Below are 72,089 nucleotides of genomic sequence, written 5' to 3'. Positions count from 1 at the left end.
ATGAGATTGAGCCCACCTTGGGCTTCCATGCTGGGTAAGATTCCAAGCCTGCTTAAGATTCTCTCTCTCCTTCTTCTTTTGCCCTTCTTTCCCCCCCACACCAACTTGCTCTTTTGCATGTGCTCTCAAACAAACAACTAAACTGGAATGAATGGGAAGAAATTATAAATATTTGTGACTCCTAATTGTTAGGTAAAATTGTCTTTTTGTTTTTTAAATATTAGATTCTGTTACTCCAAGGCTGAGTTCTTCTGATGGGCTCTTCTCCATGGTCTCCATTCATAGTGATGTTGTCCTAAGCTAAATCTCTAAAGTACTTGTCTTCACCATTTATGTGGAATTAATGCATTGTGTATGAGCATATTTTGTTTGACTATTCTTTTCATTTGACAAGTGTTCAGTAAATATTTGAATAGGTGGTCGTCAAAGCTTTTTAGAGGACAAAGTTAAATACCGTTTGCATGATATTTTGAATGTGCCCAGCCGCTGATACTAAGAGTGCCAATTAGGGTTCATGTAACTGGTCATTTCAAATGCCAACTTTTTCAGAAGTTCCTGAACCACTTAAAAGTCACTCTCCCTATCATACTCCATAGTGTATTATATTTTTTTTATAAATTAATTTTTATTGGTGTTCAATTTACCAACATACAGAATAACACCCAGTGCTCATCCCGTCAAGTGTCCCCCTCCGTGCCCGTCACCAATTCACCCCCACCCCCCGCCCTCCTCCCCTTCCACCACCCCTAGTTCATTTCCCAGAGTTAGAAGTCTTTATGTTCTGTGTCCCTTTCTGATATCTCCCACACATTTCTTCTCCCTTCCCTTATATTCCCCTTCACTATTATTCATATTCCCCAAATGAATGAGAACATACACTGTTTGTCCTTATTATGCTGAGTGAAGTAAGTCAGTCGGAGAAGGACAAACATAGTGTATTATAAATATACAGTATTTACCTTGTTATAATACATTCATTAACTATTATAGGTCAGAGGTTTGTCTTCTTCATTTTTGAGTCTTCAATGTCCTGCCATAAATTCTGGAGTTATTTAGAAGAAAACTATGGATATTTACTAGTATCTCTAATGCAGAGAAAATTATTATGACTTCCTTCTCTTATTTTTGATCAATTCTAGAAAAAAACAGCATCATTAATCCTACATTTTTCCATCTTTCATAGAGAAATAAAATATGCTTATACAAAGATTATTATACATTTGGAAACAAGACTATGCTATATTATTTTAACAAATTACAGGTGTGAACATCTCTTTTTTAATTAGGTATCAGAAATTATTTTCATGTCAATATTTTAATATTGAAAAACACTACTGATTTTGTAGTATGTTATTTAACCTCCATGTACTTGTGGTCTTTCTAGATTTTTTTCTTGTAGTTGACTTCTAGTTTCATAGCTTTGTGGTTAGAAAAGATCCATAATATGACTTCAATCTTCTCGAATCTATTGAGTTTTGTATTGTGGCCTAATGGTAGTGTATTTTGGAAAAAGAACACTACTGATTTTGAATCTTGAGTATGTTAAGTGACTCATAAGGAAGTTAAAGAAGAACTTTAAAAACATAATTCTATCCCAAGCTATGATCAGAGGATTTATTTTCCCCTCTAGAAGCATGCCTTCCCAATATATCCTATGAACAGTGGCTTTCCTAAGGATTTAGTATAGCTCTCATCATTGTGAAGGTGATCATTTAAAAAAGAAAAAAATATATTTATTACAAGGATCTTCTAATACATAAAGGTAGTTTAGGAGAGAAAGATAGGAGTGATTAGATTAAGAATATTTCCTTTGGGGATCCCTGGGTGGCGCAGCGGTTTGGCGCCTGCCTTTGGCCCAGGGCGCGATCCTGGAGACTCGGGATCGAAACCCATGTCGGGCTCCCGGTGCATGGAGCCTGCTTCTCCCTCTGCCTGTGTCTCTGCCTCTCTCTCTCTCTCTGTGACTATCATAAAAAAATTTTTAAAAAAATTAAAGAATATTTCGTTTGTATTTACTCCTAATTCTGTATGAAATAGAAGATATCTGTGTAAAAGTCCTTCTTTGACTTACTTAATGTGTACTAATATTACTCTGAATATTTTCATTGAAAATAAAAAACAGAGTTTCCTCTGATTGCCAAAGTGAAAACGTTTGGTTTATTGTTAATCTGTATTTTATACAGCTCCAATGAGCACAAAATATATATATATATATTTCCCGTAGAGGTACAGTTTTTTTTTCACCTGCCCAATTCATTACATTATAAATGAAGTTCCAACTATTGCATACCATTTAGCTGTATCTTATTGTTTCAGATTTATAAAGAAATTTACATCTGTCAATCAGTAGGCTGGAGATCTATGGAAAGTAAGGTAATTGACCATAGTTGCCACCCAAATTCAAACAACCCCAGGGTAATAAGGATATTGTTCAGAAGGTAAATTATTTCCTTTAACTGAGAAATTATAAAAGCGTTTATCATAATGTCCAGATATTTTTCTTGCTGATATTGTAACTCATCCATTTAACTGTCATGGAAGCCCCTGCATCTGTGCTCCTAATTTAAGTGAAGAGGAAATAGCGAGTGAATGCAATATCTGAGTTAAAACAAAAGAGAAAGTGAAAATAAGCATGATGTATTTGCTGCAGACAACAAATCTTAAATAATTTTAGAACTATTCTGTTTAACTAGCATAATATATGCTTTTCTAAATGTAATTTTTCAGATGATTTTTTTTGTTTCTACATTGTTCTACACAGTGGAAAGTTTTGTCCAATCCAATTGAACAGTATAAAAAAGGACCATTGCTACCACTTGAACAAAATTGCTGGGATTTTTTTTAGAAAATTACGGAACAGATGGGTAGCTTACTATATATAAATTTTCTTTTTATCTCCTCTCTAGTCTTTTCTAATTATTTCTTTCTAAGATTCAGTACTCAGATTGACAATTACATTGTTTCTCACACTTCTAATGGAGAATATACCGTATATAAGAAACAAAATATAAATTTATTTCTATTTTATAATAGAAAAAGGAAATAATTTATGTATTTTTAAAATTATCCCTTGAAAGAATGGTTCATATATTAAGAGAGAATTTTGCCAGTTGCCAAGTGACAGAGATTTAAATTCTCCAATACTGGAAATTATAAATAAGAAGAAATATCACTTATAGAGGGATTATTATAAGTAATATTTCTACAAATAAAAAGTGAATAAGTTCATGTGAGGATATGTGATCCAAACTCTACCATTTGAAATGTGTGATCTTGAGCAAGTCATTTTCATTTATAAAATGGTGGCAATACATTGTTCAGGACTTATTGTGGGTGGTATTATACATATATGTACTACATATATAATATATATATATAATACATATACATATCACATTTAATTATTTAAGAGTTTGTTGTCTAAAACTTTGGAATGAGTACAGTTCAGTGGATAAGAGCATAAACTCACTCTTGGGATCATATCTTGGAGATATTATACCCTACTGGTTTTTTGAGTGTCCAATATGCAACATATATGTAAAGAGTCCAATCCATCTCTATCAAAAGGTGAAGATAAAGGCAATCAAACATTTATTTATTTTTAATTTTTAATTAAAAGATGTAAGGTTTTTTTAAAAGTTGCTTTTTTTAAAAAACTGCATTTTATCATATCCTCATTTCTTGCTTAGATTTTAAATCCCAAAATGTAAAATCTAGGCTGAGTTAACTTCACTAGAAGATAAAATTATAAAAACTCAGTCTTATTGCAATAATTACCCTAGGAATTGTCAGGATATTTTCTGGAACATAGTAGGTATCCAAACTATTATTTACAATGAATGAATACATCTCTCTAATTCTGTAACGTTGGGGCAGCCCAGGTGGCTTAGCGGTTTAGTGCCGCCTTCAGCCCAGAGCCTGATCCTGGAGACCTGGAATCGAGTCTCACATCGGGCTCCCTGCGTGGAGCCTGCTTCTCCCTCTGCCTGTGTCTATGCCTGCCTCTCTCTCTCTCTCTCTCTCTCTCTCTCTCTCTCTCTCTCAATCTGTGTGTCTCTCACGGATAAATAAAATCTAAAAAATCTGTAACATTATCTAAAATTTATTTCTTTTATTTAGTCATTAATAAATAAGTATCAATCGGAGCATCTATTACATGCTTTGATTAGAAGATGGCAATGTAGAGATGGATGGTCTTAAAAAATAGTATCTAATGATGAGACTGAACCAGACACACACACACACACACACACACACACACAATACAAACTTGTATTAACGGGTACTATAGAAGATGTTGGAAGAGTATGTAGATGAAGAAGATGGAGGATTGGTGGAAACTTCTGTGGCACTGTATTTTATTTGATACTGAAAATTAAAAAAAAAATAGTAGTTATCTAAGTAGAGAAGCATTTCAGGAAGGAGAGACTTCCAGGCACTAGAAGTAGCATGTTCATATGCAGTGTATTTGAGAGAGGGTGACTAAGTAGTTCAATGTGGCTAGCTTATTTGTAGTGGTACAAGTTTTAAAATGCTTTATAAGCCATCTAATAGCCACTATTTAGTCTTCATAATTCAGGTGAATGGGGAATGCCTCAGATTGTTCAGATTGTTGTAACAAATAGCATAGTCTTAATGGTTTATACACAATAAACATTTCTTACAATTCTGGAGTCCAGGAAGTCTAAGGTGTTGGTACCATAGATTCAGTGTCTGGTGAGGGCCCACTTGCCCATAGATGGTACATACCTTCTCACTGGGTCCTCACACTGTGAAAGGGGCAGGGACCTCTTCAGAGCCCCTTTTATGAGGGGACTAATCTCATTCATGTGGGCTCTGCCTATATCCATGATCTAATCACATCCCAAAGACCCTGACTCTTAATACCATCATTTTGGGGTCTGAGATTTCAACATAAAAATTTGGTGAGAACACAAATGTTCAGTCCATAGCAGGGAGCTAGTGTAAGCTTTTACGTAGAGGAGTGATTTTATTTCTATATTGGCAACAATTGTACCATGCACATGAGGGGAAAACCTTAATAAATATTCTTATTAGTAATAATGAAAGCCTTGTAGAAATTAATCAAAGAAGAAAATATATAACACAAAGCAAATAACTAGATATGACATTCTTATTATTATTATTAAAATAGAGCCTTTCAGCCACCATTCTTTTCAGTGGTCTGTTATCAAAATAAAACAGCCAATGAAAAACAAAGACATTATTTAAAATCTATTGGCTGACATGAAGTTTACCTTATTATGTTTGGTGTGATCAAAATTCTCCTCCCTTTTATGAATGATTTATTGTGTGTCAATATCCTATATTACTATAGTACATTAAGTTGTATTGTGGAGAAGAAAATCACAAAAGGATGAGTCCCATAACTTGCAAAGAAGCAGAGTAGATGTTATGAGATCTTATTTTATTTAGCTGCTGTTTTTATTAAATAACAGAATTTCAATTAGATCAAGTTCTTCATTATCCGTAGCAGCACATAAATATTTCTAAGAACGGTGGCTTGGATGAGTACAAATGATAAGATTAGGCTACGCCTTACCCTGAAAACTGCAATTCGGAGTTTTGCTATTTGATTAAGAATTATAATGACCTACCTTATTTTTGCCTATACATTTCTAAATATTTGTGACACTATCTTGATCCTGGCAAAACTAATGAAACATAGTACAAATAACACTTTTTGCTGGATCATTTGAAAGTGATGAAATGTTAATTGATAGCCAGAGCACATCAGTAGACTTAAAGTAGTGGATTGAGGATAACTGGAGATATTCTACGACTGTCAATTTAGTGTCTTTTGAGATCTGCCAATCAGTATGTATAATTTAGTATCCAAACCAGAACACTTGTGAAGTGAAGGGAGGCAGGGGGACAATTAATAATTATGTCAAGGCCAAGTCTCAGTTTAAACTGAGACTGCTCTAGGAAATGGGGATGTAGTGTCACCCTACCAATAGCATTTGTTTCTATTCTTTTTCATATCTAAAGATTGGCATAGGTAAGACAGGATTTTGCTGAAGAGAAGTATGTCTGTGGCATTTTAAACATTGATTGACTCATATAAACTATCTGGCCACCAACATAGATAAACAATTCTGAATGCTTTTTGACAAATTTCCATCTTCTCAGTTTTCTGCATCTCAATCTTAATCAAAGTTGACCTCTACCTTAGAAATGATTGTTTCCTTGGAAGCCCTGTGTTTAATATCAAAGTCTGCAGTTCTTCTTTGAAAAGATCCCCATCCCTTGTGCCAGGAGAGCTAAAGCTTTTGGTGCTGCATCTCTTGCTAAAATAAATGAGAAGCAAAAGTGAATAATCTTCTCCACTTGGAACCTGTTATTTTTCAACATGATTCCCAAGTCCATTCTGGTTCTACCAGAGTTCTTGCTTAACTACCTATCAAAGCAACTTAAAAAAAGTGGGGTGGGTGCAGGGGACAACTTAGAAAGAAACCCAAGCCCTGCCTTGTAAAGAGAACTCACCTCCAATTGGAGCACCCAAGCCCTGAAAGCTGCCATATTCGCCAGCCATCCTAAGGTCCGATCCTACCTCCTAACCCATGAACTGTTTTCATTATATCTAATCCTACTATGCTTTGGATATAGTGTGGATAAGTGTATTTATGTAATTTAGTTTTGTTCTACAAAGGAAGGGCGGTCTGTTCTATAGGTACACACTTGATTTCCTGTGGTCATAGGTGAGGATACTGAGCCTCAGTTTTTCTATCATCCTCTGTTAGAACATGGAAATCTCATGAAGAAAGTCACAATGGAAAGTTAGATTCCATAGTTCCACTAATAGTACAGTGCAATGGCCTGGGAATGAGTTCAATGGGCTTTTAAGAGCTTAGCAGTAAAGTCATAACTTTTAAAGGAGTTTCCAGACCAAAAAAAATTATTTTGAGTTTCAAACCTCAAGGAAATCACCCATTTAATTCAGTACTAGTTTCTAAAGCTTTTACAACATCCTGTAGGAGTCTGTCTGCTTGCTCCAGATTCACTCAGGTGATTTATTTTTTTTTATCATAGTAAATATTAATGCCTAAAACATGCCCAAATTCTGTACTTTTTCAGTGACCATTTGAGTCATCCATTGAAGCTTTAATTATATCCAAGTAGTAGCTGGGGGTATATATGCTCTCTCTTTGTAAAATAATGGGGATATATATATATATAAAGAACATTTACAACTTTAGTTTTTCCTCATGGCTATGCTTTTGTAGATGTATTTTACATAGTTATCAATTGGAATCTACGTCAGCATTCAGCATTTTAGTTTCCAAATCCTTGGCTTATCTTTAACCACAATATGTTGGACTACCTAGTCATGAATCGAGCCCCCAATCTTTAAGCCCTGTCAAGCTTCTAACTCCAAGAAGCCCCCTAACTAACAGCCTCTGCCATACACCTAGCAATCAGCCTATGACAATATCTGCGTCCAGACTTCTCTTGATTTTGGTTCTCCACTAAATCTGTATCCTGTTAATGCCTATGTTTTGATATTGAGTACTATGCAAAGATTTGTTGAGAAAGGCAAAAATCTCGATTTATCTTTTTGGAATAAAACTGAATGTTAAACTTTATAAAATTGAATAATTTTGCATTATCTCTTTGAACTACACACTTGTGATGTCTTTTCTTATTGAAAACTTCAAACTTACCTATGCAGTCTTTATGATGTTTACACTGTCTTTTTTTTAGATTAATAGAAGTATCTTCTATGCTGCCTTCTCTCAGTGGATGCAAGTTCACATTATACTCTAAATATACACAACTTACCATTCTGTGGTCATTCAGATTTTTCTACATGCAGATGTGCATACTTTAGAAGTGAGGAATATTGGATGCTTTATTAAATGATTGATTTCTCTTATTTCATTTCTTAAGTCCTGTATTAATCAAAAAAGCTCAGCCTTTACACCTGTATTAAAATACACTGCATTATTTTCTCATACTTCTCTTTATTTGCGCCATACATTATGATATGAGTATGGATTTTGAATTTGTCTCTGCAGTTCTGCCTTTAGAATAAAATAATACATTTTATTTGTTAGAAGAACGTGCCTAAGATTTTTGACTGACTAATGTAATTACTCTTGAGAGAAAAGCAAAGCAGAAACCTAGTTTATTTTGATGTTTGCCAGCATACCTAAAATGCCAACATGGAAGGAGCTCAGAAGAAAAATGCTAGAATCTTTCAGATGTTAAAGGGAAGTAGGATAACAAAAAGCACAAAAAAGACAGCAAAATCAATAGATGTGCTGATCTATTCACTTTTATTACTGAACTTCGGGTTTTGAGCTGAATTTCAGCTATTTCACATGTCCCTTGATATAATGAAGGGATGATATAGACTTCAGTAAGTTATGGGGTTTATCTCATACATGTGAGCGCCTCATAACTTATTAGTGCCTGAAGCTATAATGAGTTATGTTACAGTTCTCATACAGAGCCTCCAAAACTTGTAACTCACCAAAACCTTGGGCAATTTCATTTATTTAATGCCTTTTTAGTATTGGAGTTCTAATCCAGAATTTGTTAATTTTTTTTTCATGGTTACTGGGTAGTGTCCCCCGTGGTATGTTAAATTCAAAAGGTCATAAGTCCCTATATATTTTGCTGAAGTGAAAACTCTCTGCCACAACATCTAAAGAATAACATTTGGGGGTGGCACTCTAATACATCATGTCAAGCTGACATTTATATCATGAAGTTTACTGTTTTCTGGTGATATTGTTCATAATATAAGCCTTTGACTTGTTTGCAATCACAAGTTGGTAGGATATAGTGTTCTGTTAAGCATCTCTGGTGGTGGTTTGCAATGAATATGTGACTGCTCTACAAATTTTCAGAGATGTTTTGCCCTTTCATTTTGGTAGGAGTATAGAGAAGATGATAAAAGGCTCTATTCATCAAATGTTGTTTCTGTGGGAGTATCTTCAAATTTTCCTGGATTCTCTTTTCAGGTGGCCAGATGTGTATATATGTGGTTCATCATTCTGAACAATAGCCCTGTAGAAAATTGCATTTGTTGTAACTGATTCCGAAAACAAAGTTGTATTAAAAATGTTTTTTTTTTGAACATAATAAAACAAGATTGCTTTTGGTTGAATTTGCCTCTCCACTATATTATGGCTTTTAGTAAGCTTTGTCATCAAATACAACAGACAAAAAATAATGGAGATTTTTTTTTAAATGGAGAAACTCATTAAGTACTAACATGCATTTCTCTTGGAAAAAAAGTATAGAAATTATTTTACAAGAAACTAAGATCATTTAATGAATAAAAATGTTTTTGAAAGAGTTCAACCTTTCATTACTTACAGCTGTATAATGAAAGTAACATTTTAAGACCTAAAGACAATAAATCCTTGATTAAATATGTCTACTGTTTTTATTCCTATCATCAATGGCTACCTGTCTGAAAGAGCCTACACATGAGATTCTAACTATAATATACATTGAAATGGCTACCTGCCTCCTCCCCAAACTGGTATATCTAACAAATACAAACCAATGATATATGAAACTAGAAAAAATATGATTAAAAAGTCTTTCTGCCTGGGAACAATATAACAGTCTATTTCAAAGTCAAAAGTAATTATTATTGGATTCTCTCCTTTACTGGAATATCTATACAACTTCTCTGTATTCTTGGGAGTAATTGAGAGATGATGGCATTTATATCTTACTTTTTTTAAAGCACTTACATTTGCTAATTCCAAAAGCAAAAGTCCATTAAAAAAAGGACCTAATTAAAATAAAGTAGTTGAAATCCCTGGAGAAAACTAGTTTTTCCCCTAAGAGCTCAGCTGCAATCAAGAAAAGCAGATAAACATTCATGTCATAGAACTTGACAGACCTAAAATTGATTCCTTTAAAAGTTAAAGAATTTTTATAATGGGTGATATATAAGTAAGTAAACTGAAAAAAATTGAATATATCATTTTCCTTATAATAGGTGTTTTCCGTCTTATCACTATTTTGCTACTTCAATTTTATGTGTGTTTCTAAATTTTGGTCAATGTATATTAAGGAGTAATTCTTTGCATTATAAATGCAATATAAAACTAATTTAATGAGATGCTGACAAGCCCAAAAGAGAGATATAGGGAAACATTATAAAGGCAAATGAACAAGGACACTCTCCAGTAAATGCTAAGAACCTAACTGCAAAGGAAATGAGTTGTTTTCACAATAAAGTGGCAAGCTGTTTGATTTGTATTTTCTTGCCTCCATTGTCCTCTTACTGTTTAAAACAAACAAAAACCTATAGAGGCCCACTGAATACTGACTGGAACTAACATTTTTTTTCTTGATTTTAAAAGAAAAATAAAATCAAGAAAATCTTTGTTTTAGAAACAAAGTCAACATAGAGTATACCTTCCCTGAACATGTATGAGTACAAGTTTGGTTACTTAAATCACTTTCAAAGTTCAAGTGGTGAATATATAGAGAGACTATTGATGTGTGGATAAACTAAGAGTGCTAGGCACAAATAATCTATAGAGAGCAAAGCAGAGAAGTTAATATCAATTTTAAGACATCTAGTTCTTAGATTATTTGAGCAATTAAGTCTTACTGTCAAAGAGTACCTCACTCTGATACAGAATATTAGTTAAAGGAATTACACAAGAAAGTGCATAGAACAACGTATAAAGAGGGGGACTGATAAAATAATTTTTAAAAGATTATAAAGCAAAGTTATCATAATTTTGGAACTGAAAATGGTTAAACCTGGGATACTAAAACTCGAGAAGAGGCCCACAGAGGTTAATGTAACTTGGTTACAGTAATAGAATCCATTAATAGCAAGAGTGAGATTAAATCTGTGTTACGTACTATGATTTTTGTGTCTTACATCATTGTTTAAAAAAGGTCTTCTTATAATGTCAGTCAACCAAAACATCTAATCTTTTATATTTGCTGCTTAAACATCATTTATGAAATTTTTATATGTAAGCTCTGTGTAGGGTGTGTGCCTATGTGTGTGTGTGTGTAAAATCATCAGGAAATGTATTAAATATATCTACATTCACCTCACTTCTTCAACCTTTAAGTAAGAATGATCATTGTACCAGTGTAAACCTAATTACGTAGTATTCTTATAGGTATCCAAAGGTAAGATTTTTTTCCTGGCAGAATTTTGTAAAGCTGCTATAGGACTCCAGCTGGGGTACAGAATAATTACTGTATTCTTGATGAGTATATCATGCCATTTCTTACAATTACCTTGAATTTCCAGATACATTATTTCTATAGTGGTCTGACTTGGAAATTTTGACATTCACAACAGGAAAACAAAAAGCATTTGGGAAAATACATCCATCCCTATATAAAAATCTTGGTTGCCATGTCTTCATAACTGAACTGGAAAAGTAGTGCTCTTCCTCAACTACCATGTTTCACCAAGAAGCTGTCCTAGCTATTTTGAATAACTTAGATTTGCAGAGATAATTCAATAGATGGCTCTAGAAGAATGCTGGGACTTCTATGATATTCCTTCTGGCTGCTAGCAGAAATACCATAAATGAGAAATGTTTTTATATCAGTATTGGAGATTAGAAGTTTAAGACCGGACTGCCAGCATGCTTGAATGGAAGCTCTGTTTCATTTTGGAAATTTCTGGTATCCTTTCATAGTGGAAAGGGCAACTTAGCTTTCTGGGGTCTTTTTTATCAGAGCACTGATTCCATTCATGTGGGTGGAGGCTCATGACCTCAGTACCTCTCAAAGTCCCCACCTCTGAATACCTTCACATTGACCTGTATGTGTCAACATTTTGAATTTGGGGACAGGGGTTGGGGGGAACACAAACATTTATTCCATAGGAGCTAAAGAATAGAGATCTTAAAAAAAATCTCTTCATACTCTCTTTATCTCATATACACACATATATATGTATTTATACACATATGTACATTTTAATATTTAAAATATATTTTTCCATATATGTATATATTGTATATATATGTATATATATATATGGAAAAAATAGTAGATATTTTGTCTTGTTTTCAGAAGGCTTCATTTTTTAGAGGACTTGTAGATTCACAGGAAAAATTAGAGGAAGGTAAATATTTCCCCTGTACCTTTAGTCCCCACATATACACAGCCTCCCTTATTATCAATATCCTCCCCCCACCCCTGCCAGAGTGGTACATTTGTTATAAGTAATGAACTTACATTGACATAGCATAATCATTTAAGGTCCATTTTTTATAACAGGCTTCGCTTTCAGTGTTATACATTCTGTAGGTCTGGACAGATGTATAACAGCATTCATTAACCATCACACTGTCATGCAGAGTAGTTTCACTGTCCTAAAAATTCCCTGCTCTGCTTCTTCATGTCCCTCTCCTTTTTTTAAAATATTGTATTTATTTATTCATGAGAGGAAAAGAGAGAGAAGCCAAGACATAGGCAGAGAGAGAAACAGGATCCTTGTGGGGAGACTGATGCAGGACTTGATCCCAGGACCCAGGACTTTATCCAAGGACTTGATCATGACCTGAGTCAAAGGCAAACACTCAACCACTGAGCCACCCAGGTGTGGCTCTCCCTCTCCTTTAACTTCTGGCAACCACTATTTTCTTTACTGATTCCATAGTTTTGCCTTTCCCACAGTGTCCTGTAGTTGAAATCATAAAGTAGCCTTTTCATAATGTTCTTTCATTTAGTAATATTCATTTAAGTTTCCACCATGTCTTTTCTCAGCTTGATACCTCATTTATTTTCATTATGGAGTAATATTTCATTGTCTGGAAGCACCACAAATTGACCATTTACCTACATCTTGGTTACTTCCAAGTTAAGGCATTTATGAATACGAGTGTTAAGCAATGTGCAGTTTTGTGTGTGTGTGAACATAAGTTTTCACCCTGTTTGGGTAAGTACCATAAAACATGATTGCTAGATTGTGTCATTATAATATGTTTACTCTTGAAAAAAAAATGTCAAACTGTCTTCCAAAGTGGCTGTACTATTTTGCATTCCCACCAGCAATGAGTGAATTTCTGTTATCCACATCCTTGCCAATGTTTAGTGTTTTTGGTGTTCTAGATTTTGGTCATTTCCCTAAGTGCATGGTGCTATCTTATTTTAATTTGCATTTCCCCAATTACATATGATGTGCAGCATCCTCTTATGCTTACTCTCTATCTGTATATTTCTTTGATGACGTGTCATTAAGGTCTTCTTTCCATTTTTAAATCAGGTTGTTTTGTTACCGTTGGATTTTAAGAGTTCTTTGTATATTTTGTATAGTGGTCCTTATCAAATATGTCTCTTGCAAACATTTTTTCTAAGATTGTGGCATATTTTTATTCTCTTGACAGTGTTTTTCACAGAGCAGAAATTTTTGATGAAGTCTAAAATTTGATCTTGTACCAAAATTCATTGCCAACCCAAGATCATCTAGATTTTCTCAGATTTAATCTTCTAGGAGTTTTACAGTTTGTGTTTTACATTTAAATTTGTGACTCATTTTGAGTTAATTTTCATGAGGAGCCTGTGTCTAGATTTACTTTGTAAACATCTGCTTCTTAATTTTTTTGGATATACAATTATTTCAGCACCATTTGTTGAAAAAAACTATCTTAACTCTATCATATTGCCTTTATTCCTTTGTCAAAGATCAGTTGACTATTCTTTGGAGGGTCTAATACTGGGCTCTCTATTCTATCTTATTGATCTATTTGCTCTTCTTTCACCAATACCACACCATTGATTAATGTAGTTTATGAGAAGACATCAAGTTGAGTAATAGTAGTCTTTCAACTGTGTTCTCCTTCAATATTGTGTTAACTCTCCTGGGTCTTTTGCCTCTCTATGTAGAGTTTACAATTCATTTGTCAATATGAACAAAATAATTTTCTTGCATTATGATGGAAATCGTTTTGAGTCTGTAGCTCAGATTGGGAAGAACTGACATCTTGACAGCATTTCCCATTCATAAGCATGGACTTTCCATTTATTTAATTATTTAATTCTTCTTTGATTATTTCTTTCATGAGATTATTGTAGTTTTCTTCATACAGATCTTGCACATATTTAATTTCTAGCTAATTATTTCATTTCCAAGGTTGATAATGTAAATTATTTTAATTTGAAATTCTACTTGTTTATTCCTAGTATATAGACATGCAATTGACTTTCATCTAGTGACCTTGTATTTTGCAACCTTGCTGTCATTGCTGATTTGTTTCAGAAGTATTTTTGTTGTTGAGTCTTTCAGATCTTCTACATTAGCAATCATGTCATCTGTGAACAGTTTTATGTCTTCTTTTTCAATCTGTATACTTTTCATTTCCTTTTTTCTTACTGCATGAGATAGAACTTTAAGTATAATATTGAAAAGTTGTGGTGAAAGGGGGGAGATCCTTACTTTACTCTTGATTATAGTATGACATCTCTGAGTTTCTTCACAAGTACAGATGGTCCCCAACTTACAGTGGTTGGGCTTACAATTTTTATTATTACAGTGGTGTGAAGCCTGCACACATTCAGTAGAAACTGTACTTCAGATTTCGATTTTTGATCTTTTCCTTGGCTAGCAATATGTGGTAAGATACTCTTTTGTGCTGCTGTGCAGTAACAACTTCCTTTCAGCTACAGGATCATGAGAGTGAACAGCCAGTACACTCATAGCCATTCTGTTTTTCGCTTTCAGTATCCTATAAATTACATGAAGTATTTAACATTTTATAATAGGTTTTGTGTTAGTTGATTTTGCCCAACTGAAGGCTAATGTAAACATTTTGAGCTTTAAGACAAGTCTAGCATAAGCTATGATATTTAATAGGTGTATTAAATGTTTTTTCAATTTATAATATGTTTAATTTATGATAGGTTTATTAGGATGTAACCCCACTGTAAGTCAAGTTTCCTGGCTGTTTGCAAGTATCCATTCTCAGGACCCATGTACATTTTTAAAGAACCTGTGAGCACTTGGAGAGCCTAAAGAATTTGCAAACAGAAGGTACCAAAATAATGTTGGTTGATCAACTGAATGAAAGATTTTCTCTAAGGACTATTTATTTATTTATTTATTTATTTAATTTATTTATTTATTGAGGGAACTACATGATGTGAATGATAGGGTTTTTTTTTTTAAGATTGTATTTATTTATTCATGAGAGAGGCAGACACAGGCAGAGGGAGAAGCAGAGTCTATGCAGGGAGCCCGATGCGGAACTTGATTCCGGGACTCCAAGATCATGCCTTGAGCAGAAGGCAGACACCTAATAGCAAAGCTACCCAGGCATCCCAACAATAAGTTTTTTGTAGAAATCTTTATCAAGTTAGGGACATTCCTTCCTATTCTGCTAGATTATTGATAGTTTCTTTTCATGAATGTTTATCAAATACTTTTCCTGCATTTATGATAGGATCATGTGATTTTTTATTTAGCCTATTGATGAGATATATAATATTAATTGATTTTTGTGAATGTTGAATCAGCCCTGAATACCTGAGAAAAAGCTACCTTGGTTGTGGTGGTGGTAGGTGTTTATGAAAGCAGATAATAAGCTCAGAAACATTATCCCATTTGTGTGACAAATAGGGAAGAAGCTATTGCTAAATATCTGTCAGCAATCTGCATAGGTGAATGTGTGTGTGTGGGGGGGTACATAAGGAAGGGGAAGGAGAGAGAGGAAAGGAAGAAAGGAGAGACACAAGGATGGGAAATAGGATTCAAAAATCCTACTATGAAATAATCCATATTGATTATGAATGTGTTTTTGAGAAAATTGTATGTATAATGGTCAGGAATGTGGTCTCCAAAGTCAAACTCTCTAGTTTCAAATCTTTGTTTCAAGCACTTATTGTCTGATCTAGGTCAAGCTTCTTGGCCACTTTGTTTCTGTTTTTTCATCTATACTAGGAACAATGATGAAGATTATAGTTTCTTCTCCCTAAATTTGTTGTAATAGAATGGTTAACATAAATGAAAGACCTAAGAAAGCACCTAGCATTAGTCATTTAATCATTCATGTTTAGGGGATCCCTGGGTGGCTCAGTGGTTTGGCGCCTGCCTTTGGTCCAGGGAACAACCCTGGAGTCCCGGGATCGAGTCCTGCATCAGGCTCCTTGCATGGAGCCTGCTTATCCCTCCTCCTGTGTCTCTGCCTCTCTCTCTCTCTCTCCCTCTCTCTCTCTGTCTATCATAAATAAATAAATCTTTAAAAAAACATTCATGTTTAGTATCCATGCTTACAGATATAGCAGTCAATAATAGGGCATTCAATTTTCTCAAGGTATTTGTGAATTACAAAGGGAATATGTATGAGAAATGACAAACTTGTGGTCAACAAACTTGTGGTCAAGGCCCCAATTTTTTCATTCTTTGTGACATTAAAAGTTCTTTAAGTCAAGAACTTCACAAATACCTTTTAGTCTGTTATTTTCACTCACATTCAATTGACTTTTCCAAGGTATATTCTAATCTTATTTGATTTTGGGTTACTCTGAAATTTCTTACCTTTTGGATACGTTCTCTTGAAATGAAGCACACTTATTAGCAAGTAAATTGATTTCCAAATGTGTATGTCACCCAAAGTGTACATGAAGGTACACATGTGTGTTTTAAAAGAGATTAATCACAAATATTTGGAAGAGAACCTTTTATTTCACCTAGTAAATAGAAATAAAGTGTTTCATTAATATATCCAGGCTAGCAATGAAAAGTTTGTTGCAGATGCTTTTCTGTAGAACTCCCACGTTTAAATCAGTATTGAAGTGATGCCCTGGTATAGCAGAATAATGAGTAAACTGAGTCACATACCTCATCCCAGCAGCCTTCAAATGGTGAATAGGAAAGTTGGCAGTGACTTTCTACAGAGATGAGCAGTTGGGTGAATGACTTGTTCGAAACTTTGTATAGAACTCTAAGTAAAGTAATTTATAATCAGATAGTTAAACCATTACTCTTTTGTTTGCGGGAAAACCTGTACTGTTTCTACACTGTGTATCTTTTAATCTACTTATGGTAGTTGTTCTGTAAATTGTGCACGGTGCCACATATAACTGCTTATAAATCAGATAATGCATATGTGTCTCACAAAAGAATATTCTTATATTATTCATGTCAAAGAGTTTTAGATCATTTAAAAAATACCTTTAATGCAAGAGGCTGTTCTTTTCGTGTTTGCTTTTTCCCCTCAATGGGAAGATGGAAAAATTATCTAAAACCCACCAATCAATACATCAGAACTGTTGAGACTGTGGTAACACATTTAGCAATAGCTTTTTTTTTTTTTCTCTAGTTGGCACACAAGTGAGATGAGCTATCTATGGACTGTCACCAGCTTTAAAAAGGACATTTTATACAATGCTATTTCATTATAATCCATAGCTTCATATATCAGCAAGTACTTTGTTCTTTATTGTTTCAAATGTTTAAATTTGGCTATACTTTTGTGGAGTGGGGGTGGACATTTATTTTTCCAGGAAAAATATTTTCTGAGTCATAATTTAATCATAAGGAATGAGTAGAGTAGGAATTTGGATGTCTTGCTTTGCTGAAGTTTTTTCATTCTTGAGACTGGTATAAAGTGGTTCTTTGTTTTTTGAAGGTCAGGTGACAATTACACTAACTATAAACATTCATTCTATTTCACTGCTAAGTGATTTCTACTTTAAATTGCTTCTAAATCTTTTCTTACCCACCTTAACTCCAATATTTATTTTAACCTTGAGCTGCCTAAGACCTTTAATAGGAAGCTTCAAAGCATTTTAAAAATCGTATCCTTTTTAAATCTTTCTCATTTGAATGCAAGTGCCTTGAAAGCTCAAACAGTGTTGGTTGTTCTTATTGAAGTTTATAATGCTTTAGATATTCAAATCAGCTCTATGTCTTCCATTTGTTATGCAAATCTTTAAACTTTCTATACCACATGGTTTATCTACATTAATACAGCTCTCACTAACAGGTCTTACCAGAGCAGACATATACTCTAAAGGTGCACATTTTTAGTGTCTTGAATTACCATAAAATCATAAAAATAGTGTGTATTGCTTTGCTCTAATCAGACTCAGTTTTATGTGGTTGTTGAAAGCCCTTTTACATTCCATTCTGTGTCTGGAGGTCTGTGTATAAAACTGATTCAGAAAAAGCAAAGTGAAGACACCTGCTGGCTTATAGCACAAATACTAAAATATCTTAGAGCCTGCTGAAAGGAGAATTGGAACAATATGTCATTACTGAAGGCTCACTTGCAAGTTCTAATGTATTATAATGAAAACAGTATGACAAACCTAATGAGACAGTGAAGATTTGGGTAATTGTTCCTACAATGTATGGTAACTTTTCCAGCCTTTATTGGCAAACATAAAACCTAATGAGATTTTATTAATTTAAATGCAGTACATCTGCAAAACATTTCCTTCCTTGCATTCTCCTCTGATAGTCTTCCTTTCCTCATGGACTTGATCCTTTTAAGTTAATTGTTCTGTATAGTACACTCTCCAAACAAAACACTTGTCATAAATTTGAATCAAACTTTTTTTCCATTTATTTTTGTATACCTTGTCCTGAAACATAATGGTACATTGCAAGCTGGCGAAGACAATAAGTACAACATTGAATGTATAGCATAAGAATTGAATTTATAATAAAAACTATTTTGCTGGACTCTTTTTTGAGTGTCCTTTGAAGGCTCTAGAAATGTCATTATTTTCTTAATTTGTGAAGGGAAGAAATCAATTTCCTGTTACTTACAGCCATATGTTTTAAATTGTCAAAAGACAAAAAAATGAACGGGCAGTACTGTTCTGCCCATGGACTGCCTCTTCCTCCACCAGTCACTATTTGTTAATTTTTTAAGTATGAAATATGATCGAGAGGCTCAGTCTACTTACATGAGGTCTAAATTTAAATTTTCTACACGTCTTTACATATGCAGCACAAATATGTTTCTGTTTAAAAATGAAAATGTTTCCACACAGTGGATTTTATACATAGCTTTACTTTATGCATGAAAAAACATGAAAAGAATGCTCATTTGCTACTATTAACCTTTAATTGTTGTCTGTTTGGGGCTTAATTCACTTTGCTCTTTTTCAGGCTACAGTGTCATAAAGACATGCTAGGCGAAATCTTGAAATCTTGACTTTGCAATGGTAGGTGAAAGAACATTTCTTGATGAAGGCACTGGTAACACATTGCCAGCTCATGGTAGAGAAAGCAATAGAGCTGTCAGGAAGTTCAAAAATTATATTGTCTCCGCCAGAATAACTGGAAAGAGATCATATTCACTTTCCCCCTGAGTTTTGCAGGTCATTTTGGATTTACAGTACAGCATTTTATTACAGTTTGAAAACTTTATAAAAAAAACTTAGTTGTCTAGTTCATTGTTATTGAATGCTTTTCCATGCAAACAGATACAGTTGGATAAAAATACATTTAAGTATTTCTGTGTATTTTTTCTAAGTTCTGATTATAAGAAATTAATTGAAGCAGAGGGTTATTCCTTTATATTTTGGACTTTATGTGAATTCATATTTCATATTATAAAAGGGATAGGTTTTGTAAAATACCTTGAATATTGAAGTGCTAAATAATTTTATAATGACCTTTCGAAAGTTTGAGTAAAAAAAAAAAACTGTATTTACCTTAAATGTCAAATATTTGGTTAATGAGTTTAGAGCAACATGATTTTAAATTTACCATATGTTCTATGAATATTGCTTGTTTTCTATCTCTTCCAAAATGTCTATGTCACTTGGGGGAAGCATTTTCTGTAAGGAATTACAAAACAACTCCTACCATTGGAGAAAATGTAAGCATATTGTTCTCTCCCTCGTTGATTTTGTGAGAGAATATTAGGCTCTTAATTAGTAAACTGTTTAGATAAGTATATGATTTTATGAATGCAACTTAAGAGTATTTTGATATAACATGATCTGATGGTTTCCTTTATCTTGTTATAATGTTTCAGAGAGGTATATTTTTACTATAAAAGAAAACAAAGAAAAATACAATTGAGTGGCTTAATATCTAAGAAAATCTACTGCTAACCATATTTTCATTATTGAAATTTTCTGGTGGTATTATGATTAAAGAATGAGCTCTCTGGGTCATTACTCTAACCTTGTTTTAATTGCTACCTGTTAATGCTGTTTCATTAAACTACAAATATATTTTAACCATACCTGTACATTTCACTGTTTCACATTTAATCTTGGCTAGTCTCCTTGAAAAGCATAGGTGTAGTGAGAACAGGCATATAAAATGTGTATTCTCAAAAGTGTAAAAGTAATAAAATATGCAGATTCAAAAAATTGCACATTTCTATTGATTAATTGCTTATAACAAAATTAAGTGGTCTTAATTCTGACTTTATATTACCATTTATATAGATTTTTGAATGATTCTGCAACCAAATATTCAGTGGAAGTCTCTCTCTCTCTCTCTCTCTCTCTCTCTGTCTCTGTCTCTGTCTCTCACACACACACATACACACACACATATACACACACTGAATACACTTTAGTTGGATCATTTGGTTCTTTGGTGATAACATTTAGCTAAAATGAGTCTGTGAAATAATCCTGACTTAATAATTTCCAGTAATTTATTTAATCAGAGACAATCATCCTTCCACTACAAACTAAAATATAATGAATATACAGAAAGAATTACCTTTTTTTTTTAGTATTGTCTTTTTTTCCCCCATTAGGGTTTTTTTCAGGAGCTCAGGCTCAACTTTCATATGTATATTTCATAATCTGAATTTTGGGGGCAATGGGAAAATAAGCTGTTAGGCTGATCTTGATAGAAATCCTGTATGCCACTTACTAGCTATGCAAATTTTGGTGAGTTATTAATTTCTTTTCATCTCTAGTTTACCTATCTATTAAATGGAGATAGTTGTGAATGCTTTGAGAATAATTCAGAGAACATTATATGAAATAATGTATAGGACATGCTAACTTCAAACCATGGCATATAATAGAGTCTAAAAATGCTGCCCTCACCTTTCATTTTAGGCATTTTGTTTTTGTTTACTTAATCACAACTTTAGCTGTAGGTTAATACAACTTAATTTCTTTCTCTTTCAATGAACATAGAAATGGATAGTGACCATGTGCCACATCCTTACTAGTTTCAACAACCCATCCTCTCTATAAACTAAATAAAGTGTATTTAATAAAATTTTACTTGGCTTGTTATGAAAAGAACACTCATAAATTCAGTAAAAGCTCTTTTATTTTCATTCTCATTCTCCAAATGTCATGCATTTCTTGCTTTTGCTTTTCTTCCCGGAGACAAAGCTGCAGTGCTAAAATTTACAATTGTGAAGCATTGTCTTTGAGGTGGGGGGGTGGGAAGTGGCTAAGGAGGAGATTGCCAAGAACAAAATAAATTTCCTGCTTAGCTGCATTTTTAATGGGATTGGTATGGTTACCATATTTCTCTAAGGAGAGGGGATTTTACACTTTGGAAACTGATAAAAAAAAATTCCTAGGGTGAAAGTGGGAGAAAGCAGTAAAGGCAGCAAGAGAGTATATTATCAGTAGAAAATTTCAAAACAATAATAATACTGACCCAATGTCATCTACATTTTATCATAACCATACTCTAGTAATTATAAAGAATTCCAGTGTTAAAATTCTTCTTCAATCTGGAGAGGCTTAACCCAACATGCCACTTAATTAAAGATGGTTCCCATTCCATCATCCCAAAATGTGGATGTGGAAAGTATTTTTCTGACCTATATTTAGAACAATAGGAGTAGTCAGTGACCTTTACTGCTACTGGTGCTCAAATTAGGTGACCTTATCCAAAAATTCACTTAGGTCCATGCAGCATATTTTATAATGAAAAATAGCACATAATATCTTTTTAAAGAATCCCGTAGATCATACTCAACACAAAGTAAGTTAGTTTTGTTTTCCCTGGGTACATATTTTAGGTTCAATTTTTGCTAATGTTTATGTCCTTGAGAGCAGAGTGGGCATTACAATTTGATGCTTAACAAAAATAACCTACCTCCCATAATAATAACTGATCACATGGTTCAAGGAAGATTTCACAAAAAGTGTTGAGAGAGAACTGGATTTTTTGTCCATTTACTATGAGACATCATTTCTAATTCATATGCCATTTTATAGTAGTTGAAAAATGTGTAATAAATTCATAGATTAAATACCACTCCAACTAAGAATAATCAATCAAAAATGACAGCTGATTGATTTCTTTTGTAAATGAGAATATACTTATTGTTTAATTGATTTCAATATGCTCAAAAGGTGATTTGAAAGTCATATATTCAAAAGAATATTGCTGCTGTTTTAGTGAAAATTTTAGGAGTTCAAAAAAGTGAGTCATTGACTGACTTAAGATCTTTTTTCCTTGTCAAGACAAGGAAATTTATGACCTAGTCACTCATTTTGAATTCATTGTGAATGTAGATAATAGGAAAAAAATTTAGACTTATAAAGAAGTCTCAGTTTTTAATTTTATCAACAGTTTCTTCCAGTTACTTTGGAGTTTGAATCAAACAATTTATTTTGAAGGAAATGTAGAATGCCTCCTATATCACGAAGAAAAATTATGATCTCCCTTGAGTGCTATGATTATAGAACTTAGGTACCGTAATAGGCAAGAAACAGATGGTAACACAATACAGGAACATTTTAAAATAAACATTAATACATGTTAGAATAAAAGTCTTATAAAAAATGCAGTTTTAATCATGTTAACTGTTGTTGACTTTGCTACTTAAAACTATTTCACAGATCCTAGAAAGGAAAAAAAACAATTAGTACAGAGTATGATGAATGTATGGCATTATGTTATTTACAATAAAGTTGTCTCCTAGAAAAAAATAGTTGTATTTTGGTTTCATAAGACATGGTCTATAAATATTTTTAATTGCTTTCATAATATTTGAGTAGGCTTATTACATGTGTCTACTTATTTTCTCATCCTAAAATATGTTTGTTAGTTTACGTGGTACACTACCACATAAGCATCCATACTAAGGAATTTTTTTCTTTGGCTTGGTAATCTTAAGTGTTTAATAGACCATATAAAAATGCAGATCATTTCTATATTGAACTAAATGAACACATAATGGTTAAAGACACATTTGTAAATAGCTGGCTTCAATATCTTTGAAGGCGTATTTCCCTGGTAACAATATACTACATATATAGACAAAAATTGCATTGAATATATTTCTTAGTCTGCTAGAGACTTAAAGTTGGTGATGATGATTTACATATGTTTTGTTTTTCCAACATCTGATTTTCACAAATGATTGACATTTGTTAGGACTTTTTAGCATAAAATTATAGGACAGATAGACAAACTCCCTCATTTATGATCTTCTTTGATTCAGGAGAAACATAGGAGTGTGGCATGTTAGAATATAGTGAAAGGAAAATGGACTATGGCATTACACATGGTTTGAAAATCTAGTTTCAGGGATGCTTGGATGCCTCAGTCCGTTAAGCACCTACCTTTGGCTCAGGTCATGATCTCAAGATCCTGAGATGGAGCACTGCATTGGGCTCCTGGCTCAGTGAGGAGCCTGCTTCTCCCTTTCCTTCTGCCTGCAGCTCCCCCTACTTGTGCTTTCTCTGTCTCCATCAATTAAATATATCTTTAAATAAAAAGAAAAAGAAAATGTAGTTCCTACATTCTCCTCTTTATGTACTTTGGCATTACCTTTCAGCTCTATGTCTATTTTACTCCAAAAGCAAAAGCAGCTAATTATACATTTTGCACCCAGTTTTGTGAGGAGTAAATCAGTTATAATACATGATATGTTTGATACATGTTCAGCCTTTCAGGTAATATTAGTTTCATCTTCCTTCCATTTTGTATCTTCTAGCCTAAAGTTATAGTATGATGTTTTTAAATTTGGCAAAATAAACATTAAATTTATAATCCTGAGGCTCATTACTTCTTGATTCTATACCCATCTTTCCCCACACATTTACTCCTTTAAATTTTGTCTACTACATGGTATTTTTCTAAGCTCAGAGCTTTGCCTGAATCCCATACTCTGATTTTTTTTTAATTTATTTTTATTTTATTTATTTATGATAGGCACACAGTGAGAGAGAGAGAGAGAGGCAGATACATAGGCAGATGGAGAATTTTTTTAATTTATTTTTATTTTATTTATTTATGATACCATACTCTGATGTTTAATGCAGTTCTTGTCCCACGTATTAAACATAGATTTTTGGATATACAAAGATTTTGAACATGATAAAATGTGAGCTATTTTGTTGTGGGAAGGAAAAATGGACTGAAATTATTTGCCTACAATCATGCAACTAGAAAGGAGCATATCTTAAATTTAAATAAGTGCTATTTTTGTTGTTTTATACCATTGTTTCATAGAAATATATGTGTCTTTAATATGATTTTGTTTTTTGAGTAGTATGCCAAAGAGGAAATCATATTAGGAAAACTAAGAAGCCATTTAAGCTTTTGGATTCTAAGTCACAAAAAATAATTGTCTACCTGAAATCAATCACAACTACTATTTAAATAATAGTCTAAAGGTGACAGATCTGATATAAACAGATGATTTGGGTCTTAAAAAAAATCTAGTGAAATCATAATATTTCAGGATTTCGCTGATGTTCTTTCTCGTGTTTCCTACACACATTCAAGGGGAATATTCATTGCTTTATCAATTTAATATAAACTAATATTTTTATTACAAAACTAACACATGATCACTAAATTAAAAAATAAATACATAAATACATACAGTTGAAAAATGCTTACTACATGTATTTCCCAACTGAAAATTGAACTTAGAATATGAAACTTACTTTCTCAGACCACCAAATATGAGCAAACAAGATGCTTTGTAGTGTCTATAATAGTTCATTTTATGAATGCATGATTATACGGATACACATTATACATATGTAACATATATATCCTATATAATTATATATGTAACAATTTTTATTATACAGTTTGGTTGTTTTTAGAGTTTTTCTATCACAAATTAAAAACCACAATTCTAAACATATGTGATTTTATCCCTACGGTAAATTATTGAAAGACAAATTTCTGTGTCAAAATTATATGACCGCTTTTAATACATTTGATAAATATAGTCAACCTACATTCTAGATGATTATATCAATTTAAGTTTTTTATTCAGTTAATTTACTTCTTTGATGTTATGTGTTTCTCTATTGCTACCTACAGTTTGAAACCAATAGTTATGTCTAAAATGTGTTTAATAGCTTTTTCCTGTTTACTAAGGGAATGTATAGAGCCTTACAGTAGAAATCAGACAACCTAGCATTAAGTACTGTTTCTATTTCTTGTTGGGTATTTTTCCTTTCTGAGTATCGAAGCTAGGGCTAAAGTTCTTATTCTTCAGGCTGTAAGATGGTTGCATTGCCACCATTAAGTACCTGGGTATTTGGAAAAAGATACTGAAATTATGAAAGAGAGTCCGGAAATCTCTGAAAGGATATATGTGGATGAACACGAGGGATTGTTTTATTATTTGCTTCATTAGCTTGTTGTTATTATTTTAGAGTTGTAATTGATGATTTACCTCACCTATTAAATTTTTAGGACTGTATAATGGAAAATTCTAGCCATTCTAATCTACACTCACAATAATGAACAGTTTCCTTTGCCTTAACAAGCAATAATTAAATATTTGATATACAGGGACCCCTGGGTGGCTCAGCAGTTGAACATCTGCCTTTGGCTCAGTGTGTAATCCTAGGGCCTGGGGATTGAGTCCCTCATTGGGCTCCCTGCAGGGAGCCTGCTTCTCCCTCTCTATGTCTCTGCTTCTCTCTCTGTGTCTCTCATGAATAAATGAATAAAATCTTTAAAAATGAATAAAAAATAAATATAGCCATAGCATAAACAAACAAATGAATAAATAAAACCCAATGGTGTATAAAACCATTTTTCCAAATTGATAATATCCATCCTTAAGATCAGAGCCAGGATCCCTGTTTCCATGTTCCAATTGATGACTTGTCAATATTTCTCACTCTGACAGTTTAACAAAATACCAGTAGATTTCCTAACAGAACACATTAAGAAAAGTTAGTGATTGTATCTTTTAAAATCAAAATAGGGGTGCCAGGGTGGCTCAGTCAGTTTAGGGTCTGACTCTTGGTTTTAGCTCAGGTCATAATCTCAGGGTCATGAGATTGAGCTCTGCATTGGGCTCCATGTTCAGTGGTGTGTCTGCTTGAGATTCTCCCTCTCCCTCTACCCCTTCTCCTTGCTTGTGTGCTCTCTCTCTCTAAAGTAAATAAATCTTTTAAAAAATTAAAAAATATAAAGTAAGATATTTAACAGCTTCATATACACTTTTCACTGAATTATGTAGTCCGATTCCACATCTACATTAAACTATCCAAATAAATGTACCTTTGTCATTTGAGCTATTTTTTTTTTTTTTTTTGTCTAAGATCTTTTGTGGGCTTACCTTTCCAAGCTTATTATCATGTAATGAGAAATACATAGAATATGAGTCATAGAAAACTTGATAGATGAACAGCCTTAATGTTTGGTCCACAGTCAGCTCTATAAGACTACCATCTGTGCGAAAATTAGCTACAGTTAGTTGATGCCTGCAAAGAATCCGTTTCATTCTGAGGCAACTCAAAGGATTGTAAAATTCTTTAATATATTGAGCAAACTCAGTCTGCTTTTTAACTCTTTCCTCTTTGCCCAGTTTTCTCACTTTTAGTTAATATGCATGTAATTGACCTCCATCATTCACAGTCCACCTTTTCAAATCTAAGAAGGCAGCTTATTTTATGAACCAAGAGTTGGATCCAGGCCAAGCCTTAGCTTTTGTTTTGAGTATCTTTAATTCTTTTAGTCGTTTTGAAATGATATGGTTTTGAAGACTTCTGTTATTCTATTTGTTTTTTTCTGTACTCAGTAAACCTTCTATCATATGGTTTGTTTTGTGACAGTTATTTCACTGAAATAGAGTTAACTAGAGCTCTCTTTAGGAAGTATTTTAGAAATTATTTACCACTCTGAATTGTAACATGATAGTTGGTACAGACAAAACATAAGATAGATGTATTTAAAAAAATTAAAAACTTCTTTCAAAGATATTACACTATGATTCACTCTACTAAAAACTTTAACTCTTCATTAAAAATAACAGCAAATCTTAACTACAATTCTCTAAATTGGTATGAATAGTGTATAATAACAGTTATGTAAAAAATGATAATGCAAAACATAAAAGAAAAAAATCTGATTTCTCTCATCAATTTCATTAATTCCCAATAGATTAATATTACATTTTCTTTTTACCTCAAAGATCTTGGACCTCTAAAATTCTAACTCCTCCAGCATCAGACTTTAGGTGAAACAGATGAAAGGAGATGTTTTCATCTGCTGCTACATTAACAGCAAAACTTTATTCACAAAACTTATCAGAGAAGGGTTTCAGTATTGCCTTTTAATTTGGCAAGTTCTTTAGTAAATTTTCTTTACCCATCCTTTGCCTGTTGGAACACCTGTCCTTTCTATAAAATATGAAAGGAAAATGAATAACATACCATATAACTCTTACCAATGAATGGAATTTTAGCTGGTCAGAAAGAAAAAAAAAACACTTTTTTTTTAACAATACCTCCTACCTCTGTAACATGACAGTTATCATAGCCAAAGATTGTATGAAAGCTTCTCTGCCAGTAGTTTTAATATTGAATTATTTCTCCCATCCTATCAGAAAAGTTACAGAGAAAAAGTTGTCTGTTTCAATAATGATGAGATTATAAAGTGAAAGAAGACACCGAAAGGACATTTGTGGAGAGTGAGTCACAGATATATAACTTTCTAAATTCAGACACTAAAGCTAATCATCAGTAGAACTGAAATCTAATGAGATTTTATTAGTCCCAAAGTCTATATTCTTTCACTGATACTTCATTGCCAAGATTTGGAGTCTTAAAACTATGATTCTTATCAAAAAAATCAAATCTGAATGTGATCAAACAGATGTCATATATCAAACTAGCTCACTTATCAATATTGAAGAAATAAAAAGGGTAGTGGGAAAATTGAAAATGACCACAGCTACGCAATGAAAAAAAAAATCAATGACCTGACAATGGATAAGCTACTTTTAAAGATAAATTGTGGGATTAGAAAGAGAAAAGGAGGATAAATTTACACATTAAAAGTGATGTAGGGGTATTAACGTATTGTATGGTTGACTAGAAGCAAACAATTAGAAAAGTAGACAATTAGGGAAATCTGGGACACTAACTCAAACTCAGTAGTTGATCATAGGAAAAAAATTGTTAATACTTGAAAAATTTGGCAATATGGTGCTTGTTTTAAGAAAGGATTCTATATTTTCAGAGATTCATATAAAATACCTAACTGATAAATTATATGACTTTTGGCACTTCCTTTAAAATAATCTGTGTGCCTTGCCAGGTGGTTAAGTGGCTAGGATCTAGATAAATTTAGATTAGCACTAGGTGATGGATTCAGGAAAAGTCTTCATACAATTCTTTTAGTTTATTGTGACTGAAAATTTCCTTAATAATAAGTTAATCACTTTTGAAGTACCTTTCTTTATAGAAACATTGAAAAACTATTTACATATTAATTGTTTTCAAATATATCAATGTCATACTGTAACAGGAGAGGCCATCATTGTACTAGGTAACACTTATAATTTATTGAATAAGACCATTATTTCTTAAGTTACATTGTGTTTTTATCTACCACATTCCTCATGTTTTGGTAACATATAATCAAAAGTAAAAAGGCAGTTTCAAAACCATTTTTAAACATTGAGAATATTTTCATTAATAAGAATTTTCTTGATATCAGAGACATGAAGTCACAGTCTTTTTGGTTTGGTGGGGGTGTCAGCTATTCTGTCTACATTTTCTATTATTAGACTGGATGTCAACACAGAGAAAAGGATGTTCATGCTGTCACAGGGCGTATACTTAGACTACTTCTGAACATTATTTTTCAGGAAGAACTGTTCAATGATTTGATCACTTGTCAGAAGCGTCTCACTGAAAGATCTTGCAAAGCTTTCAGTTTTCTTTTCTTTTCCATCTGGAAAACAAAGAACAAAGATTCCATTATTTAGTGCGGTGTATTAAAACCCATGCATTTCATACAAATCCTTCTAAATATCAAGAAATATATTGAATTTTACCACTTTTATCACTCCTATTACCAATTTTATTATTGTTACTATTCACAGGCTTAAACCAGTTTGTTCAGATTTGGGAGAGTGTGGGGTGCTTGGAGGAAGTTGTTATACAATTGTGTGATAAGAAACTTTTTAAAAGAGCTCTGCAATCAAGTCATATAGTAGACAATACTGATGAATATGTTGTGAAGAATATTTTAAGCAGATGGTATCCACAGTGGTATATCTACATTTTCCTCTAAAATTGCCTTCTGTCATTGAATGAGCCATACTGTAGCTGAAAGTAAAGCCTCAAAATATACTATCTCTGAAAAAGATGTCACAGTTTGATAACTTGCTCCCACCTCACAGGAATGTTGGGTAAACAAATGAGATAATCAATGTGAAAATTCCTTGAGCATTTCAAGAGTAAGGTGCAAAAAGAGTCCAATATTTTCATATTGTTATAATATTTTAATTTGGGAGGTGATACATTTTATATGTCTATATATAGTTATGATAAATCATAGGATATGAAGAATGTATTTTCTATATTCTACAAAATTCACTGGCATCCTATATTCTAAGATTATCCATATGAATAATACATGAATACATTTCTTCTGCTGTGTTTCATCTTCATACATGCTATTTTTTTTAAATCTTATGGGGAAGAAGCTAGGTAGATTTGCATAGACTTGGAAGATACCAGTCTTAGGCAAGTAAGGATTCAGATCCCACTCTTCCATTTTTAACTCATCACTACAAAGGTTCAAAAATATATATTTCCTTAATTGGTAAATAATATTTTAATGCAATTAGGTGCATATTATTGGCCCCCAAACTTGAAACTTTACATGTAGAATCAGACTTTCTTTGAATAAAAGAAAGGAAAAGGTTATCTGAATTCATAAATAAATCTATCAAGCATCATTGTTGGCAGTGACTGCATCTATAGTAAATTACTCTACATTTACCAATTCAAAAATATCATAAAGTTTATAGGAAGCCAAATTCTTAACCCCAAACAAACAGTAAACAATGAAACATCTGACTTCACAACTCTGTAGACCATCTTTAAAAATTTTAATTTTTCCTTTTTAAATAGAAACTTCTCATTTCAGTTTAGTTTTCACTTCAGTTTATCCTTATTATTTCCCTACATAAAATTTCTTAAGACATTTGAAATTTTCTTACACTGTCATATAAATTATTGATAAAAACTTTCTTAGGGCATTTGCATATTAAAAGAGATCAAAAAGGTAAACTTGTTGCCCTGAATCAGTAGTTAGTTTTCAACTGTATGATTATAATTTAATCACTACATGGGGTGAAAAAATTGGACTAGGGGCAAAAATTAATACTTATTGAGAGCTATCCTTATGTAGACCCTTGAGATTTAATTCTTAAAAAAATCTGCAAGGATTTGCAGAACGCAAGGGTTCAGTGAGTTACCATCAAAATTACTGGATGACAAAACACAAGGTGTACCATCTTGTAATATCCAAACCCCACGGTTAGTGATGAGCTCATGAGAGCTTTGAGATAGGCAAAAGCTTTAATTTTGTAAATATGTAGAATGGCATTGGATTGCTTGTTAGCATCTAAAAAGTTTGGAACATGTGATGCCTTAAAATTCTGAAGGAAGATTATTTCAAATTTTCAGTTCCACTTCCAGAAATCTAAACACTTAAAGATGGTAGAATTTTCAAACATACAATGAAAAAAAAAAAACCTTTATCAGCTTTATTTTCAAAATAGAATTTGGAGGACTGTTACATAGAGGACTCTTTTAGGATATAATATTTTCACCAAGACTCATGAGTGAAAATCAAGTTAGGAGTAACTTCCTAGCTTCCTTTTGAAAACATTTTGACTTGACTTTTATTCTCCCACCTGTAATGCTAGTCTAAGAAATGTTTACACTTGCATCTGTCTCTGTGTGGGAGGGGGAATAAAGCATCTCACCTTCCTCTGCCCCATTGTTATTTTAAAGAACAGGGAAATAATCCTTAGAACTAAACTGGAAATAAAATGTCCACTATACCCAGAGTCTCTCCCAACTGCATTTCAGATAGATTGCACTGTGTTTAAGTCCAAATACTTAGTACTTTCAATAAATATACCTTAACCTGGCTTACCTGGGTAGCTCAGTGGGTTAAGCATTAACTCTTTATTTCTATTCAGGTTGGCCTCAGGGTGATGAACCTCCCAACCCCCAAACTGGACTCTGTACTGGAGGCAGAGCCTGCTTAAGATTCTATCCTCTCCTCCTCTCCCCCTCCCCCAGTGCACACATATGCACTCCCTCCTCTCTCTGTCTTTAAAAAACAAACAAACAAAAAAAAACACACACTTGAGCAGAAAGAGTGGAGTAGCTTTTGCCAGGAATAAGGGACAGTATGGAAATTCAGCATGAATTTCAATCCTTATAAGATGCTAATCTACCAAGACATGATCTAGATGTCCATGGAAGGCAGTGGGGTAGGTGGCTCTTTAGATCAGAGCTATTGGGATTTTAATGAAATAGTAAAATCAACCCAATCAAGCTAAACAAAACAAATAAAATACTGTCAAAATTTGAAACCAGGCTCTAAGTACAGGGAATAAGACAATTGCCCTATTTACTATGTTAAGGGAATTGGTTCTATTTGACTCAATTTATTTAATGAAAAAGGTGTAGAAATATGGATTTTTTTCCTCTTTTCTGTTTTCAGATTACCTCTTCTACATTTTCTAGCAACAATAATGTTATTTTATTGTTGTGTAATCACTCTGATATCGGTAGCTATTTTATACTAACTTGGTTTGAAGGCCTATCATGTCATTATCTAATGTAATTAGCATTTTTACTTTGGCCATTTACTGATAGAACCATTACCATTGCATCATACCACTTCTGTATAAATACAGACACCTTCATGATTTTTAAAGTATAAAATCAACATTCAAATAGGATTCTCTTTATTTAAATAGACTTATTAGAAATTTAAAGCAGATGAAGATGGTTTCAATGAAATGAATAAATAATTAAGGCAAATCTGTATACTTGTCAGAAATTCCATATTAAGAATCAGGTGAGGGGAGACAGTCTCCTGACAGAGCTGTCATTTTTTTAGTTAAAGGTAATGTTAATTTTTTTTTTAAATCTTGATGTTCTTTTCAAGTTTACTTGATCAAACCAAAAGCCAAAAAAAAAAGCTGCCAGATAACTTACACAGGTAATAATCAGAACCTTTAATCACACATAAAAAGAGCCATTCAATTCTATGTATTGCAAAAATCATCAGCTGGTTGGGAAGGCAGGTTTTTGTACTTCAAGCAGTTTTAATCATTGATCAGGTTGTGAAATAAAATAACAGATTGCATTTTACAAACTGGTCACTAGCAATGCCTCGTCAGCAGACCTAGACAATAATCCCCGAGTGTTGTAGGACCGCGGCCGTTAATAACCTGGCTTGTTAGTTGAAAGCTGGCAAAGTCTCAAGCATTTAAGAGGATTACTGCTATAAACCATATTAATTTTTTTTCTTAACATTCAAGCCCGTGGTGATGAAGAGCTTCTGTAATAGAAATAGTAAAGTCAAACACACAGCAAAACCTCATGCAATTCTTTTTTTGTTTAGCGGCTGATTTTACAAGAGGAAAATAACCGTCAAGCTTCATTGTACTAAGTTGGAATATTAATTTTTGATGAAATAATTTTTAATTGCAAATCCTACAAAATAAAATAAGACATAATGTTAGAGAAGCTTGCCCAAAGGGTTTGTTTCTCATAACACTTGTTCAAACAATTTTTTTTTAATTGGCCTCTCACTATGGAAAGAATTAGGCAAAGAGCCCAATAAAATCAAAGCTTCCAACTTTTGACCTCAAAGAAATTTATCAATCTCATGTCGGAGGCAAAGAGTGTGAGTTAAGAGTATAACTTTGGGCCAGATTGCCTGGGCTTGAATTCTGATTTCATCACTTTCGGCTACCTGCAGGGTCCTGGGTGAATAATAGAGCCTCTCCTTGTCTTGGTTTCCTCACCTGTAAAAAAAAAGAGGTAATAATATCTAACTCTTAGGACTGCAATAAAGATCACATGGTTTGATAAGTGGATAGTTCATTAAACAGTGGCTGGCATATAATAAATTCTATGTACAGTTTATAAAATTAAAACCCAAGAATATAAATTAATGTATGTCAGAGATACAATAAAATCAATAAGTTTTATTTATTGGCCTTTAGTGTAGAATACAGCCTAAAATAGAAAATAGTTGTTCAGTCAAAAATACTCAAGCATCTGGTATTTACAGACACAGCCGATGGTAAGCTTGAATATATACCTCTGAAAATTGTGTACTTAAAATAATTTCCATACAGTCACAGAAAATTTACTTTAATTCCGTCAGCCAGAAAATGTGAGGATGTATGCTCAACTAATTTGAAGATTCTTAAGTGAGAATATTACATGTTGTACTCCATATCCTCCATATCAAGACTTTGTTGAACAGAATATTATTTTTTGAAGAACATGAGCTCATAAAGGGTCAGAATACCAGAGGTTCTTCAACTTAGAAATACTTAAGAAACACCACAGGAACTTGTTAAGAATGCAACCTTGGATATTCTAACTCAGGTGCTATGTCAATGAGTCCACGAATCTGCATTTTAAGAAGGATCACAGAATATTTTGGAAGTTCCCTTGAGAATCCATTTTTAAGGAACAATTTATAGTCAAGTATTGCTGCTGCAGAAAGCATTAGTAATTTTTTCTAAATTATATCAAGCCCACAAAACACCAGGTAACTTAAATAAACCTACAGGATCAAACTGTTTCCTTACCTTTCCTCTCTTTTTCAAAGAAAAGGTCCTCTGGTAATTTATATTTTAACCACATTATTATTAAATGTTTTGATGAAAGGAGAGTTAAGCTATTGTGGGATTAGATGTTTTACTAAATATATGCCAGGAGAAGAATCAGTACCTTCTATTCGACCCAACAAAAGTCTCGATTCATATAAACCATGTTACGTAGCCATTACTCATTAATTCCATTATATTTTTAAAAGATGATTATAAATATGCCTCCTAATAGTTATTTTAATTACTAAATTGAAATCATATTTCCTTATTTATTTAGAACTAGCTTATTTTTATGCACATCATTAAAAATTTGAGGAAGTCAACAAAGCACCTGGATATTTCACATTCAATTGAATGCTACTGTTAAGGGGCCAGTAAAAGAGGAATGGAAAAGAACATGTGCTACTATACAATGTTCTGTTCCTATTAAAAATTGTGCAGGAGTTTATCTGGTATTCTTAAGAAGTTATATTTTGTACTTAACAGGTCTTTTTAATAAATTGTGAACTTGTTAGGCAGAGAATCTAAACATTGATCAATGCAGTAATTGTCAATATCGGAGACACTGACTGAGGGTATCTGACAAACATATAGCTAAGAAAGGAAGTCCTGGACTCTACAGCTTTAGCACCACTTGACTTAGTCAATGACCTTACAAAGTCACGTGAACATTTTGAAGGCTTTTCCTCAGTAATACAAAAAGAAAGTTAATTTTTAAGATCCTTTTCACCATTGTGATACTTAGTGTCCCAATTATTTGTGACAGTTACCCTTGATCAAAGGCATTTTGTCACTATATAGTCAGTCAGTTTCTGTGGACACGACCAACCAGTCCAGTGTAGTTCAATTTTATATCATGCCTAATTTAATTAGTTTGACAACATTTAAATAATACCTCTAACATTTATTAAGTGTTTACTCCACCTAAATGTGCCTTGTAGTATTACAATTAATCTTCACAAATTTGAGAAATAGTTATTGTTGTTCATTTTGTTTTTTTAGATCAGGTAACTGAGTCTCTGAGAAATAAAACATACTCCGGTTACACAGGTCATAATTGACAGATCCTAGGTCTCAAGTGCAGTTCTCTTTGATAAATGAGAAGCTGCCTGCCTTTACCCTATGCCTTGTTCAATGCATTTCTTACATCTGGCTGTTCCATGTTATATCCCTTTATACTAAACCCATGATCTAGAAAGCAAAATGTTTCTCTGAGTTCTGTGAGCTGCTCTAGCAAGTTAGTCAAACATGAGGAGGGAGTCATTGGAGCCTGTGATCTCTAACAGGTTAGTCAGAAGTACAGTGACAACCTGTACTTGAAATTGACTTCTAAAGCAGAGTAGGGAAAGAGATGGTTTTGGGGGGCTTAGCCTTAAACACATTTCTGGGTACACAGTATCAGAATTTAGTTAAATTATAGGAACCAAGCTGGTGTTGTAGAATTGCTTGGTCTGGAGAAACACCTTCCACCCATTGTAGTTGATGACTGGAACTTTAATGATAATATTATCTGATACTCAGTTAATATTTAAGAGCTCACAATGTGCTTTTATTCTAAGTAACGTAACTCTCTGAAATTCTCTTGATGTTGATAGACTCTAGAGCAACCACTCATTTTGTTGTTTTTATTGATATTTATTTTTATCACCCAGTTGACAAATACACATTGACTAGTAGAGTCTGTCATTGCTATCTAGCTTAATTTTAGGCAATTCTAATGGCAAGTGGTTCACTAAACTTTGAGGCAGTCAGTTCAATTATTTGTATATCTCTGGTTGTAAAAAATGTCTTCTTTATATTGAATAAGCTCTATCACCTATAATAGTCCTACATTTATAACACAAATACATGCATATATTCATAAAAGTTTATAGAGAGCCTGGATACAAACTTGAGAAAGTGCTTACAATATGTTACACTTTTACAAAATCAGAATAATGAATATATTTTTGTATCTTAAAATCATACTGCCTTTTTGCATAATCTTTTACTTTTCTCTAGCTAATATTATTTTCCTTGTTACTCTATTTTCCTAACATGCTGGCACTTTAGCAAAGTATTTTTTTTTCTATAGAATTATTTTGACAGCACCATGCAAATAAATGCTTATTTCTGGCAGTGTAAGGTAGTAATGGAAAGATTCTGAACTTTGAAGTCAGAAAAGCAAGATGAAATTGTTGATTCTGTCGCTAACTATGCGACTAGGGCTGGTTGACTCATTTACTGCAACTCTGTTTCTTCATCTGTAAATTACAAGTAATATCCAACTCAAAACAATACTGCTCTGTGGATTTGTCATGATATATGGACAGTGATCTCAATCAATGTTTTTACACCTTTGTCACCCGTTTATTGCATAGGGAAATCTGAAAGCAAACTTATATATTTAATTAAGTAATTAATACTTCAGAGTCCAGAAAACTGTTTACTATGTCCTACATCAATTTGTTAAATACCATAGAAATGTGATACTTTTCAAAATTTTGACAGATTGTAATGTTCAATTCTATAAAACTCTCCAGAATTCAAATCACTTAATTTTGTTGACTTTGATAAATACTGCATCAGTAATAAGAAATCTAAGTATAATTATTGAGACCTGGTGTATGTGTACACAGGTACTTGTTTATCTCAAGTAGAAGAATCCAATCTAAAGTATATTTTCAAATCCCACAACTTAGTGACCTACCTTTTGAGGGTCATTCACAAGTATTTTTGAGAATGATGACCAGATGATATTTTTCAGATGTCTTCACTTACAAGAACAATTTGCCCTTGCATATATTTAGAAATATATAACACTTTTTAAATGTTCTTATAACTCTCTTACATTTTTCTTTGTTGTTAAATGAAAAATAAGCAATCTCCCTGCTATTTCTCCAACTTATTCCTAAGAATAAACAATGTTTATGTAATATATATTAATCAATCTTTATTAATATCATTCTAATGGAAAGATTCATGAATGTAGTTTTTTTCTTTCAACATGAAAATCAAATCTATCATAGTGTATTGATAAATATTCCATAAATACACATTGCAAATACAATTGAAGTTCTTTTTCACCAAAATCTAATTTCAGAATTTATTGATAACTCTATTCAAAACAATATTAAATACAACTGGAATTGTAAAGGATAGGGGTGGGTATTGGTAGATATAGATTTATAATGTAACCTTTCACTTCTTACTTGGAGGTCAAATCTGATTCTATCAACTGAATATGATTGCTGTTCAGACTAATTTTATCTAAAATTATAAATCTGTACTGATTTAAGTACAGTTATATGTTTTTTTTTTCCAGAAATCAGGCACATAAAAAAGATTTAACTCTGTTAAATTAAATTATTTCTTTTTAAGTCAATACACACACACACACACAAAATCCCATAAACTATATGCCATGACAGATTAATATGCAGTAGTTAAGAGTCAGATTACCTTGAATCTGGAAGTCTGGAAAATAATTAAGCAATATATAGAAACATTCTGTTGAGGAATTCAAAGATTCAGTTGCGTCTGTGGATTAGTAATGACATCTTTACTACTAGTTTAAGTACAGGGAATCAAAATTCTCAGCCATCTGCTGTTTTGGATCTGTTTTCTAAGAATTGCTGACATGATAGCTAACAGATTTAGAAAATATATTCAGCTTGCAGTGACCCAGTATGTGACAGGATTCATATGTCCCACTACAAAGTGGCTTTAGAAAATATCAGGCTATTGTAATGAATATCACATTACACCTGTAGGGGAAAAATGCTTAAATATCACTTCAGGTAGGGTTTTCTTTATTTTCAAATATATGTTTCCCAAACACAGATAAAGTAATTCCAGAGGCAGTATTAAGAGAATAAGTTTGATATTTTAAAGTGTGTAGTAGAATTGTCATTGCTGTTTTAATTAATAAATTTCTGGAGTCCTGCTTTCTATAGGATCCATTCTACTTATCTCTTTCAGAGTACATTTCAGTTAGAGGGCTTGGGACAATTTCTGGAGCTATCTTCATGAAAGATATAAAGAGGATATTTTGGGCTAAGTTTCATATGATTAATATTATGAAACAAAATCAGTCTTCTTCATTAAGTTAAATTGGATGACCTATCATTAGTTATCTGAAGAAGACAATATGCTAATTCGTAAGGGTCAGTAGATTTCTCAGTTAAATTGAGATAAGATAGGAGATTAATAAGCCCTTTGAACTAACCTGGCATCAAAATAACTGACATTTAAGTAGGATATAGATAGATGATAGATAGATAGATAGATAGATAGATAGATAGATGATAGATAATAGATAGATGATAGATAGATAGATAGATGATAAATAGGCAGATATGTACAACTCCATGCAGATGCAGATAAATACAGCTAGATACACACAGATACAGATAGGTACAACTAGATACACATGGATAGAGATACAACTAGATACACAAGGATGCAGATAGATACAACTAGATACACACAGATAGCTGTAACTAGCTACACACGGATACAGATAGGTAGTTGTACCTATACATGGATTGAGATAGGTACAAGTAGATACAAACGGATGCAGATAGATACAGCTAGATTGGATAGAGATACAACTAGATTGGATAGAGATATAACTAGATACACAGGATGCAGATAGATACAACTAGATACACACAGATAGCTGTAACTAGCTACACACGGATACAGATAGGTAGTTGTACCTATACATGGATTGAGATAGGTACAAGTAGATACAAACGGATGCAGATAGATACAGCTAGATTGGATAGAGATACAACTAGATTGGATAGAGATATAACTAGATACACGTGGATGCAGATAGATATAACTAGATACACATGGATGCAGTTAGATACAACTAGAAATACACATGGATACAGATACAACTCTATACACATGGATAGAAAGATACGTACAACTAGATACCCATGGATACAGATAGATGCAACTAGATACACATGGATATAGGTAGATATGTATATATTTAATTATATATAATTATAGATATTTATATCTATATCCAAAAAAATCACATCTCTGTATTTTTTTATGTCAGAAGTCCTGACAGAAATGAGCTCTCAGTGGATATTTGATGAATGGTTAGCAGCATAACGAAGACTCATATACAGATATTCTGACTCAAAAACAGTTCTCTTATATTCATTCTATGTCCATTAAACTCTTTTGTTGCCGTATAATATGGTAGAATTTGTTTGCTTGTTGAAATATATATGCCTTTGCTTGAGCCTATTGAGGGTACTCCACTAGTAAGGGAGACAGAAGCATAAGATGTTGTTCTTATTACTTCGGTTTGGAAAGAGTATTAAGTAGGAATTAGAATACATAGTCTTGACTCTGCCACTAAAAACAGTTACTTGTTCTTCCCTGGAATTAAGAGTATCCCTTTGTACCTGTTTCTACACCTGTGAAATGAGAATAATAATAGTAGCTATTAGGCAGAAATCTTGTAAATATCAAGTAATACAGACAAAAGTCCATTCACAAATTAAGTTCACACTAAATATTATCTATTAACAGTATAATCTGCATTTAGAGATAAGAAAACTGAGACCTACAGTCACTGAGTATTGTTTGTATTCATTCATTTACTTTGAAGTTTTTACATACTTATGTTGTAGTCCTTTAGTTGTCCAACACTTCTGGAGGCTGATAGCACTCTCTCCAGTGTCCTCTATATTCCCCAGCTATAGCTAATAGATCAGTTGTCCAGGATTTTGAAGCTCCATGAGGGCAGAATAGGAATGCTCACTCATAACTACTGCTTCCATATTTATCTGTTCCCACCACCTCATAATCAGGGATACATTTTACAGCTATATAAAATTATAGCTTAAAAGAAGACCTATGTTTTGCTTATAAGTTATTTTGTAATAATTGATAAATGTTTGAGTTTTGACCTAGAAGAAACAAATATATATGTCAAATAAAACAGCCAACTTTGCTTCTCTTGTGTGTAAATTTGTTGGCTGATCACTTATTATGTATATAATATAATTTCTCAAATGCTGTTGGAGAAAAAAAAATTATGTTAAATTCTGTAAATTATGTTAAAATTCTGCATGCCAGAGACCCATCAACAAAGTAATTATATGGAAAACATTTTCTAAATAATAGATTTATATATATGAAATATTCTTTCCAAAACACATGTATGATCTACATTAAACTTTATTAAAATTATGGATCCAGTCCTGTTTCCCTAAGAAAATGTACATTTATTGTTCAAATTTGAATACTGTGCTAAAAACAAAATACAAGGGACTTCTAGTTAAGTTGGGTAACAGGAACCTAACTTACACCCCCGATCACACAACTGAAAAAAATCTGACAAAATATATATAAAATTGTGCTCTTCGGATATAGGAAAACTGACAGTACCAAATAGGGCTCTCTTAGAAAGCAAACAGTGTGACCCTAAATTGTCCTAACTCACTGCCTGGAGGAATTCCCCAACAACAGTTAAGGAATGGGAATGCAAATGAAGCATGATGATCTTCCTGAGTAGAGAAACATAGAGCTAGGAGACCTTGAGGGTAAGGAGGTTAACAGTTCACATCAAAGAATGCAGGAAAGAACTGCATAAAGAGAGAGCTCAAGAAATCTGAAGAGGGTCTCTCTTGAGTCTTCAGTTAAATGCTTTTAGAGCATTGGTGTGAAGAAACAATGTGAAGCTGGTGAAAACGGCCATATGAATGGAACTGAAGAACAATCACTAAAGCTCACACAAGACCAGGAATGATCTGTATTCCCTATCAGCTATATTTGAAAATACTGAGAATTTTGAGAAATCACATTGAGTACTCTTAGAGACATTGCCTATTAGTGGACAAAGTTAAGCCTAGAATCGTGGTTGCTCTGGTCCCATATAAAAATGCTTAAAAGCAAGACTCTCAAATATGTTTTTTCAGTAATGGTTCTATTGACATTTTGAGCCAGATAATTCTTCACTGTGGGACTGCCTTGTGATTTGTAGGATGTTTAGCAGCATCTAGCCTCTACCCACTAGATTATAGTAGTAAGCAGCCTCTCTTAACTATGACAACCAAAAATGTCTTTAGAAATTGACTAATGTCCCAGGGAGGAGGGAGTTACCTCTAGTTGAGAACCAGTGTCCTAGGCATCAGATTCTTTCCAAAAACACCGCATCCAAGAACAGAATATTTATAGCAATACAGAAATACCCAGCACTTATCAAGGTAAAACTCAGTATGTCTGGGTTCCATGTAAAAATTATCAGGCATGCAAAGAGCAGGAAAACAGAAAATTATATCAATTAAAACAGACCAAAAAAAAAAAAAAAGCAGATAATAGAAGTAATAGTCTCAGACACAAAAACATTTTGTTCTATACATTCAAGAGACTAAGACTTAGCATGTGAAAGAGAGGACAATGGAGGACATGGGGGGAAAAACACAAAAAACTGAACAACTTGAATGGTGGCTGAAATAAAAAATATATTGTGTGATAGTAACATAAAATTATATACTGCAAAAGAAAAGATTACTGAACTTGAAGAAATAGCAACAGAAACATTCTAAAATTAAACAGAGGGAGAATACTGAAAAAAAATGTGTGAAAAGAGCATCAATAAATTGTGGGCCATCTTCAAATAGTGGAAGAAAGAAAACAGAAAGAGAAGAAAAAAAGAAAGAAAGAAAAAGAAAGAAAGAAAGAAAGAAAAAGAAAGAAGGAAAGAAAAGAAAAGAAAAAAAAGAAATATATACACATATATATTTATCATTATTGGAATTCAAAAAGATTGAAGGAGCTGAAAAGATATTTCCAAAAGGCTGAAATTTTTCTACATATGTTGAAAACAGTAAACTCATAGATCAGAAATGCTCAATATATTTCAAGCATTAACAAAATGAAGAGAACTGTACTGAAGATTAATATCAAGATATAGAGAAAATCTTGAAATCATCCAGAGAGAAGAAATTATGTAGAGATAGGGATAATGATGACAGCAGACTTTATAGCTTATGAAAGTATAAAGTAGAAGATAGTGAAGCAACATCTTTAATGCCCTCAAGTCCTTGGAAAAACCAAGGACTTGGCCAAGATTATACAGTTGTGTAGTGATTCTTGATCTTTTCTTTTTATACCCTAGTCTGTCTTACCTTGGAACTTGAAGAAAATGTCAGATTATTATTTTTTTAATATTGTGAATTTTTCTCTTGAATTCGTTTCATCAAAAAAATATATATATGCCTTATGACAGCTTTTCCTTTGCTTTGTAGAATTGGGGGTTATTGTCTAATAAAACATAATAACAGAATACCACAATTTCAAAAAAAAAAAAAAAAAGAAAAAAAAAGTGCACTCAAGTGAGGGGGATCCCTGGGTGGCTCGGTGGTTTAGCGCCTGCCTTTGGCCGGGGGCATGATCCTGGAGTCCCAGGATCGGGTCCTGCGTCCGGCTCCCAGCATGGAGCCTGCTTGTCCCTCTGCCTGTGTCTCTGCCTCTCTCTCTGTGTATCTATCATAAATAAATAATTGAATAAATCTTAAAGTGCTCAAGTGAGAAAAACTAAAATCCTACCATAATAATTAAAAATATATATATATACAATTTAAAATTGTGCTCAGGGAAAAATCTATCAATTACACAGGTGAACTAAAGACTTTTCAGACATGCTAAAGCTGAATTCATTCGTCTCTAGCATATCTGAATTATAGTAACTGTTAAATTATTTCTTACAGAAAGGAATCATTATATGGAAATCAAAAAGTGCTCAAGAATAAAAGCATCAGAAGATATATATAAAAGATTCTTCACTTTTAAATTAATGAAAAAGAAAAAAAGTAATATGGATTCAAAATATATGTGAGGTGAAATGTGTGAAAAACAGCATAAATGCATGAAAGGGGAAATACAGGTATTTTTGTAAAGCTGTTATATGTGAAGTGAAATAAATTACCTATATGGTAAAGCTGTATGCTATAAATCCTAAAGTAATAATAACTACAAATAAAAGAGAGTTATGGCTAAAAAGCCAGAAAAAGATATAAAATGAAATTTTTAAAATTATTAAATCTGGAACAAAAAAGTAAGGATGGAAATGAAGAACTAAGAGATGAGTCAAATAGGAAACATATAACAATGTGGTAGATTTAAAGCAAATCACATTGTTAAAGCCAAAACATTAAATGAAGTGATAGAAGCACTATACAATTAAAAACCGAGGATTATAAATTCAGATTAAACATTAAGACCAAAATATTTATTGCGTTCAAGAAACTTTATTTAAAGATAAATAGTTTAGGAACTCCTGGGTGGCTCAGCGGTTAAGCGTCTGCCTTTGGCTCAGGGCGTGATCCTGGAGTCCCGGGATTGAGTCCCACATCAGGCTCCGTGCAGGCTCCGTGCTTCTCCCTCTGCCTATGTCTCTACCTCTCTCTCTCTCTCTCTCTCTCTCTCTCTCTCTGTGTGTCTCTCATAAATAAATAAAATATTTAAAAAAGATAAATAGTCTAAAAGTAACGTGATAAGGGAAAAAATATACCATACTAGTGTAAGCTTATACACATGCACACACACACATTTGGGAATAATGTCTTAATATCAGATTAAGTAGTTTTCAGAGCAGAGCATATCATTATGGGTATTATTTTATAATGAGAAAGGTGTCAATTTATAAAGAGGACCTCACAATCCTAAAAGTTTTGGCTTCTAATAACTAAGATTTAAAAAGCAATGTTCTGCATAAAGTACAAATTTTAGGACTTCAAAGAGAAATACACAAATCCACAGTTACCATTAGAGATTTTAACACTACTACTTTGATAATTGATATTACAAAGAGAGACCAAGTCAGTAAAGATAGAAAGGATATGAGTAACACTATTACTACCTTGACCTAGTTGTTATCTATAGAAACTCCACACAATGAGCAGAATGCATGTTATTTTCAACTGTATGTAGCACATTGGTCAGGCGAAAATACATACAATGAAAAGATCATTAAAATTGTATCAAACCTCTAGCCAAACTAACTAGAAAAAGATAGGAGACATAAACTATAAAGAATATTTGTTTATTTTTAGTGAGAGCATGTATGTGAGTTGGGTGAGGAACAGACAGAGAGGGACTCATGTAACATGAGTTTCTACAAGTATTAAAACAATAATAAGGATATATTAATATACTGATCATTTAGATGAAATGGACAAATGTTGAATGTTACATATTTACAATGCTTACTAATATAAGTAAAAGCAACCTGAATAGCCCTATATCTCTTCAGGAAGTTATTTAATTTGTAAATGAAAACACTCCCACAGAGAGAACTCCAGTCCCAGTGAATTTGGCTTCACAGGTGAGTTTTATCAAATATTAAGGAAGAAGAAATACCAATTTTATACAAATTCTTTAAGAACATTGAAAAGCTCTATGTGTGTGTGTGTGTGTGTGTGTGTCTCATGAATAAATAAATAAAAATCTTTATTTAAAAAAAAAAGGGCAGCCCAGGTGGCTCAGAAGTTTAGCACAGCCTTAAAACAAGGGCGTGATTATGGAGACACAGGATCGAGTCCCATGTCGGGCTCCCTGCATGGAGCCTCCTTCTCCCTTGCCTGTGTTTCTGCCTCTCTTCTCTGTGTCTTTCATGAATAAATAAATAAAAAATCTTTGTTTATTTTTTTTAAAAAAAAGAACATTGAAAGTATGGAATATTCTGAAACCAGTATTATTCAAATAACAGTCAGACAAAGACATTTCAGGGGAAAAAACTGAAGACCAATATCCCACATGTACATATATATAAATAAATATTTTTATAAAATTATAATTTATTTATAAAAAATTGTTAAAATTTGTGCAAACCAAAACTAATAATATGTAAGAGGGCTAATACATCATGGGCAAATAAGATTTATCCTACAAGTATTTGTATGAGTTAATATTTAAAAGTTAATGTAAATTATCATTTTATCAAACTTAATACAGAAAAAAAAATGATAATCTAAATAGGTGCTGGACATATACCTGACAAAATCTTATATCCATTCTTAATTTTTAAAATGTCCCCTGTAAATTGGCAATATAAGTGCTTTTCCTCTTTAGAAAAGGGCATCATCAATAAATTGGTATGATTTTTTCCAAACATTAGCAACAGAGCAAGGATCTCAGAACTTCCATCACTTTTGTACTAAACGGGCTAATGCAATAAGGAGAGAAAAAGAAGTGTCCACATTGTATAACAAGAAATTACCTTTAATTCACAGAAAATTAGTTTTTTTTCGATACAGAATCTACCAGAGAATCTACCGTAGATTCTACATGGAATCTACCAGAAAGATACTAGAACTTATGAGTTAATATAGCAAGAATCTTGAATCCATGATCAATAAACCAAGAGGACAAAAAAAGTATTTCTATATATTAGCAACAATCAGAAGTGAACATTAAAATAGCATCAAAAGGAGATGGTGGCTCAGCGGTTTAGCACCTGCCTTGTGCCCAGGGCATGATCTGGGAGTCCTGGGATCAAGTCCCACATTAGGGTCCCTGCATGGAGCCTCCTCATCCCTCTGCCTGTGTCTCTGCCCCCATCCCTCTCTCCCTGTGTCTCATGAATAAATAAATAAAATCTTTTAAAAAAGCATCAAAATATGAAATATTTGAAGATAAATTAGATAAAGTTGTGTAACATCTGTACACTGATGTTTGAAATGGAATACTAAGAGAAGTTAAAAATCAAAGTAAATTAAGGAATCTGTTATGTACTTACGATAGCAAGTTTCTTAAAATTTATCTGTAGATTCTACTCAATTGAAATAAAAAACCTAAGAAAGTTTGTTTTGTTGTAGAAATTGATAAGCTACTTTGAGGTGCCTGAGTGGCTCAGTTGATTAAGTGTTCAACTCCTGATTTTGGCTCAGGTTATGGTCTCAGGGTCAAGAAATGAAGCCCTGCATGGGACTCTGGGCTCTACAGGGAATCTGCTTGACTCTTTCCCTCTCTTTCCCCCTCTGCTCTTCCCCTTTTTTGTGCTGTTTCTCTAAAATAAATAAATTGGGAAAAAGAAATTAATAAGTACTTCTAAAATGTATATAACAATGCAAAGAACCTACAACAGCTAAAACAACTTTGAAAATATAGTAACCATTTCAACATGCATTATAAAGCTAAATTATTGGCATAAAGACAGATAGGTAGATCAGTGTGACAGAATGAGGTCTATAAATAGACTTAAACATATGAAGAAGGAATAATTTTAATAACACATAATACTGGAACAATTGGTAGCCATTATCAAGTTTTACTGCATAATATACATGAAAAAATGACACAAAATGGATTTTAGTCCAAAGGTAAAGTCTAAAACCAGAACATTTCTAGAATTAAACTGGAGAATATTTGAGTGATCTTCGTTTTTTTTTTCCCCCCCAGGGATTTTCCAAATACAACATGAATAGCCTAAGCTATTAAAAAAAAATCAATATATTGGATTTCACCAAAATTGAAACATTTTGTTTCTCAAAAGATACTGTTAATGAATGGAGAGGGAAGCTATAGACTGATAGAGAATATTTAAAAAATACATTCCTAACGTAGGATTTTTATGTAAAAAATATTTAAAAATCCTGTAGCTCAATATTAAGAAGGCAGACTAATCAGTGTAAAAAAAATGGGCAAAATATTTGAACAGACACTTTCCCAAAAAAGATACATGTATAGCATCTATGCATATATACTATACAGAAATGGAAATGAGCATCAAAATTTTATTTTTATTTTTTTAAAGGCTTTATTTACTTGGGGAACACAAACAGGGAGAATGACAGAGAGAGAGGGAGAATCAGGCTCTCTGCTGAGCAGGGAGCCACATATGGAGCTCAATCCCAGGACCCTGGATCATGACCTGAGCTGAAGGCAGATGTCTGACCGACTGAGCCACCCAGGTGCCCTAAGCATCAAAATTTTAAAGTGGAAATCTAAACTACTGTTTCAAATATAAAAAATTATACATCCACTTTTTAAAATTTTTATTTATGATAGTCACACACAGAGAGAGAGAGAGAGAGAGAGGCAGAGACAGAAGCAGGCTCCATGCACCGGGAGCCTGACGTGGGATTCGATCCCGGGTCTCCAGGATCGCGCCCTGGGCGAAAGGTAGGCGCCAAACCACTGTGCCACCCAAGGATCCCCTATACATCCACTTTGTAAAACAATTTGTCATTCTCTTATGAAGTGGACCATATAGTTACCATGTAGCATAGTCATTCTACTCTTAGGTATTTATCCAAGTGAAAGTATATATTTACACAAAGAATGAATGCAAATATTCATAGCAGCCTTATTGTTATTAGCCCAAACAACAAAAATGTCCAACTGATGAAAGAATAAATTCTAGTATATCTCAATAATAGAATTATACTCAGCAATAAAAAAGAAATGTACCACTGATACATACTACAACATTAATCTCTAATATTTGTGGTTCAATCCTAAATAATTATTCTGAGTAAAAGAATCGATTTAAAAAAATAGTATACATAGTGTATGATTCCATTTGTATGCAATTCTAGAAAATGAAAATTTACCTATAGTGAAAACAAGCAGCTCAATGTTTGTGTGGAAATTGAGGAAAGTTTGGGGATGTGTAGAATCCAAAGAGATGTGAACTATGGTTTTTTTTTAAAAGATTTTATTTATTCATGAGACACACGGGAAGAGAGAGAGAGAGAGAGAGAGAGAGAGAGGCAGAGACACAGGCAGAGGGAGAAGCAGGCCCCATGCAGGGAGCCGGACATGGGACTTGATCCAGGGTCTCCAGGATCACGCCGTGGGCTGAAGGTGGCGCTAAACCGCTGGGCCACCTGGGCTGCCCTGAACTATGATTTAATGGTCTTGAATGTGGTATTGGCTTCATGGCTGTATACAGATGTGTATACATATATGCTTCATGGATATATACATATGGAAAATTTATCGAATTGTTCAGTATAAGTAAATACAGTTCATTGTATCCCAGTTACACCTGTCAAAATGAGTTTCAAAGATCTAGATTTATGATTACTACTAATGTAGCTTTTTAATAAATTTTATATTAACAATCTCACCTTGTATTATGAATACTGTTAAAAGTATTATACAGATATCAATATGACTTGCTGATACAGTTTCCATACTACTCAGATCATTTTTGGAAAATATAATTCAAACCCTCTCTAGCATTTTAAAATATATTTGGAACCATAATCATTTCATGTATGAAAAAAAAATGCGACTCACTTTAGTAATCATATAATCAAAGGTATTTTGCTTTTAAAAAAGAAATGTTAAATATTAATCCAAATCAGAATAGTTGTCAACAGTCATGAATTTGGAAAGTTTTTGTTGTTATTTAATACTTGTTTTTATTTAGTACCATATATCAGTGAGAATATCGCATGGTTTCTTTCTTGGATGGCTTTCATAGACATAATTTTACAATTTCTGACCTGATGAACTGACCTTCAGGAAGTAATACTTACTATAAATTATCTTCTTCAATTTCCACTTGCAGTTCTGGGCCTACTAGCTACACTAGCACCTGGCAACTGTGTCCTAACAATTGCTGGCTGTCATGGACTGCTTTTTATTTCTCACCTTTTTACAGTGGTTTTCTCATGTGTAAAATAATTCTATTACTGCAGAGATAATTTTTGCTGAACAAGAGACAATAACTAAATCAGTTAATAAAATGCTTTACTAAGTGCCTTGAATACAGTAAATACTATGTGTGTTTGCTGTTACTATTTTTAAAGCACATTAATAAAAGAGAAGAGGAGCTGAAAGGGAAAGAATTGAGCAAAAAAAGTGTAAAAACAAAAACAAAATAAAAATTCAAGGATTGGCAAGTATTTTCAATGGAACTGTTCAGAGTATCTTCACCATCAATAATCATTCAAATCAATCTAAACATATAGAATTCCTTTGTTCACAACTTTCCTTAGTGTTTTACAGTTTGAAATTTCAATGTAACTCAGTGAAACTGTCAAGGAAAAAAGTGGAACTAACATAAGTCAAATCAGGTACTTTGAAATAAAACCCATTTGGAGATCAGTGTGTCTAATATAAGTAACACAAGGTAGTTCAAGGGAATGGCTGTAAATTTAGAGATTAAAATTTAAAATTTGGGGCTTACTCAATTAGTTATTTTTTTTGCAATTTTTTTTCCAGAGTTAACTTTGGTAGAAAGTGAACATGTGATCACATATTCAATAATAAATATACATTATTTTTGAGATACTAAAGGAATTGACAAGGAAGAAAAAGAAAAGCTATTCTCCAGAATTTTCAGCTTGATCTTAGTGAAAATACTGAAAAGTGATTTCATGGCCACTATATTATTCTTCTGGTTTTACATTTCCTTTGACACTCATGCTCTTTAGCTTCAAAGACATTTCATTTTAAAGAAAATGGATCTGTTTTTAATTTCATCAGTGGCATAATAAGTTTTGATAAGAAAAGATATACCAGTCTTCCATAATATTTAAAAGAAACTTTGTTGACTGATATTTTGTTAGTAAATGAGAATACAAGCTGCATTTGATAATGAGGACTAATCATTAATTAATTGTAATTAATAGTCACAACCAGATTCAACAAATGTACATGGACTTTATGGACTGTTAAATGTTTCTCTTTGTTTTGAAGTTAGCACAATGTATCTAAGCTGTACTATGAATGTTTTTTATCTAGTAATGGTGATTTAGTTATCCTATTCTATTTATAGAGCCTCAGTACATTTACTTAGTATAATGGGTAGAGAGCAGGTAGGATAATGTTTATAAGTTTGGATTCTGCAAACTACAACAAAGATATGACCAGAATCTAGCTTCTAATAGGTGTGTCAAATCAAATACAATTGTTTAACATCTTTTTTTTCCCCCTTCAGTTATTTAACTTCTGTAAGCCTCATTTCTATTTCTCATGTCTTGTTTGGGGTTCTACCAGAAGCACAATTTTATTTTATTTTTTATTTGTATATTTTTTAAAGATTTTATTTATAAATGAGAGACACACAGAGAGAGGCAGAGACACAGGCAGAGGGAGAAGCAGGCTCCATGCAGAAGCCTGACGTGGGACTCGATCTGGAATCATGCCCTGGGCCAAAGGCAGGCACTAAGCCACTGAGCCACCTAGGGATCCCCAAGAAGCACAATTTTAGGCAAGGATTCTAGAACAAGAAATTTATCTAGGTACAATTGCAGGAAACCCTGCATAGATAGAGCATAAATGAAGTGAGATAGAGAAAAGAGGGTAGCCAATTAAGTTTGCAATATTTAGACAATGCTACTGAAGGTGTTTAGAGCTGAGCCCTGCTATAGTGAAGAGGCTCTTCAGAGTTACTCCATCTGAAGAGTGAGGAACTAGGGCGCTCTTCGTGGAATGCCATTGGGTAGGCCTATGGGTATGGAGAAGGGAGAAATATTCTCAGGAATATCCCTTCCAATTGAGTTGGGTTCTGGCCCTAGAGAAGGTCCGCAGCAAAGAAACACAGATGTAAGTCTGGCCTGCCTATCTCAGACAGGGCAGGGTATCCCAAAAGGACCTGCTGTCATTATACTACACAATGGTTCACAGCACACAAAATAATAATAAACAAAGAGCAGTTTTTAGCATGGCTTCTGAGATTCCTTGGCATCCTCCTCTGGGAAATAGAGATAACAATGAAACTTATCTCCAAGATACTCTGTGGGATTTTAGTGATAGAATACATTTAGTGTCTGGCCCACAGTTAAAAACTATTAAACTTAGCTATTCATATTTTGTCAGTGTTATCTCTTGTTTATTTTGATCAAACTATGAATTCAAAACTAATCCTACCTATAGCATAGTCAATTTACTTAAGTAGGAAATAATTTTATGTTTTAATGGCATGAATACCAGAATTTTAAAGACAAAATGGCAATATTTTTATCACTGTGAGTCTTGTCAGTATTGATATGTCAACCACCACTTTTGGATTGACTCTGAAATATATAGCAAAGGAAAAAAAGCCCCAAAGCTATTGCAAGAATTATCCTACCTGAAGTTCTCTTTCAGGTGCTACAATTTCCAACACTTTCTAATATTTTTCAACTGCAAAAGAAAATTTCTGAATATCTATTTTAGGTGTTAAATGCTGTACACATCCTTCATTTTAATTTAAAAAAAAACCAAAATATTAGGGTACCTAGGTTGCTCAGTGGTTGAGCATCTGTCTTCAGGTCAGGTCATGATCCTGGTGTCCTGGGATTGAGTCCCATATCAGGCTCCCTGCAGGGATACTGCTTCTCCCTCTGCCTGTCTCTGCCTCTCTCTCTGTGTCTCTCATGAATAAATAAATAAAATCTTTTAGTGAAAGACACAGAGAGAGAGGCAGAGATATAGGCAGAGGGAGAAGCAGACTCTCCATGCAGGAAGCCCATTGTGGGACTCAATCCTGGGACTCTGGGATCATGCCCTGAGCCAAAGGCAGACACTCAACTGCTAAGCCATCCAGGCGTCCCAGATAAATAAAATCTTATTTTTTTAAAAAAAAGTATCTTAAAGACCAGGCAGCCCTGATGGCCCAGCAGTTTAGCACCGTTTATAGCCCAGGGCCTGATCCTGGAGACCCAGGATTGAGTCCCACGTCAGGCTCCCTGCATGGAGCCTGCTTCTCCCTCTGCCTGTGTCTCTGCCTCTCTCTCTCTCTCTGTCATGAATAAATAAATAAAATCTTAAAAAAAAAAAGATTACAAAAAAAGTATCCTAAAGACCATGAAATATTTTGCACTAACTTGAACTAAATTTCTTTTATACTGCTGCCAATTATTAAAAATATAGTAACTGAATACATGGTTGGTGATTTTGGTCTTTTGAAATTATGTATTAAATGTTTTGTAGATTTTCCCCCTGAAACAAAATGTTGAATGGAAATCGTTTTTCTTAGAGTTTAATGATACCAAATTAAATTCTTCGAAGCAATAAAGCTATAGACCTAGGAGGAACCTTGGGAACTGTCTAGTATAAACACACCATTGCACAGATGAGGAAATTAAGGTCCAGAGGGGGAGTGTGCCTTGGCCAAGGTTGCATGGCTCATTGGCTCTCCGTACTTCACTACGTTGCATTTGCTGATCTTTTCTTTTTTAAAACCATAATTAAGGTATTCATTTCCTTCACCTTGGAAAAATTACTTAATATGTCTTAAACTTAGATTTTTTTTTTTACCTATTATGTGATGATAATTTTATTAACACATTTTGTTACATTCACGCACAGTTACTATGTGCCGGGCATTCTTCAGAGCACTTTACAAGTAAGTGTTTTACAAGAGTAAATGCTTTGCAAGTATTCCAAGTGTTTGATGCTTACAGCAACCCTGTGAATTAGATACTGTCATCATCATCATCATGTAAAGGATGTTACTACTGAGGCCCAGAGAGATTTTGTGACTTAGCCTAAAGTCACATAGTTAATAAATCAGAGCAAGGCTTCAAACCCATGCAGCCTGGCTCCAGAGGCCATGCTCTTAATTATTATACAGGGCTGCCTCTCATAACTCATACTGAAATCACAATAATGTATGGAAAACCAATGGAAGCCCATATAGTCATTATTATTTTTTAAAATGTGGGAAAAATGAAGATATCAAGATCATATGTTTGAATATTGGCTCCACCATTATTAGCTGTGTGACACCAAAAGAGTCACATTTTTTTTTTGATTTTCAGATTTTTAATCTTAATAGTGGGAGCAATTATTATTCATGTAATGAAATTATCCAAGGTAATATAAATATATTAATATATCATTTAGTATATTACACTATGTTAATATAGTACCTATGGAAGTTCTGTATAAACTTTGAAGACAGGTAGTGATTTACTATGAGGACAGATTGTAAAATGTATGATATATGATCAGTCCTGAATAAAGATAACCTAAACACAACTTTAATTATTAATGAAAAATATTTTTTCCATCATCAAATCAATAGGTTGTAGAAAATGTGAACAAAAATAATGAAAAGATAATAACAAAAAGTTAGATACCTATTGTGGAGGCCATGGAAGTGAGCCTCTCATATCGCTTTCAAGAGAACCTGCTTTGGGAGCAGAGTTGATGGATGGCCCCATTTGCAGCCCCTTTTCGATCTTCCATTACGTTCATTCAAATAGGGCCATAATTCCCCTGGCCGCTTCCTGCCAGTAGCCAAGCACAACCAACCTAGTGTTGGCATTCCCATATGATGCAGATCTCCTCTAAAGAGCAACTTTCACTTGGGGTCTACCCATTGTCCTAGTAGAGATTTTCCACAACTTATGTTGAGGTCTGGGGTCTCAAGCTCTTCCTAATTAACCTTTCCATCCCCATCCTCCTTTCACAAGTGGAAAACCTACCTTATGGCCTGAAGCCTCTCTCCTTGCCTTATCTAGCTCTCTCTTCTTATATCTTTCATAGACTTCTCCTCACTGAGTCCCTTGTACTTTTAAACTCAGCAGTTTTCTCTTAGAGGACCTGAAATGACACACATTCCTGCCATCTAGAAATTACCTACACTTTACATTTAGTGTGTGGCATGCTAAAGCCAGCCTGTACTGGCTCTCAAAGCTAAATATTTGTCTCTTACCAGTTCTGGTAGCTTCCCAAATATTTTACACAGAATCAGCCAGAATGTGAGCATTCACATTGTGGAAATCTTTTTCTTCCCAGAGAGCCAATTGTTAAACATTTACCAGCACACCACCAGTATTTTTCTTTTTTATAAATGAAATGATACATTATTTAGTAAGCTGTTTACTCCCAACTCAATAAACCGTGAATAGTTTTCACATGCCAGTAGTCTTCTACTACAATATTTTTAATGCTTTCATATCATTCCATCTTAGGGATAAGCGTGCTATATAACTAACCCTCTACTGCTGACATTTAAGGTTTTCCCAACATCACTTTTGTCAAAATACGCCACCAGGATAGCCCCTGTGGCCCAGCGGTTTAGCGCTGCCTTCAGCCCAGGGCCTGATCCTGGAGACCTGTGATCAAGTCCCACGTCAGGCTCCCTGCATGGAGCCTGTGTCTCCCACCTGCATCTCTGCCTCTGTCTGTCTGTCTGTCTGTCTCTTTCTGTCTCTCTCTCTCTCTCTGTCATAAATAAATAAAAAATATTTAAAAAAATAAAAAATAAAAAAAATATACTGGCACCATAAGCAATAGAACACTTTCAAGTTTTTGATTACTCATACAGGTTAATTTTCAACATTTTAATCTTAAATACTAATGAATACAGGAGTTTTGTTACAAATCCCCACACTTCTGACATAAAATTCATAACAACATAGCAAAGATATTTTAAGGTTAGAAGTATGGGTTCCATTATAAGGCTGCTCTGTTCAAATCTGATCGTAGCACTTTTCAATTAAGTGACTTTGGGGAATTTGTGCTTTAGCTATTTCTTCAGTAAAAGTGATATAATAATAGTATTTGCCTCACAAGTTTTTTATGAATATATAATTAGTGTATTAAAAGGGCTCAAAAAAGAGGTAGCACACAGTGTGAGCACTATAGAATACTCTTGTTATTACAATTGTTATTATTTTTAAATCTCAATTGTTACTATTTAAATGTAGTCCAATGATTGATAAATGGCATTTTCAGATAGTATGTTAGGCTTCATTCAGGAGTTTCATCTATGCTTATTTTTGTGTGGAATATATAAAGAGATAATACTTGTCATTTGCTAATGTTTTATGTGTAATATTAAATATATATCAGGAATTATTATTTATATTTCAATGGCCAGCACTTGGCATATAGTTATACCTAACTTCAGATGGGTGGGAAACTGTAAGTTTTCTCGGTATTCAGAAATAGAGAAAAACCAAATATTGGTATGTATTTGTAGTATATACCACACTTTCAAATATCTAGTTTTCCTATAAAAACAAACTTAAATTTCGAAAAATTTTACTTGAGTATATAGTGGAATAGTGTTCTTTTTTCAGATTATACTCTAGTCAATATCCATAATAGTATCTATCATTAATTCAAATTATTTCACATGAAATAAGATAATTCATATAAATATGTATCAATAACTTTATTCTACCAAGAAAATGTGCTAGAGTTTATGTACTATATAAGTGATGGAGATTTAAAATAAAGCAAAAGAAGATGTATAAATCCCTGTCTCTGACATGAAGTTTATAAAAACTAAATCAGTTTTCAGCAAACTAGGACCTGTGGGGCAAATCCAGTGTGCTGCCTGTTTTTGTAAATAAAGTTTTATTAGCAACCATTTGCACTCGCTGTTTTATGGATCCTTTGTGGCTGCTTTAGTGATTCAACAGCAGAGTTGAATAGTTGTAACAGAGACCCTATAGCCTGCAAAGCATGAGATATTTACCATCAGATCCCTTTATATTAAAAATCTACTGACTTCTGTTCAGAAGACAGAAACTGACATGGAAATTAAATAAACACACATGCAAAAAAAAAAAAAAAACCCACAATGCAATCACCTGAAATCCCTACGAACAAGAGTAAAGTGATAGGGTTAGTATATAGAAAAGGATTAACTCTAGTTGATTTTTGACAAGAAGATTCAGATTCTTGCAACAATAACCAGATGGTATAACAGAATTACAATATTGCTTGTTAACCATAAATCATAACTATTATGCATCTAAATTACTGGTAAACTTTAGCAGTTTAAGAAAACCTGGGATATGACTTACTTTGAGATCTAAAACTTTATTACATTGTTTTTCAAAGAAACATGACCTAAAATACTGTTGTGCTGGGATTTTATAGAAAAGCCAAGTGAATAATTAGGGTAATTATGTGGAAAGCTTGGGCAAAAGCCACACATTTGCCTCAATTACAAGCAATTTGCAAAATCACTTTGCATGGTATAATTTGGTAATTTCTGAGATTACAAGAGAAGAAGGAAATTTCTGGAAAAATTGTGACGCTTTAAAGTTGGGGTGATTTGGGGTATAATGACTGAGGTAAATCTTTAGTTTTAATGCATATTACTACTTTTAATGTGCTGTAATTGACAATAGGAAGCCAGGAGTGGTGATAGTATAAAAATTATAAACTATTTCATTCCTTTTCATTTTTATCTCATTGTTTTTATTTGACCTCTGATTATTAGTTAACTAGACTTTGTTTATCTGCAGCCAGAAACAAAGTGGAAAATGTTTTACGAGGTAAGAACAAGGCCTTGTCTTCTACTTTGGCTTTTTACCTTTATAATGTGAACACAAAGGAAAAAAGGGCTTCTGTGTGAAAGACTCCCTAGAGGCAATCCTAGAAACCATATATCTCTCTACAGTTTAGGTTTTCATCGTATTTTTAAATTAATAAGTTAGACTACCTCAAAAGCTTTAATCCGGACTGTGGTATTGAGGAATGTACATTAGACATTTCTGTTTTAATTTCTACAGAGCTTGATATAAAAAGGTTCTTTTTTTTTTTCTTTTACATTTGTTGAAGAGTATTGAGGACCTTAATGCACCATATTGACAGAGTAATAAAAATAGCAAATTGCATTTCAGGCCTTATGCCAACATCATTAAACTCCCAGTCATACCCAAAACAATACCGAGGGCAAAACAAAAGCTGTAGCTCTCTCCAGCTCAACTAGGAGGCCTGTTGAACTATAGTCAGTAGCCCCTGACTTGGGTTCCTTTTACACTCAACTATTGAACAAGAGCTTGAGCGTATTTTGGCATCAATTCTATAAACAGCCTGCCCTTTTTTTTCCCCAGGTTTATGTCTTAAGGAAAAAGTTTCATTGATAACTCTTCCATGAGTTGGCCACTTAGATGCTGTTACAAAATGTTTGAGTGTCCCTCTCCCATACCTAGCCAACCCCCTCTTCAGATTTACATGCAAAGAATTTAAATGTGCCAGAATTAATTAACTAAAAAGTTAAATCAGTGATCTCCCACGTAAAATCACATTCCACAATTTTAATACTGTACTTGTCCATGGCAAATTGAGCAATAGAAAGGGCTGTTTGACCCATTCTACCAAAATACAACCCTGTAAGTTATCAGAATAAATTCAAGTACATCTTTAAAGTGGTCCACTCTATTTGAAATCAATCAGAAAAGAATAATGTCTTATAGCTGCATTTATAGATTACTAACACTTTGTTAACAGCTGGCACAAAATAGTATTTTAAAAAGAAAACTTGAATTTTTTAAAAAAAATATTTTGTTTATTTACTTGTCAGAGAGAGAAGGAGAGACAGAGCACACAAACAAGCAGGGGGAGTGGCTGGCAGAGAGGGAAACAGGCTCCCCATTGAGCAGAAAGCCCAATATAGGACTCAATACCAGGACCCTGAGATCATGACTTGAGCCAAAGGCAGACATTTAACTGACTGAGCCAACCAAGTGTCCTGAAAATTTGGATTTTTAAAGAAGTATGGTGCTCTTAAAAATATTTTGATGTTTGGGATCCCTGGGTGGCGCAGCGGTGTGGCGCCTGCCTTTGGCCCGGGGCGCGATCCTGGAGACCTGGGATCGAATCCCACGTCGGGCTCCCGGTGCATGGAGCCTGCTTCTGTCTCTGCCTCTCTCTCTCTCTCTCTCTCTCTCTGTGACTATCATAAATAAATAAAAAATTAAAAAAAATATTTTGATGTTTAAAAATATATAAATATAATACTGTAGCCTGTAATTCAAACCTGCATTAAATATTGTCTACTATGTCTGCATTCATTTAGAAATAAGAAAGCATCAAATACTTTCTTTTTCCCCCTTATTTTCACATTCTATCCTTTAAATAGGAAACATATTCTCTTTCTTAATTCCAAAATCATTTTTAAAGAAAATAAGTAGGTATCAGTGGAGATATTGGTAGAAGAGCAAATCAAGAGAACTATGCCATATATACTCAGGACAAAATTTTTATCTGTTACTTTTCTGAAAATTATTTGTAATAGAGAGTGCAAGAGTATAACTGTTCAACATTACACCACGCCATCTTCAATTGCTTTATACAATATCTCAGGAAATGGTCCAGCAGGTTTGTAGTAGCTCAAATGAGATTCATCTCCAGTATCGATTCACTTATCCCATGACAGCATTCCCATCTTGAAAGTTCTCAGATGCTTTGAAATCCTCATTTTTGTTCACTTGACTGTGAACTTAACTGCTTGTTCTTTCAAAATTGCAATATGTGGGCAAGCTTTCACTAAATTTCTTCATGAACCATTTAAACCAACCTACATTTAAGAACTTCTGGAACTACAAACTCAAAATTTTTGGTACTTTTCTCCCCTCCAACCTCCCAGTTAAACAAAACTAATTGTGAAATAGTTCATACATACAGTACCAAAAAAATGAGCAAATAGTCTTGCATCTTTGACTCGTACAGACTCGTGTGCCTATTACAAAACTAGATTTCTATTTCCACATGGCACAACTATTGCATGCACCATGGTGTGTGATCACTATGTATTAAGTCAGGGATGATAAATCTTTTATGAAACCTACACTGAAAGACGGTGTTTTCATAGACTAGATTGTCCTCACCTAAGCAACAAGTCAAAATTAGGCCCAAACCATCTTACTATAGACAGAATATAATTGTAAAAAGTGGAAATTATAAAGAAAGACCAATGGAAACCCAGATTAAAGCTACATTTTAGCTAACCATGGAAAACGGAATGAGGAGGAGAGACAAAATCTGAAGGTTAAAAACTGTTTAGTTTGGGGAATCAGATAAGGTTATCTGTGGTTGTAGTTTGAACAGAAAATGGGAATTACATACTAAATAAGAGTTTCTACTTCCATTGAGCTACAATGATTCATCCTAAATCATGGTTGAAAGCTTAGTGAACAAAAGGTTAGAGAAGACCTCAAGAAAGGAAAACAAAATCATCCAGAAGAAAGGGGCATTCGATGAGATGAAAATCCATTGGTTAAGAAGTTGAATTGGCTATCAGTAAGGACAATTTCTTTTAAAATTTTTAGAAATCACCCTGAAAGCATTTTGCCAAAATTACACTTCTTCAAATGTGATTGTTTGACAAATCTATACATGTTCCTCGTGTGGGACAATAGTTTTAAGATACTGCATACTCATCGCCTGTTATCTCTTGTTGGTCAGAGCAAAGTATCCCAGAGGTAGATTCCGTCAAATAGGAGTATCTGCACCTTTGTAGTGGACTTATGTTGATTTTTTTTTCTGGTATCTATTCTTCTTATGATAGTATTCTCTTGAATCCCAGTCACATGATGTATAATTATTATATACTAAAATATTTATATTATAATATATAATAAAGCTATATAATTACAGAAATTATTATACTGAGACTAAAACTTATGTAACTCTTATGTATCAAGAACCACGTGGAAAGTTTCATCCTTAATATATTCATGCTATTTTTTTCTGCCTTTTACTAATGAGACAAGTAGGAAGAGGAAGTTTTAATGTCTTGTATAAGATCACTCAGTTAATTGGTGGAACCAGGATATAAATCAGAAAGTCTAGCTCCAAATCAATCTATACATATACATATGTATACATCCCCTCCATATTTACTAGCTATCCTATCATATTTTTTCCTTAGCTCCTTGACTATTTTCTGTTTTCAGAAAATTTTCCATAAGAATACATAAAGTAACTTCACCATTGGTCACATTTGCATGTGTGATCATACCATAATTTATTAAGTCATTCCCCCATTGATGAATATTTATATGTTTCATTTAATTTTTTGCTGGTACAAAAAATGCACCCAAAAATATTTATAAAAGTTTACACATTTAAGAGTGAATCTTTAGAATAAAATGTTTGTTGGATCTAAGAGAATATTTAAATGTAATCTCAAATGATGTCACCAAATCACTTCCCAAAAGCAAAATATAGGACTACTTATTTCCCCACAGCTGATTAGAAGAGTGTTTTATCAAATATGGCTTTAATTTTTTTAGTCTTATAGATTAGAAAAGGAATCTCAGTACGATTTTACATAGAAATTCTCTCATTATTGATCGAGATGGAGCATATTTTTATAACTTCAAGAGTCATTGTATTTCCCTTCCTTCTCATTGTCTCTTCACATCATTTGTTCCATTTTTCTATTACACTGGTCATTTTTTTTCTAAGAGCTATTTATACATGAATGAAATTAGCCCTTTGTGATATATTTGCAATTTTTTTCTCCACAGATTTGCAGTCATTTTCATTTGTCTTTTGATTTTCCCTACCACTAAGACATTTTTTCTTTTTTCTTTTTGTTTTAATATAGTGAACTATAGCAATCTGTTAGTTTATGGCTCTGAATTTAGTGTTATGTTTTGAAAGAAAGGCCTAAGACCTTTTTCATTTGAGTTTAATAAATAATTTCTCCATATTTTAATTTCATTTCATTTCAAAACATTTAGTCCATTTGGAATTTATCATTTAGTCTACTTTGGAGTTATATATTTTAGATGTGGTATTTTTGGCTAGGGCCCAGCAGGCTATAGAATTCTTTCTTCTTCATCAATTCAATTTTTCACTCATTCACAAACATAAGTTGAATTCTTGTCGTATGTATGGGCTATGGCCATACAAATATGTTTAAGACTCAGACATTAAACATGTCAAAGGCAATAACACAGTACTTTCTTCTTCTTGGTTTCTACATTCCTATAAATTCTATCTTATTTTCATACTCAAAACTAAATTTTGGTAATAGGATGCTAGAAAAAAAATCACCAAAAATATCTAATCAAGAGAAGGCTTAAAAAAAATCTTTGAGTATTACTTAACTTAGAAAGTTATCAAACACTAGTGGTATTTCCCCAGACTAGTATCCAAGCATAATTGCTGGCAAGATCGAGGGAAAACCTTTTTAATGGCATAATGGAAGTTCTGTTACTTGATGTAGTTTCTTTTCAATGAACTATGGTTCTATTGAACTGTTTTAACCCTTTTCATTATAGTGAAATTAATACTTTAATAATATTTCTACCTTATGTAGGAATGGACAATTGTACAAGATTAAAGTATCACCTGAGGATCTGGTGAGATTTTTGGCTCACAGACCTAATGCTGTCTTGAGTGAACTTTGAAATCTCAGGCATAAGATCTTTTATTTATATAAAGGAATTGGAATAAATGGTTTCTAATTTCACTCTCAATTCTAAAATGCTATGATCCTTGGCTGTTTTAAACATTCATCTGGAGTCCCTGATTGTTTGATAGCTTAGTTCAAACAACAGAATTTGACCTCAGCACAAATTTGTTTTGAAGTCTGGTTTAAAAAAAATTGCAATGAAGGCTCATATCTTTATTTTTTAACAAAATCTAAAATAATAATCATTTAAATTCTCCTTGAGTTGAGGCATAAGTTATTAAACCACAAGAGAAGTAAATTGAGTGGAACATTGTATAAATAACAATGGAGAATCACAGCATTAAAATATTATTGAGTAATTTCCTAGCCACAAAACCTGCAACCAAATATCAACTCATGAAGGCTTCTGTCTATATTTGGATTCATTCAAAAGATTCAAAATAGCATATTCTACTACATCAATTTACTCTGTTCATAGGAGAGTAACCTTAGTGAACTTTGGCCCATCTTTAGCTCCTAACCATCTGCTTCCAAAGGAAAATGATGCTTTCTTCAATGAAAGACATAAAAACACCAAGTATATGCCTAATTGCCCAGCTGGCTGAGTTTAGAATAAAACACTGCAAAGCTGATTGGTGAATTGATTTTGCCATTTGCTGTGGTTTTCTGCAAGCATCTAATCAATTGGATAGTTTGTGCTGACCCATTTTTGGGTTATTGTGTTCTCTGTAATATTTATCTTCAATACCATTTTAGCTTTATGTATTTTTATACATTTGTAAAATGAAAGCACTCTCCTTGTGCTGATCCTAGAGCTTTTGTATGACAGGTCCATATAATGTATAAGTATACATAATTTTAAAAATTAAGCCAGTGTTCAGCATAACAAAAAGTTTCTACATCAACCATATTCAGGATAGATTTTTTTTTACTTAATTAAGCTAAGGGCCAACAATTTTGAGATTCAGAAATTTGAAAAATACATCAGTGACCGATTTGAGACTTTTTTCTTTATATGTGACCCATTAATTGACAGATTCCAGAATTCGGAAGTAACCTTAAATGTCCTCTATTCCAACAAGCCCTCTAACACTGGAATTCCCTCTACAACATCTCCACCATGTGGTTATTTGGCCTAAGTCACCACCAGTGACAGGAAACACACTATGTCCAGAGAAAATTTTATCTGTGCTCAGCTGACTGTGCATAGTCCCTTTTTGTGTTCAAGTCAAACTGATCTACCTGAAACTCCGAACAACTGGTTTTAAGTCCATCCGTTAGTCCTTAATGTGCTGAGCCTAAATCATCCTTACTAAAGCTTCCTTCCCATTGAAAGATCTTCCAATATACAGAGATACTAATATCCTCTCAATCCCTATATATATTTTTTGACTGATCTCTTCTAAATATTCTGTAGTGTTTTCACATACCCATTAAAATATGAAATGTAAAACTATACCTTATGCACTAGGTGGTAGCTGAATACAGAGTAAAAGGAAAATTTTTACTTTACCCACCAATGTTCTTGACATGATACTTCTGTTAATGCAGCCCAAAGGGATATTAATTGAAAGTACACACTATCGAACTATTGTCTATAGCCCCCTACATTGCTAAAGGATAGACCTGTTTTCTGTAATCATGCAGTTTGCCTTTATCTTTCCATACCTAATGGAATACATTTAAGTTTGCTCAGAGTAACTATGAGCTTTCAACCTTCAGCCTTTCATTCAAATTAAAAGCTTAATGAATTTGATTTTACAATTTAAATTCAATATTTAATATCTATACTTCAATTAGCTAGTTTAGCTATAGATGATGAGAAGAAACAGTAATTGTGACTGAAACAAAATAAAATTTTATTTCTGCCTTATGTGGAATCTTCAGGAGGCGTGTAGTCCTCCTGAAGTCCTACCCTGTGTCCACAGTGCCTCTAGCGGCTCAGGTTTTGTATTTCTTCCCTCTCAGGCACATGATTTCCTTCTTCCAGAGCACTGTGTTCCATAGGGAGCACTGATGCTCCAGCTGTCACCCCCCAAGTAGCCTCTATCACCATAGAACCCCTGAACTTAAAGAGAAAAAAATCGGAATGCCTACGTGGCTCAGCCCTTGAGTGTCTGCCTTTGCCTGAGGTCGTGATCCTGGGGTCCTGGCATTGAATCCCTCATCAGGCTCCCTTCAAAGAGCCTGTGTCTCCTTCTGCCTATGTCTCTTCTTCTCACTCCATGTATCTCATGAATAAATAAATTTAATCTTAAAAAAAAATCAAAACTGATGTTGCAAATTATCTGGAAATCAATTGGCCACTTTTCATACCAAACCACCAATGATTAGCAACATGGTATGCAGAAGGAAATGTGAAGACTTAATCATCTTCCTTATTAAATTAAAGAAAAAAGTAAACTAAAAAATCATTTTTTAATGAAAGAAAGTAGAGGTTTCTTAAAGAGCTGAAGGTGAATAAATAGGAAAATATAAGATAACCATTGATGTTGCAGATATGAGAATCTCATTTAGAAGCTTAGTGAGATTGAAGAAGCAAGGAGGACAAAATATAAATATTAGAATATTAAATAGATATGACCATAGATATGGATAGAGTAAGACCCAAGTCTTACAAATATATGGTAATTGAATAATTAGTTAACTAAAAATATCAATGTTTACACAAGAATGATTGGAAAATATATCGTGAGAACTTGAACAGTTGATTTAAAATCTTTCATTAAGGGATGCCTGCGTGGCTCAGTGGTTGAATGTCTGCCTTTGGCTCAGGGCATGATCTTGGTCCTGGGATCGAGTCCCACATTGGGCCGCCTGCGAGGAGACTGCTTCTTTCTCTGCCTGTGTCTGGGCCTCTCTCTGTGTATCTCTCATGAATAAATAAGTAAAATCTTAAAAAAATAAAATAAAATCTTTCATTAAGAAATACAATAAAAAGGGACACCTGGGTGGCTCAGTCACTTGAGCATCTGACTTTTGATCTCAGCTAAGGTCTTGATCTCAGGGTCATGAGTTTGAGCCCCACTTAAAAAGTATGATACAACAAAATGATTTCACAGCTGAGTTCTGTATGAAACTTGAATATATCATTCCAAGTATGGAAAAAGCTACTTGATTTCTTTGATGTGCCATCATAAATTATAGTAATTTTTTTAATTTTTATTTATTTATGATAGTCACAGAGAGAGAGAGAGAGAGAGAGAGACAGGCAGAGGGAGAAGCAGGCTCCATGCACCGGGAGCCCGACGTGGGACTCGATCCCGGGTCTCCAGGATTGCGCCCTGGGCCAAAGGCAGGTGCCAAACCGCTGCGCCACCCAGGGATCCCTATAGTAAATTATAATAAAGATGAAGAGTGAAATTTTTAGACCCACAAACATCTTCCAAAAGTAAAAGATACTGAATTTATTTAATAAAAAGAATTATATCAGCATTTTACTATTGCAGTCATAGTTTTTATAGCAATTTCAATAAAATATGTATAATATAAATTTGCATTAACATATGATAATCAACATATACAATATAAGTGTATTATTTATACTTAAAAATTAAGATAGTCTATTCCTGTGACTGTACATTATACTTTAAGGAAACCTAAAATACTCTGGGGGAAGAAGAAACCTACTAGAATTCACAAACTCAACTGACAGTGAGGTAATACTGAATGTTAACTGCTCTCACAAGCAATAAACACTTAAAATTGAAATGTGGAAAGTAATCTATGGGTAACAACAAAAAAAACCCCATAAAGCACCTTGAAAAAAATTAATGAGAAAAACAAGCACTTTAAAACTGTAGTGATTGAAAGGCATACATCAAGATAAGAACGAATAGAAATAAATAATGCATTCTTGGATAAATCCTTAATATCCTAAAAATATAAATTTCCAAAAACCCAAGTATACACATTACTGCATGAAACAATTCATATACTGATTTATTTTAATTACTATGTTGCCAGAGTTAACTATACACTGAAAAATGTACTTTGATAAATTTGAGGACATAGTAAAGGGAAATGTGACAACTGACAGTCAAACTAGTTGCCTGGTACACAGAATCTTGTATACCGTGACCTTGACTTATGACATAATTGCTATTCATCAGTAGGTATTTGCACGAATGGTTTTGGAAAATAACACATTAAAACTATTAGGTAATTTCTTCTAATATTTGAGCAATACTAGCATTTGCAAAAGCTATTTTAAAAACGTTATTTCACAAATACATAATTCCAGGTACTCTGCTCATTATTGGTATTCTCTTGTTGTCACCAAGCAAGTGGATAGCAGGTGTGTAAGCTATGGAATCTTTCTAGAATCCTGTTTCTGTGACCTTATTTTTATTGTCTTGTAGAGACTATCACTGGACTATACTATTGATGTGATACACATGTATTTTACTTTAAGTTAGCTAGTAACATGCAAGCCGCTTAGATTATTTCTTTAGTGCATTATCCAGTGTTTAAGGAAAATGATCTGCCACTATTTGAGTTCTGTAGGCTAAGGCACATCTTCATCTCCAGCTAATGCGGTATCTGCGCTCTCAGAAGACACGGGCAGAGACGATGGAGGATGCCTCCACATCTGTCTCCTCCAGGTGGCAGTTGTGCTTCCTTCCCCACTGTTTTCTTCATTAATGCTAATTTAGTCTTTTAAGAATTGGCAACTGTTTTGCAAAATTTGAGCATTTTTTCCCCTTAGAGGAATAGGTCTGAGGATTTGCAGGACTGATTAAATTTTTAAAAAATAGTTATGGAGTAAGCCTCATGGCCTCAAAGATATTACTCTGTTTCCCAACCTGAGCATGTCGTTTACTGGCATGATTCTCAGCACTGTAAACAAATCATCATTCCAAGAAACCTCATTCTGTGAGGAATTTGAATAAGTAGTTTGAAAAATAAAATATGTATTTTTTTACAAAAGTAGTGAAATTTTAATGTTACCCTAAAATAAATCCCATTCTCCTACCCTGCAAATCTTTAGCATGTGCGAGAGCTGAATGTAAGAGGCAGTAACAACTTTATAATGTTTGTTTTTGGAAATAGAAGTCTCTTTAAATAGAAATGGGAAAGACACTTTATTTTTTTTTTCTTTTTCTTTTTTGGGAGGAAAGACATTTTCTATGCTCTTTTTTTGAAAGCTAGGAGAAATAATATTCTTTTATTTCCATTTATTCACTCCTTCACTCAACAAATAATTGTTGAGCTTTTCGACATTCAAAGTATTGTAGTTGCTGTGAGGATCAAGTACTGTTTTTAGGAAACAGACTTTAGCAGGACAGATGATATATTTGCAGTAGTTCTAGATGAAGTGAGAAATCATGAAAATTTGAAAAGGAATTCTGATGGGGGGATAAAGTATGTTCATGAGTCAGAGTGCTCAGCGGTAGACAGCTCCTGAAATGTTTCCCCCCTTTGCATTCTCACCATTGTGTAATTCCTTCCTCTTATATGTGGCTGGATGTAGCGACTTGCTTCTATGCAAAAGCATAGAGCAGAAATGATGGGGAATTACTTCTGAGGTATAGGTGTAAGAGGGACTGACTTTCATATTACTCATATGGTCTCTCATTCTCTTCTTTCCTCATTGTATTGCCAAAGTACTGCAGTGTTGTGAGGTACCCTATGGTGAGGTCCATATGGGAAAGAACTGAGGTCAACTCCTGGCCAACAGCCAGCAAGAGACTGAGGACCTCAGCCTTTTGGGAACTGAATGCCAACAAATATATGTATGAGTCTGGGAAATAGATCCTTTTACAGTAAAGTCTTGAGATAGCTACCAGCTGGGGGAATCCCTGGGTGACTCAGCAGTTTAGTGCCTGCCTTCGGCCCAGGGAGTGATCCTGAAGTCCTGGGATCGAGCCCCGCATTTGGCTCCCTGCATGGAGCCTGCTTCCCCCTCTGCCTGTGTCTCTGCCTCTCTCTCTCTCTCTGTCTCTCATGAATAAATAAAAAATAAAATCTTAACAACAACAACAAAAAAAGAGATAGCTACAGTATTGGTGGGCATCCTGGCTACCTACTACCTTGTGAGAGACTCTGAGCCCAGAGTCAGAGTTCCTGGATTCCTGACCCACAGAAACTATGAGATTATAAATGTTTACTGTCTTAAGACGGTTTGGGGTTATTTGTAAGCAGTAATATATTAACTAATCTAAACCTTCAGGAATGCTGAGAGGAAGAATCCAGTACTAATTCAAGTAATATTCTTGGAAAACCACTGTATGCTAGGTATTAGTTACACAGTGATGGACAAAACAGACAAAAACCTGTGTCCATCAACCTCATGGTCTGCTAACAGCAATAATTGTGCAGATAATTATTGAAGTTGTGCTAAGTTCAGTGAAGGAAATGTGCCATGTGCAGGGAGTATGTAAAGTCATGATATCCAATTTAGGCTGGGGGATAAGTGATGACTTCCATCAAGAAATCATATTCAATGCTATGAAAAAAATTGGGTAGGAGGATGAGAATAGTGGTTGGGATAGAGTAGAAAACTCCCCTTATAGAGAAGGCAAAGTGCATGCAAAGGTCCTGGGGTTAGAAACTAGTTTTTCAAAGGCTTCAACATGTTGAGTTTTATAGAACATTAAGTACGTGGAATTATTTCCTAAGAGCAACAACAAGATATTGAGGTTTAAGAAAGGGTACTACATAATCATATTTAACATTTTAAATGAATCATTCTACTTACATTGTGGAGAAAACATGGATATTGGGAGTCCTGTTAGGAAGCTGCAGGATGACGGTGATTTCATCTAAGGTGGCTATCATAGAGATAAGAAGTGGGGAGAGAATATCATATTCTGTAGAATGTGATTAGGTCTGACACCACAACAAATATTTACAAAATATCTAGATTTTACAGAGATACAGAATATTTATTAATATAAATGCATTTTTTCAATAAATCAGAGGTACTTGATGATAACTTGTAATACATAAAAATAGTCTTCACATATGAAAAAATAATCCATGAGGGCAGAGGAGTAAAAAAGAGAATACTTCTATTTTGCTACAGATTTTACTAGTAAAACACTGTTTCTTCCCTAAAGAAAAAGTCATCATAATAACTTCTTTAAAGTGTTTAATTTATGCCAAGAATGAGCTAATGGTGTTTTTATTTCCATGTCCATTCTTTTCAACTATTTTGTTTTCTAGCATGGCTACAGAGATTGACACAAATTGAAAAACAATATTTTTTCCAAATACATGTGAGGAAGAGATAAGTACATAGTATATAATAGCAGAATATTTTTTTCCCTTTACAACATTTACTCCCAGAAGGATCATAGTTCAAGTAATCAGACATGTAAAATAAGATAATGCCAGACATATTAAGAAGTGAAATCTATCAATGGACACTTAGAAATCACCTTCTACTTTAATGTGATAGATTCTAGAGGGTAATCCGGCCCAGTCACTTGACAGAAAACTTTCTTTCCAACCTGCTATTGTACAAAGAATGATATTTCATATTTTAAGATATTCTATGTTATTCTGCTGTATGAAAATATAGTCTGATCATTTGATCTTGCCACATCTTTGATGATGAGATCACATAGCAAGCAGGATTGTTTTTCTATCCTAACAGTCACTTAGAGGGAAATTTAAAATAGCGTATTTTGCCCTGATATGGTACTTTGCTTTTCATCTTCTACTCTACCTCAGAAAGATAAATAACAAGTATGGAATTTCTCTAGTTAGATCCTATATTGTAAAGATCAACTTATGAAAAAGGATATTCTATAAATTGCAGAGTCAGTATTGTGGCTATTATAAAGTATTCTAAAAGATAATGTGCATTCATTCCTCTCCAGAGGACTATGAAATTATTAGCCTTCCTAATGTACATACTTTTTCTGTAGCAAGTTTTATACAAGTATCATATTTAACTATGCCCTCCTAATATGCTAAGAAGCAGCATCTAGAAATTTGACTTTGAGTTCACTACTACCTTCAGCTCCAAATTCTGCAATTCTCCTGATAAAAGCAGGCCTTGTTTTGCCAAACACTGGTGCTTTCCCAAGAGTCTAGTTCCCTGCCTTCATTTAATGATTATTGGGCATAATTGTTCAGGTTTCACTGATTAGCGTCTGTCACCTTGACAGCCGTTTTAACCTTATTCTGATAAAGGGCAAATACTGTCTCATCATCTTTGGGTTATTACACTTGGTTCATACTCAGTGATTATTGACTCTGTTCCTCCAACTCAGATTTAAATAAAAGGCCACTTATACCATATTAGTCAACCCATGCTTTAATTTTATGAAGGTCATGCTTATGTCAGGCACTGTTAAGCCATCAACCTAGACTCCAAACATCTGCTCAGGGTTAGCATTAAATAGATCCCCAGAAATCCACAGGAGAAATAAAATGAAGTTATATATGGGGAAAAAAAAGAATACACTTATTATTGTATGAAACAATACTGAAGATAAAGCTATTTAAAGACATTTTGACGATTGTTCTTGTCACTACAACTTAGTGTACATAGAAATGTGATAAATAAACATTTATTGAACATCTGTTGAACAATAAAATACAATATTATACAAATAAGAAAAGGTGATAAATGACTTGATTCTTCTTTATTCACCACCTAACCAGTTTTCTTATAACAACAAAATAAATAAAACACTGTAATAGGAATATTTGTTAACATATTTTTATAAGTCTGTAATGCTGAACACCATATTTTACCTAGTACCTTAGAGAGAACACTTATGCAATGTTTTTTCATATGATAATATAGTCCTGTAATACTGCCAAGAACAGTAAGGAAGTCGGTCAAATAATATCTTTTTCTTCAAAGCTTGGCAAGACAGAAAGCTCTGTTCTTAAAGATAAAGAACTGCTATTGAGACATCTGCCTTTGTCACTTACAGACCAGTAGACTACTGAGAATTGTTTCAGAGTGCAGCTCTGTTAAGTGAAAAATAACTAATAAAGGAAAAATAAAATGCCACTTGTTCCTAGCCCTGAGTTACCACTGAATCACTGTTTCTCATTTTGACATATTAATCAGTTACAATTTACATTCATTGTTGCATTAGTTCTCATAACAAAATTGAGTCACAAGCATTTGTTTTTAAAGATTTTATTTATTTATTTGAGATAGAGAGAGTGAGAGAGCAGAAGCCAGGGGACAGAGAGAGAGGGAGAAGCAGGCTCCCCACTGAACACGAGGAGCCCAATGTGGGGCTTGAATCTAGGACCTCAGGATCATGACCTGAGCTCAAGGCAGACGCTTAACCTACTGATCCACCCAGTCGCCCTGAGTCATGGGCATTTTTATTTCCTTTTCACAGGGAAGACAACCAAAGATCATAGAACCTCAAAAATGTACCAAGACAGTGAGAGTTGAGGCCAAAATGTAACTCAAATCTGTCTGGTCACTAATAATGTGAAATTGGTGAAACTATAGATTTTTAAAACTTAAGTCTCTAACAAGTTCTCCTTCTTCAGAAAATAAACATATTATTATCCTGACCTGTAAAGTCTAAATGGTATAAATTCTCTTGTACAAGTGTTCTAAGATACACTCTTTTGACTCAGATTATTTATCAGAGCATTTATTTCATTAAAAAAAAACTTTATTTATTCATGAGAGACACAGAGAGAGAGACAGAGATATAGGCCAAGGGAGAAACAGGTTCTCTGTGGGAAGCAATCCCCGAATCTGGGGATCATGCCCTGAGCCAAAGGCAGAGGCTCAACTGCTGAGCCACCCAGGCATCCCTTATCAGAATATTTAAAAGACATGAACTAACTTAAACATTTTGGCTGCTATGGAAAACATGTGTTAGGATTTCTTGGTCCAACTGGTGCCAGAAATTTAAATCAGTTATATAGTTTTTACAGCTTTGTATACAGAAGATACAAACTTGTAGTTAATATATAACTAATTCCAATTATTATATGATATGCAAAATAGAGGTTTGTTATAGTTCACTAAGATTCATTTATTTATGGGGACATGTTATATACATGATAAAATCAATGGGGAATTAAAGGCTGCATTTGGAAAAATTGATTTATTATCTAGAAAGAGGAATAAAAAGATTCCTACCTAATATTTTACAAAGATAAATTATTAAAAGATTAAAGACCAAAATATGAAATGTCAAACTCTAAGGCTAATACAAAGAAACATATGATATTAGTGCTGGAAAGAACTTCTTAAACTTGACATGAATGACACAGTCTATAATGTAAAAATGAGATAGATTAGATTACACTGATATCATGGACTTCTCTTGAATAAAAAACACCAAATAAACATAGGAGTCAAGTGACAGGTTGGTAAAGGTTGTATGTAACCTTGAAAACTCACAAGGAATTAATATCCTTTGGCTTTAGCTTCAAAATATGACCAGAATTCCAGTAGCTCTAACCAAGACTATAGTTAAAATCACATTCAAGTCCTCATCATCTTGCACCTGGTTGCTGTCTGTGGCTTCCGGACTGGTCTGTCTGCTTCTCCACCTGCCCATCTAATATCCATTTTCAGCACACAACCAGATTATTATTATTTTTTAGATAGAGAGGCAGACATGTTGTTCCTTTATTCAACATTTGCCACTGGTCTTCCATCTCCATAAAATCTGTTTCTTCTATGACTAGATGTCCTACTCTTTCCTCTAGCTCTCATCCTCTTTCTCAAATACTTGTATAACATTAAGTCTTTGATTAGCCTCTCCTTGGAATCCTTCCTCCAAGTATCTTCAAAAACAATAATCATGACTTTGTCAAGTCTTTAAATGTCATCTGCTTGGAGAGTTCTATGCTAATCATCTTTCTCTTAATTTCTTTATTTAGTTCTGCTTTTCTTTTTCCTAGCACCTGTTCTCTCATCACCTTCTAACATACTATTCTCTCATTTATTATTTACATGTGTATTTTTTCCTACGCACCCCTATCCATTTCTCCTTCCAACTAAAACATAAGCTGCATGGTAAGATCTATTGTATCTATTGTTCACCAATACAAGTGTC

This window comes from Nyctereutes procyonoides, unplaced genomic scaffold, assembly GCF_905146905.1.
Source record: "Nyctereutes procyonoides isolate TBG_1078 unplaced genomic scaffold, NYPRO_anot_genome, whole genome shotgun sequence".
Taxonomy (NCBI): domain Eukaryota; kingdom Metazoa; phylum Chordata; class Mammalia; order Carnivora; family Canidae; genus Nyctereutes; species Nyctereutes procyonoides.
Note: the sequence above shows the minus strand (reverse complement) of the source record.